At 41.1% G+C, this 64,457-nt stretch overlaps 3 long non-coding RNA genes across 7 annotated transcripts in view; all 3 read right to left on the minus strand.

Annotated features, from left to right (window-relative positions):
* The window catches only part of LOC118561575, a 4,145-nt gene extending 1,839 nt beyond the window's left edge, over window positions 1-2,306 (minus strand). For 2 of the 4 annotated variants that reach the window (XR_004930145.1, XR_004930142.1), the window contains exon 1: window positions 1-1,718. This exon is cut by the window's left edge and continues 306 nt beyond it. This is a non-coding gene — a long non-coding RNA (uncharacterized LOC118561575). Of the gene's footprint in view, window positions 1,719-1,826 lie in introns of those variants that run through there. The other 2 variants (XR_004930144.1, XR_004930143.1) reach the window with 2 other exon arrangements.
* A 20,783-nt stretch (window positions 2,307-23,089) lies between these two features.
* LOC110368988 lies at window positions 23,090-38,298 on the minus strand. Of its 2 annotated transcripts, XR_002428599.2 has the most exons (4): window positions 38,255-38,298; window positions 34,646-34,879; window positions 23,236-23,572; window positions 23,090-23,162 (listed from the first exon to the last, which is right to left on the minus strand). It is a non-coding gene; the product is annotated as an uncharacterized LOC110368988 (long non-coding RNA). The 2 variants fall into 2 exon arrangements; XR_002428598.2 differs by lacking the exon at window positions 38,255-38,298 and having other exon boundaries at window positions 34,646-34,928.
* A 7,379-nt stretch (window positions 38,299-45,677) lies between these two features.
* On the minus strand, window positions 45,678-49,583 carry LOC118561576. The gene is made up of 2 exons (XR_004930146.1): window positions 49,550-49,583; window positions 45,678-46,172 (listed from the first exon to the last, which is right to left on the minus strand). It is a non-coding gene; the product is annotated as an uncharacterized LOC118561576 (long non-coding RNA).
* Between the last annotated feature and the right edge of the window lie 14,874 nt (window positions 49,584-64,457).

The raw sequence follows: 64,457 nt of genomic DNA on the forward strand, positions 1-64,457 counted from the left end.
CCACATAATCCAACTTTAAAAAAAATATATAGATTTTTTTAAAGGTCCCATCATGCTTAACATGAATTAAAATGTTTACATTGAAAATTTTGCACTACATGTTTCAGGTAGTCAGTGTATTTCCAAACATTGCAAATTGCATTACACCTTCCCCTAGCTCATGGAGAGTCATGTTTCTGTAATGTGTTTCCATTGCATTTTCAATGTATGGAAATACATTGACTACCTGAAACATGTAGTGCAACCCAAAATGTTCAGTGTTAACATTCTGATTTATGCTCAGCATGGTCAGACTTTTAAAAGAAAGTTGGTTCCTTTGAATTATGGGAGAGTGAACCTTAAGGCCTATAGACATTAGACACTACACTCTGTCTATTGACATATCAATGTCTTTTTTTTCCCTCTTGATGACAGACACCTTTGGTATAATGTATAGATTCCTAAGTTAAAGGACAACTTCGGTCAATTTCAACAAGAGCTCTATTGCTCATGCTACTTGAGACTTGCCAGGACTGAAGACGTGAGAAATTTTGGTCTAAATCCTATAGGTTTCCTTGAACAGAGAATTAGCACTGACAGCTAATCCATGGGGGCATAACTTTAAATTGTGAATTTAACACTCCAAATGTCAACGCCAAAGCTATACAACACCAGCTGACACAGTACAACACAACACTGTAATGTGTATGACTAGAAATGCTTAAAAAGTAGTTAAAAACAGTGTGTTTGTGCAAGCAGCCATATACAAAATTTAAACAAATGATATGATAAAACAGTGTAAAGTTCTGCCCCCATGGGTTAGCTATCAGAGCTAATTCTCTGTTCAAATAAACCTATACAAGTTGGACCAAAATGTTTTGCGTCTTCAGTACTGGCAAGTCTCGAGTAGCTTCAGCAATAGAGCTCTTGTTGAAATGGACCGAAGTTGTCCTTTGAGCAGAACATGTCATTTTGCCCATGAAATGAAATCGTTTTTGCTAAAAAAATACTCAGGCAATTAGTTTGACAACGTGTCAACATTATTTCATACATGTTATTTGATTCATCGTATTTCAGTTAGCAATGCTACAGAGCTGGTATCTTGACTAAGATGGTGGTGGCGATGGGGTAAAGGAACTTGGTTATCATGCCAGTAGCCACAGAAGTCAGGGGTTGAAGCTAGCCCCTAGCAAGGCACTTAACCCCATGTTGCTCTAGGGGAGAATGGCCCCGTAGGTATTTGTATGCACGTTGCTTTGGATAAAAGCCTGAGCCAAATGACTAAATAAATAGAACAAAACAATTGTACAAATTTACTTTTAAAGTAAATGTGCTTTGACAACCTGCCACATGACACTTTACAGATCTTCCCTCCACTAAATGTTTTTTTAAGTGTACAAGAAGTTCCTGCACAGTCTGAAATCGGTCTGAACACAGTGACATGGCGCAAATAAAACTTGATATAATGGCTGTGTTAGCATTAGCAAACGGCGCTGGGACATTGTGCTTTCGATAGAAGTGACACTTAAATGATGCATATGTACAAAATGTCTGCCTGCAGTCAGTACTCTCACACTTGAACACGCAGCGTGGTTCGTTTCTATGAACCCTACAATGCAACACATAACCCTTTAACGTGTGCAATGTTCTCCCGCAAAAATGACAATGAATCATGGCGTGGGGAGCTAGAAACAGGCAAAATAGCTATTAGCTGCTAGCAGCCAGTATCAATGTGAAGTTGTCAGTCTTCCGCCTATCAGCCAGTGAAATCAATAAAAACGCGCCGTTTTGTTTCACAAAATTGTCTTTTGACTTAACCTGATGCTCGAACCAGAGACATTACTTACTCAAACTTGGTGTCTGTTAAGGGCCACTGCCAGAGAGCCGAACACACACGTGTACCAACCTAGCTAGTAACCACTGTGTGGTGGGACGTTGACGCTGAAGCAGCGCAACTACAGCCTGTGAATGGGCGGAGCTAACATTTGAACCAAAATAATTTTATATTCTCCTGCAAAGAACAAAGTTTTTGTAAAATAAACTATTCTACATAGCAGGAATAAACAGAAAATAAAATTGTTTACTTACCAATAGTTGGTTCCATGAAAAATTCCAATATATGTAGAGCAGCAGCACCAGATGGCCATGGTTTGATTCTTCTTCTTCTTCTTTATGAATTTTTCTGACGGTTGGCACGCAACGAAACGGTGCATTACCGCCACCAACTGGTTTGGAGTGTGGATCACCATGGTTTGATTCTGCTGCGTTTTCCATTCAAATATCATCATGGATAGGCATCCCGTGTTAACTAGACCTACATAAAGCTCCCCTTTCCTAATTTATTCTAAAAAAAGTTATTGTCTTTTAAACACATTAACAGTTTTATTTGGTTTAGAGTTTTACGAAATGGTAAACGAAATTAGGTTAGGGATCAGACGAAGCGCAGCCCAAAGACCCCTTATGATGAGTACCATTAATGGACTCAGTGCTCCCTGCCTGTGGGATTCCAGAGGCAGCTGATGGGTATCGGCAGTCCAAGCGACATGCGGCTCGGGCGGTTGCCGAGGCAAAAACTCGTTTTATGAAATGTGCCAAAGAGCCTAGGCTACTGACTTTTTTTAACAGGGCAATGATGTAATTTTAACTGTATGACTTTTTTTTTTGGCATTACAGTTTATTTGTGTTTAAATTACATTAATTTGCAAATTATACAAAAAATTCTGATCTATTCAACATATTCTTACTGTAAAATGAACAGTTGTATTTGGTTAGGAGTTTTACAGTTTATCATTGTAAATTACACAATGCTTCATTGTTTTTGCATCTACAGTTTTTTTATGTCATGATTTTACAGGAATTCACTGTTAATTCTACGGATATTATTTACAGTGTACTTTGGGAAGATCAGAAAGTGGTTTGGAAAGGAATAGTTGCTCAAGGAGGAGGAACAACCAAGATCTTTGGCTCTGAAAAACGTGGGGAAAGAAAAAAAAAAGTGTTCAAAAGACTTTTGAGAAAGTTAGTCTTTGGCTTGCACCCTAACCTGTACGGTTGATTGTAGGCAACTTGTGATTGTCTGGCAGCTCCTTAAACACTCCGAGATGGATTACATAATTGCATCCAGTCTGCAAAACTCTGCCCAGACAATACCCCCAGGTAGAAGATCTGCAACTCAGGCAAACACCTCAAGCATGCTCTCAAAACCATTTCAGTAAATTTGAGGAGTTTGCTAAACTCTATTAAGACTTTAACCGAAACTTTGGTTAAAGGAGACTAAGACAAAGCTTTTCAGGTACAAACAGTTCAAGTGGGTTTGTTGTGACTGAAATGATAAATTTTTGGAAAAGTAATACAACATTTGCAGACGACATGACATTTATCAGCCTTTCAGCAATTCAGGAGTAAGCAGAGAAATGTATTTGCTAGATAAAGATTTTAAAGAGGAACCATTTTAATTTTCTTAAATAAAGATACTTGCCATTTACTGTGCCATTTGCCTGAAAAAATCTCCCAAATCCACCCTGGTTCGTTTCTTGTGACTCTCAGCCATGTTCAAAGTATACAGTGAGAGCAGCAGAGCTACAATGAACGGCTAATCGCTAAGCTAACCGCTGACCTAGCCGCTAAGCTAACTGGATACATAAACACTAGAAGTGCGCATGCGCAGCCAGCAAGTGGAAACTAGAAAGGAAAGAGCATGGACACTGGTGTTATGTGAGCACATCCGAATGATTGGCATGAAGGACAACCAGTAGATAAGGTGATAACCCGAAACTTGAGGGACAGAGGTGGGTGAGTATGGGTGAGAGCAGGAACAAAGCTCAGAAAAATCCATGGCATCCGGACTGAACGGTAAAGATTGGTTACAGTTTTACAGAGAACTATTTTTTAACCTCTATTTTGTGAATACATAATGCATTAACTACTTTCAGGATGGAACGAAGATTTTACCCAGTATAACAGAAGGTGTTTCTGGACAGGATTACAAACTATAGCTTTAAGTCCTGAAAACCCTTTTAGTGTTTATTTTCCTCACACTAACTGTAATGTTTTGCAAACATTAAGAATCACCACTGAAGTAAAAATAATGCTTCACCACTCTAGAAAGTTGAGCAGAGGACTTAAGGGTAAGTTTCAAATTTAACTTTTTTATTTGAATGGGTTGTGTTTTATCAGTGTGTCTTTGAAAATACATGCATTTTGATTTATGTCAGTATATTAAGTACTACTATCACAAGAGGCCACTAGACATGTTAAACAGCTGCTCACAAAAGAGTAAATAAGACTTTACCCAGAATATTTCACAAAGTACTATATTTTTTACCAAAAGTAACCCAATAAAACAAAGCAGGAAAATAACACTTTATATTACAGTTAGCAGAAAATAAAAGCTTCAAAGCAGGCATGTAAGCTGCTCAAAATGTCTTTGCTGTAAGATTAATTGTGTGCGAGGGAGTAAATTAGAGCATGTGTGCCTGTTAAGTCTAGTGACTAATTATGAGCCTTCAGGTTTAAAATAGTGATGCAGTAGTGTTCTGCAGCAATTTAGTAATCAGGTTCTACTAAATTAGATCCACAGATGTGACATTAGTGAAGATCAAAAAGAATGAAAGGTTTTTAGCCCACTTTAATTAGTTGCTTAATTCACATTGTTTTTTTTTTCTTCAAACTGTTGTTCAATATGCCAGTAGATTTTCTTTTTCTTTTACATGTTTTTAATTTTATCACAATTGTTTAGCATTTATTTGCATTCTGTAAGCATAATCTGCAAACAGGTAGTTACATATTTAATATATGTGAAAATTATTTTAACAAACATTAATCTGTTAAAGTAAACCAAATTTTTGTGGTTTGTTTAATGAGTACAAATGGGTTTGGAACTACAGTGACAATGAGGTTTATGAATAAAACAGTGCACAACAACTGAACTGTGAAACTAGTAATCATAGTCAGGTTATCTAAGAATGAGGCAGTGGCTCTGAACTGCTTCCTCGGGGTTGGGGTCATTCTCTTCCTCAGAGAAAATAAGGAGTTGAAGCATCTTGGTGTCTTGTTCACCAGTGATGATAGGATGCAGTGCGAGACCAACAGACAGATTTGGCTTTCAAATGCATAATACTTCTGTCATTGTTGTTCAAAAAACAAGTAAAAAAGGAAAGTGCTGGATTTATTTGTCCATCTATGTTCCAACCCTCACCCATGGTTATGGTATATGGATTATGATCCCATATACCAAAATCCTAGTTCCAAGTGGCTAAAATTACCTTCCTAAGTAGGATGGCCAGGCACAGCTTAAAACACAGGCAAGACAAGTTTATTTATAAAGCACTTTTCAGTGATAAAACAATTCAAAGTGCTGTATATGAACAAAAAACAAACTTTTAGACTTTAGATTTAGACAACTTTATTGTCATTTTGTATGTACAGAGTGCATACAGAATGAAATTTTGTTGCATGCAGCTTTCGACAGTGTAATGGGATTGCAGGTGAATTAAGACATTACAATATAAAGTGCAGCATTGATCAGATGTAACAATGAAGAAGAAAAACAGTGTGCAAGAAGAGTGTGCAGAAGAATGTTCAGTTTATGTGCAAAAATAATGGTGCAAAAAGGCATTTGTATGGAAAAGTATGATGCAGTGCAAATAATATGTGCGAAAATGCAGTAAACGTTGGGTTGTGTACTATTTAAATGGATAATAAAATTTTGGCAACGTTGGTAATGCCAAATAAGGATTCAAATCTGATGCAGAGTCCAGTTTACAGTTCAACAGATCCGCAGTTTGATGGCAACAGGGAAAAAGCTGTTGCAGAACCTAGTGGACCTGCAACGGATGCTGCGGAACCTCTTTCCAGAGGGAAGCAGGAAGAGCAGTTCATGGTGGGGGTGTGAGGGGTCTCTGATGATGTTACGGGCTTGTGACACGCAGCGCTGGGATGAAATGTTCTTAATGGAGGGACGAGGAGCCCCGATGATCCTCTCTGCTGTCCTCACCACTCACCTTGCGTTCTTCCAGTCGGAGGCGCTGCAGCCTCCACACCACACAGAGAGACAGCTGGTCAGAATGCTCTCTATGGTGCTTCTGTAGAAGGTCGTGAGGATGGGCGGGGGCAGGTAGGTTCTCCTCATCCTTCGCAGGAAGTACAAGTTCTTCTGTGCGCTCTTGACCAGTGACGTGGTGTTCACAGACCAGGTGAGGTTGTCTGTGATGTGCACCCCCAGGAATTTGGTGCTGCTGACCACTTCCACAGCTGAGCTGTTGATGAGCAGTGGAGCGTGGCGAGGCCGGTTCTTCCTGAAGTCGACGAATTCTCCACATTCAGGATCATGCTGTTGTCTCTGCACCAGCCCACCAGCTGCTCAACCTCCTCTCTGTAGACCTCCTCTCGGCCGTTGTCATCTCTGATCAGGCGTCTGCAAACTTCACGATGTGATTGGTGGTGAACCTGGGGACACAGTCGTGTCACTTTGGCTCATAAGAGTGAACAGCAGGGGGATCAGGACGCAGCCCTGAGGGGAGCCTGTGGTGAGGGTAATGACATCAGAGGTGTTCTGTCTGACCCGGTCTAACTGAGGTCTGTTGGTGAGGAAGTCTAGCAGCCAGTTGCGAAGGGGTGTGCTGAAGCCCAGATGTTCCAATTTTCATACCAGATGTTGTGGGATGATGGTGTTGAACGCTGAGCTGAAGTCCAGGAACAGCATCCGCACATGGGTGTTCTTCTCCTCCAGGTGTGCCAGGCTCAGGTGAAGAGCGGAGGAGATGGCGTCCTCAGTGGAGTGGTTCCGCCGGCAGGCAAACTGGAATGGGTTGAATGTTGGGGGGAGTCTGGAGACGATGTGTTCTTTTACTAGCCTTTCAAAGCCCTTCATCATGATTGGACTCAGTGCAACAGGCCGGTAGACGTTAAAACAGGTGACTTTAGGTTTCTTTGGCACCAGAATGATGGAGTCGGACTTGAAGCATGCTGGCACTGTGGCTTGGTCCAGCGAGATGTTAAAACAGAGGACAGAAAGCACTACAGAAACAGGAAAAAGATTGCAGAGGCATATATGAGACAAGTTGGACTACAAACTTCAACACAAACAGTAAAAGGCAATTCTAAACAGATAGGTTTTTAACCTTGATTTAAAGGAACTCAGGATTTCAGCATTTTTGCAGTCCTCTGGGAGTTTGTTCCAGATAAGTGGAGCATAGACACTAAATGCTGCTTCTCCGTGTTTGGTTCTGGGTGTGCAGAGCAGGCTGGAGCCAGAAGACCTTGGTGGTCTGTAGGGTTCATACACTGATAACAAGTCTGTGATGTATTTAGGTGCTAAGCCATTCAGTGATTTATAGACTAATAGAAGTATTTTCAAGTATATTCTCTGAGATACAGGGAGCCAATCTAAGGACTTTGATTGGCTTGGGGGGATATGCTCTTCTTTTTTAGTCTTAGTGAGGACGCAGACGGTAGTGTTCTGGATCAGCTGAAGTTTTTTGATCAACTTTTTTGGGAGACCAGTGAAGACATTAGTCCTTTAATCCTGGAAGTTAAAGGACTAATGTTTCAGCAGGATCTAGGTGAGGAGCTTTGTCATTCAACAGGAGGTTGAAGTAAGTGAGGAGCTCTACTTTCTGCTTTACTGTACCTCCAACATAAAAACAAGTCTGTTAAGGGGGTTAGGGGTATCTGGACAGGATTCAGTACAGGCACCTCCCTTTTTAAGGATGTCACAATTGCTGGAGACCCAGGGAAGGCACATACCTTTTTGGAGGTACTAGCTACCGCTGCTGACCATGGAATGTATTGGGATCCTCCTGTATTAGGCTTGTTATATACTGCATGAGGACAAAGAGTTTGTGTCTCATAGATGGGTGGGAAGAACACGAGAACAGTTAGTTTCGGCACTGTCGATTCATACTCAGTGAGACACTCTCCTGCAGATTTCAGCTCCACTATACACACGTCACTGAAGATTGCATGGGGAAGAGGGACACAGAGAGCCATGTGGCAGAGAGCTACACATAATAGCTTTTGGTGTCCACTGACACTATTTGGAAAGACTCTGACATTGGGGGCTTGCAGTGCTACGGTGGTGGGACTACCCAGCTAAGATAATAAAGGAAAATGCTGCAAGTGAGAGGAATTTGCATGTTTGACCACTTAACCACCAAAGTCGAACTGAACTAGGACAGCAGTTTGACAGATGCGTGATGCATCTCCGTTTCTCCAACCTAAACATACCCATCTAAATTCTGTCCAATCATAGTACAGTAGTCGGACAGCCTGTGAGAAAAACGTTCTGCTCCGATGTGTCGAGATAAAGCAGGGAGACCCTCCAAGACAGGGCTAAGAGACCAAAATGACATAATTTGCTGTGCTAGCGAGACAAATTGTCTCAGTCAGCGGCCTTTAGTTTGAGAGTATCACTAGAGAGAGGAGTTCTGGATTTTCCCACTGGATCTCTTGCTGTTGAAATCTCATAAAAGTGGAAAACAATGGCTGGAGTAATGAAAGGTTTGAGACCTCAACTTAAGGTAAGGCAGTATTCTCAACATGGCTGCTTTGTTGTTCACTAACTGAAAAATTGCTCTATAGGTAGATGAGAACTGTGTTGTTCCCCTGATTTTCTTTATCCCTAATCCTTTGGAAGAAGAAGATAAATACAACCATGCATCTGTTTGTACTTAATAAACCTTCTGCCTTATGAATCAGAGGGTTAAAAATATAGATTCTTCACATGAAGTTAGTCAAACACTCAACCAACAATACATCTTTGCGCCATGCACTCTAACTAGGGTTCAGAAAAGTGTGTGATCAGTACGAGAAGCACTGTCCTGGCAGTTTTCACCACTAGTTCTTCTACTTGATCAGCAAGACTTAAAGACAAAAAGGCAATTGTGTGTGATCAGATTTCCCAAACTAGGCTTCGAATCTTGAGCTCGAGACACACCTTTTACTTCAATGCTCTTGGGGAAGCGACCAGTCTTGCTATGGGAACCTCTTGTTCTCTGTTCTCAATTGCCAAGGAATCTTCAATAGTAACATCAAGCCGTGGTGACATGAGACAGAACACTGTGAGAAGGGGAGCAGAGGAGTAGGTCGGCTCACTGGGGGAAAGGTAGAAAATTTGTGATTCTACTTCAAGTTCCCAATTAAAGTCAAAACTGCAGTGAGTGTAGCCAAAAGGAGGATGACAATGAGGATAATGACAGAGGTGATGGAGGTGATGTTGGCATGGGTGAAACGATGTGCGTGCTTCACACTTTTTGAAGGAATATGAGTGGGAAGTGAGCTCAGCAGATGAGAGTAGGTGAGGAGAATGAGTAATGAAATAATAAAATGGGGCTTTGACTTCAGAGTGTTACAGTAGAAAAAGAGAAGTCAAATGCATATGTTATTTTTGTTTTTTTCACTTTGGCTTTTGCCTCAATAGACTTTTGCCTTTTAGAAGATTTTCATCTCTAACTCACACCTGTCATTGACAATGACATTTGACTCCATTTTGATTTTAGTGAGAACATGCAAGGTGTTTTGAATATATTTTTCTGCAACATGTTCTGTTGCCCGTGGTATCATCATCTCTGATTCCAAAGACACATTGATCCTTAACCCTTCCGTTTTGTTGAGGATCAAATTGTATAAAAACCTAATAGTTGAAAGCATATTTTCTGCATGAAACCACTTCTACTTAGCGTAATAATTATAATCAACATATTAAATGAATGGTTTGTTTACATACTTGCAAATCAAGAGATCTCAGACAGGAAACAAACTGGCTGCTATTAAGACTGTGTGGGACAAGTAAGTCGATCAACTTCCACTGTTCTATAACCAAGGCACAAATGTCTGTTTTCTGTTATATTTAAAAATTATTTTACAGATTTTTGTTTTGTTTGTGACAATATTGCATAATTAAACATTCCCCGTTTCAAATTGACCCACAAACACCATCGCAGTTCTTCAGAAATGAACACAAAAGGAAGGTTAAGATGAATAGCAGTGGAAGTAACATTTATGTAAATTAGTACAATAATCTTGCTTGCAATTTTTTTTGGAACCCTGACTTCAACGGTTTTCCTCACACAGCTTCTTTTCAGAAGACTTAATATCTTAATTTTGACATTGCATCATAGGATATTTTTCATCATTGTCATCATGCAAACCTGGTTTACAAACATAACAGAGAGGTCAATGAATAAACTTGGTCTGTTCCTTCTATTTTTGTCCCTCCCTGGACACTTCACTCTACCTTTTAAATTTGAGAGACTTGAATTTATTTATACTTGTGGTATCTCCTTTCCTTCTTAGGTTTTATACTTGGAAGTAGTCCCACAACTAATGATTATCTCATCTTTGCTGATTGTGTAATACAATTGTTTGTACAATTATTCATATGGTGTCACTGGTTGTTTTAAAGTGGTAGTTTGTGCCTGAGAGACTAATGGTGTTAAACTCAGATGGCTGTCCTGCAGTTTGACTGCTGGATTTTCAGTCTATCTTTAAGTGAAAATTGAGAGATATCCTAGTTTATGCTAAAACTCTCTCTCTCTCTCTCTCTCTCTCTCTCTCTCTCTCTCTCTCTCTCTCTCTCTCTCTCTCTCTCTCTCTCTCTCTCTCTCTCTCTCTCTCTCTCTCTCTCTCTCTCTCTCTCTCTCTCTCTCTCTCCCTCTCATGATAATTATTTTATAGCACCTTTAACAAATATACATAAATTCTAGGAAATCTCTTTTGGTGTGCAGTGTTGTATTCAAATAATTTTTCAAGCACAAAACTACCTGAGGCCTATTTCATAAAAGGCAAATTTGGAAATCCAGGATAACCGCTAAAACCAGGCTTGACATAGTGTGATCAACCCGTCTTAGCTTTATCTGTTCCAAAAAAGCCCAGTCCAGAATCAGGGAACGTGACAGTGTCAAGCCAGGTGTAGGTAATACAGCTAAATGTGTGTCCCCAGCTGTCTAAAAAAGACAATGAGTTTGATCACAGATTCACTGATGCTACAATTGATGAGTTGTGCATGCCAATATTGAAACCAAACAAGCAACATCTTTTGAAGGAGCCTTATGAGGAACTGAAGTACATCAGACTCAAGAAAGGAAACACTGCTGCTATTGTAAAGGAAAACACATTAGTTTGGAGCTATTTATATTGCAAAAAAAGTTAAACCAGTGTGACTGCTCACTGAACAGATAAGGCACCAGGATTAACTAAGCCTGGCTTTTGGCCTGGTCAGGAGCAGGCTAGCTGCACAGAATAAATCAGCATTGTAATTTATGTGTTACTGCTTTTGTGAAACCGAATCCAGTCCTAATTCAGCCAAGATATCAGGAAAATCCCGGTTAAATCTTCTATCTTGGTTTTGTGAAATGTGCCTCTGTATAAAGGTTAACCAGTTTTGCCACAATCCCTTACAAAGGTAATACATTATTATTTTTTTGTTTATTTACATTTATGTAGATGTTGCCATGTTAAAATGATAAACATCAATGTATTTTGTTTAGAATTATGTGATAGATCAATGCAAACCCAAATCCTAGTCCCCAAGGATCATGACACTGTAGTTTAATCTTAATATCTATAAATATATTCTCAGCAGAAATATATTTGCTAGAAAACAGAAAACAAGTGAGCCAGGGATGAAGTTGTGGAGAAGTTTAAAGCATGATTAGGTTACAAAACAACAGCACTGTTCAGTAGGTGGGCATTATTCTGGACAATAAACTAACTTTTGAAGCTAACACTGATGCCATCTGTAATAAGGCCAACCACAGGTTATTGGATCCTGACAAGGTTGCGTAAATATAACCATATCACACCCATATTTCACTCACTTCACTGGCTTCCTGTTCCATCTGGGATCGACTACAAAATTGCTCTACTAACCCATCAGTGCATCCATGGAAATGCCCCGCCCTACCTCAAAGACCTCACACCACAAACCTCCTCATGTAACCTACGCTCAGGAAACAAAGCCACCTTACAACTCCGAGGACTAAGCTCCATACTATGGGTGATCAGGCCATCTGCTCAGCCGCTCCTCACCTCTGGAAATCTCTCCCAGACCCCCTGAGGTTTCCTCAAACACCAGTCTATTTTAAGAAAGGTCGAAAAACATATCTTTTAAAAAAAGCATTTTCTAAAATGAATTGTTGTGCTTTGGCTTTTAAACCTGTTTTTGATCTTGTTGTACTCTTTAGCAACCTTGGTATTGATTTTAACAATGAAAAGGGCTTTACAAATAAAATGTATTATTATCATTATTATCATCATCATTGTTATTATTATAATTATTATTATAAGTGTAACGCCAGTTTGGGACGTGACAGACTGCATTTCCCATGATGCAATGTGGTCAAAATGGCCACCAACTCCCATCATGCAACACGGCCCAAAATGGCCGCCACCCCTAACGATGGATGACAGATAACGTTGCTATGATGATAAAGTATATAACGCAGCCGCACGCTGCATTCTGCCTTCTTACTTGGCGCCCCGCCAGACTGGGAAGACACACACAGCTGTTTCATCCCGTGGGATTCAACCCCACACGCCACATGCTCGATAGCTCTTCGCTGGACCGAAGATTGTCGGAGCAAAACCATCCCTGTGTTGAACAGGAGGTTGACTTTAAAAAGTACTTTTGAATCCCCTTTGATCAAAGACTGAGGAGCCACCTTATCTCCCAGTGATCGTAAAAGGGACCACGCTTTCGTTTTGGCCAAACAGAGCACCAGAAGAGCCCAGAGACTTCGGGGACCCCATTTTCCTTGCTGCATGACGGACCTGTGCTTGCCGAAGCACTCCAAGACGCCCGCGGATTTGGAGCTGGGACACCCCTGAAACAACACAAGTAACGGGTGATGTTATTTAAATGTGCCTGGGCAGATGTAGGATTTTAGTTTAATGCTTGTTTACTCCAAGACGGAGTTGTTTTAACTGCTGAGTATTTTTTCTTGTATGTGCATGCATTTTGTAAGTGATTTTGCCTGTGTTGATTTGTGGTTCTTATAAGTGGCACTGCCGAGAGCTGATTTTTCCATCTTTTTCCCCGTTTCTATCTTTCCTGTCCTCTTATCAGTTAAATCTCTTTGTGAACCTCAGACCCCCCCCCCCCTTTGATTTCTCATTCAGGTCGCCTCTTAATCTAGATGCCACCCCACATCAGCGTAAGCGTCATTAAGACCTCCCCCTTTACGTATCACGCAAGGTGATGCGTAAGGGTCACGTGTCGTCATAGTCGGCATCTTGGGAGGGTGCAGGAAGCTAAGCTGTAGCTAGCTTGTTGGAAAACTTTGAAGCGTCCATTTGGATTCTCAAAGCTGTTTGTCTCTCAATGCTGTTGCATCAGTGCTGACGTCTTGAATGTGATGTTTAAACAACTGAGTGAACTAAGATTTGCTACCTCTTATTTTAATCAATTTTTGACCTTTATTTTTACATATATTTTGCATGTTTAATTTAGTAGTGAATAGAGTTTTCACGGTTGTTGAATCAGAGACTTACTGTAACAGGGAATTGCTTTTGGTTCAATAGATTAGATTAGATTCAACTTTATTGTCATTACACAGGTACAGGTACAAGGCAACAAAATGCAGTTTAGGTCTAACCAGAAGTGCAATAGCAGCAAGTGCAGGATATACAATGGTTCCATAAGTACAGGACATGGATATGTACTGAATAAATATAGAGATGAATACTGTTATAAACAGAATTTTACTGATAGATTTGTCCTATGAATATAATATATAGGTAACCAGTATTGTGAACTAAATTTACCGCTGGATATGTACCGAATATAATATACAGGTGGATATTACAGATATGTACAGATATGTATAAATAGATAACTAGTATTGTGAAATAAATTTACAACTGGATATGTACCGAATATAATATATGTACCGAATATAATATACAGGTGTATTGTACTATAAATAGAGTTTTACAGATATGTACAATAGCATAATATACAGATGATTGTAATTATAACACTTTACATGTACTTTGAATATATGTACAGATGGCTATTACTATAGGCAGAATTGTGAGCATGATATACAGGTAGCTATTACTATAAAATGAATAAAGTTTGGACAGAAGCTATTTAAATTAAAGTGCAGTTGGACCCTCGACGCAGCGTTGGGAAAGTGTCCCTCTATCTTAAGCTTGTAGCAGTACCCTTTTCAGATTTGCTCTGGCTGAGCTATAGGCTTGTGCATCTCCTGATCTGAAGGCAGTGTTTCGTGTCTTCAATAGGAGTCGCACCTTCCCGTTCATCCATGGCTTCAGATTTGGGTATGTGATGATCTGCTTCTGGGTTGTAACATTGTCAATAGTGGTATTAATATAATCCAGTACAGAGGAGGCGTAACAGTCAATGTCTGTGTGAGAGCCACTGGTGGCTTGAGAGGCAAACATCCTCCAGTCTGTGTGTAGAAACCTTTCCTGAAGTGATGAATCTGCTCCTGCAGGTCACACCTTGATGGTCTTCACTGATGGCTTCACACGATTGATGAGAGGTGCATATTTGGGGGTGAGGAACAAAGAAAGGTGATCTGACTGACCCTGGTGGGGGGGGGGGGGGGGGGGGGGGGGCGCGCCGTAGGCTCCAGCCACGTTTGTGTACACGTGGTCTAAAGTTTTGTTTCCTCTGGTGTGGCAGGAAACATGCTGATGAAATTTCGGTAGCACTGACTTTAAATTTGAATGAATAAAATCACCTGCAACAATAAACGCAGCTTCAGGGTGAATGGTCTGTTGTTTACTGATTGCTGCATGAAGTTCTTTCATAGCAGACTTAGCATCAGCGTCCGGGGGAATGTAGGCTGCAGTGATAATAGTGGAAGGGAACTCCCGTGGCAGATAGAACGGTCTGCATTTAACCATGAGAAACTTAAGGCTAGCTAAGCAATGTCTCTCAACAAAAGCAGAGTTTGTGCACCAAGCTTTGTTATTTGCACAGTCAATGCACAGTCCCCCACCTCGGGTCTTACCGGAGCCATCTGATGTTCTGTCCACCCGGAATGTATGACGTCCCGCTAGCTCAATAGCATTGTCTGGTATTCCGCTGTTTAACCATGTTTCCGTGAAGATTAGGACATTACAGTTCAAAAGTCTCTTGCTGCATGTAATGTTGAGTTGGATCTCCTCCATTTTGTTCAGCAGCGACCGTACATTGGCAAGGAAAATGCTTGGTAAAGAGAGCCGGTGTGGTGTTAGCTTTAGCTTAGCTTAGTCCTCCACGCTTACCCCGCCTTTGTTTATGATCTAAGCGCCGCCTGGGAGCACTTCCGCCTGGCCGAGCTGAGTGCGAAGCCTCAGGTCTTCTGGCGATCTCAGGAAGGAGTCAAAGGTTGTCCATAAAACTGTCAGAAGTTTGTAATCCAATATCCAGAAGCTCACATCGGGTGTACGATGTAAGGGCACAACTGTTCTGCACGAACAGATCCAAAATTAGCAAGAAAAACACCGCAAAATTGCAGAATCTGGAGAGACCGCAAGCCTTGTGATGTACTTGCGCCGCCATCTTGGTTCTTTTATAAATAAATAAAAGCAATAACTTGTGGAATAGTAATTGTTTGTGTTCATTCAAATTCAGAGTTGCATGGTCTTTTAGAATATAGAGTTACCTCTTTTCGAGTTAATATCTGACATTAATAAGAGAGACACTATCATTGGATGGTGATAAGGAGTAAGGGTTTAAACTCTAATTGCAGTTATAATTTGAGTTAGCAACACTCCTGGATAAATCTCATCGGCCAGAAACCGATCAGTCCTCCTGTTTCAGCATAAATGAGTCCTTAACAGCTAATTAATAAATGCATTAGTGGTATTTAGTCATTACAAGTTTAGAACCTTGGAATCACCACCATTTGAGCCATATTTTGTTATAGCTACTATTTGAGTTTGAATGACCTATTGTTAACATTATAATACTAAATTATAATTAATAATAATAATCATATTCAAACAGCTTCTGGCATAACATAAGCATCTGGGCAGGGGGATCTGATTGTGTAGGCCTCACCCCTGATGGCTTCCATGCCCCCATTTGCATTTAAGGGATCTGGCTTGGGTGTGTGTGTGTGTTTTTGGGGGGGCGGGGGGAGGGGTGGTGGATGGGGTGCCAGTTGCCTTCCAGAGGGGCTGGTGAGCTAAGCTGGGCACCCCCTTTTAACCCTCCCAGTTTTAAAAGCACTTGAGAACAACGAGCAGCAACATGACATTTGAGCAAGTGGATGCAGGCCCGGGGTCTTTTTCACATTCCTGTTATTTGATTGCCATCCGGAGTTTGAGGGCATGACCAGGAGCGGGCCACCTAGTTGAGGTCGGGTCTCGGGATGGACGTTAGGTCTTGAGGGTCAGCTGGAGCTGGCACTCTTGCTCTCCCCAAGAATACAGGGATAGAGCTTAAGTATGGAGGACAGGGTGTGGGGAGGAAGCATCCAAGGTTTCATGGAGTGGAATCGGGTTGGCTAGCCCGTTCGTTTCATGTTGGCCCCATCTCCAGGTGGGAGGGCTCGTGGTTCGTCTGCGCTGGGATCAGGGTAGGGGGTTGGGCCGGAGTATGGACTGGGTAGGTTGGGTTTGAGGACTGTTGAGTTTGGGGTGGCCACCCCCATCATGATGATCGGGTCAACTTCCCAGGTCTGGGGTGCCTGGTACCTGGACCTGGGAGTGTAGAATGTGTGTGGTGAGTGCAAATGTCTGTATAGTGTCCCTTATTTTAATTTTTTTCTTGCGTGGGTAAGAGTGTCTGCATATACGGGCACTAGGGTGAAAACATGTGATTGTGACTGTGCACCAGGTTTTCTGTACTGGGTGGACTGCCCCTCTCCTGGCGCATCTAAGGTCTCCATTAAGTCTGGAGCCCATGCTCCCCGTCCGGCTCCCCATCGTTGACTGGCACCTTGACCCGCTGGTGCATTGGTGGTCATTGTCGCAACATCCCTTCTATAAAAGATTTTGTTGGCTCATCGACTCTTCAGGAATGGAACTGGATACCCCTGGTATAGATTATAACGTTTTCCTGTGTTGAAATGGCACAGCCTGAACTTTGAATTTTTTGCCAATGCTTTAAAATACTGTTCACCAATGCAATCCATGAAACAATTTAAAATAAATTCAGCCTCAAGATGTGTAAAGTTAGCAGAGACATAATCAAAAAGAAGAAGCTGTTACTGTACCAAAATGTGATTATTCAAAGTATTAAACTATGGGAACCAAGTACAAATTCATGCCAGATAGTTTAGTTTTTTGTAAAAACAAATAAACATGAATAAAATGTATAAAATCCCTTCAGCTTTAAAATTATGCACCATTTTGTGTTGGCCTATATAGCATTACATTTTAATAGACTATAATTAGGTTTGTGGTTGTGGCAAAAAAAGAAACAGTTCTAAATCTTCAAAACACTGTACCTCTGTATTGGCAGGTTCTGTAAATAAAGTGTACACAAACACCTGTTCAAGGAAGCACTTTATTTAAACTGGGGTTGATTTTCCAGTGAGGCTCCCCCCAGAGGGTGAAAATAAAAGTGCACTGTTGTAAAGATGCTCAGCTGTTCTGGTTTCTCCGTCAAGCCAGGCACGGTTGTTTTGAGCTTAGCAGACAGGCGAACGCAATGAAAAGTAAAAAAAACGGCAGTACAAACAATGACTAACACAGTGAAAGTATGAACATCAGGGTTTCCCGCAGCGCTATCTTGGCAAGGCCGCCGCCTCGCCAAACTCATGCTACCGCCTCGCCAACATAAAAAAAAAAAAATAAATAAATAATAATAATAATTAAAAAAAAACGTACGGTTCTTTGTTGTTGCTTTTGCGCGTGCATATAGTGAATGGCAGGGCAAAAACACATGGAGTTCTCGCTGTAAAGCAAGACCGACTCTCGCGGTCTTGCAAAAGACTTCCGAGCCTGTGAGTGCGGGCCGAGGGCTTTTGCGATTGCAAGTACGGTATTTCCCCCACAGACCACCAGGGCGGCCGAGCAAACCTTTGTTCGACCTAAAATGACTAATCATCCAAAACGGTATGGAACACATTAATTAACTGAAAAATGTTGCATAGTATGCCTTTAATAAAGTTGACTAAGTTTATCAATAGAGTTCCTGAAACATAAGAGCAAGGTACCTGTGTTGAAAGATGACATTATGTATATATTGTAGACACTGTTATCGAACACCCAACTTTGGAGAAACAATGTGAGATTCAAACTCTAGGCAAAGAAAAACTGACACACAAACAATGAAACTTGACGGTTTGAAGCAGTGACATTCCCACCAAAGTGTGACCTAGCTCTGTTATAAGTTTCATCAAAACAGTGTTATTAAGCATAAAGAATAATGATTTATCACAAACAGCATGGAGTTCTGTTATAGTATAACATGGTAAACAGAATGACCATGTCAGGAAGCTTAACAGATATAGCAAGATAAAGCAGCAGATAATGGAAATAATCAAGTGACAAGAAGAGATTAATTCAGACAACAGAGACTTCTGAGGAATAGGGCATATAAGATGCATCTCCTCTCCATCTCTGTAGACACGGTGAGATCACTGATAGATGGATGAGCTGGTGGCCTCAGTAAGGAATGAGAGGATTGGTATAAACGTATAGTTATGTTTCGCATGGCTGGAGAAATTGCTGTGGATCTCATCATTATAACAGACAGTTTTCCAATGATTGGGCAGCAAGGAATCATTCCAAAGCAGAAAGGCATGAGGCAGATGAATTGGTACTTTTATGATCAAGACATTTTGCCACGCTGGTTGTATTATTTTGACGGAATGCTATTAGAGCCTATATATTAAACTCCCTGCAACATAGACTGTTTTTTTCTCACTCTCTCTATTTGATGCATTATTTGCAAATAGCTTTTTTCCTGTTCTTTTGAAAAGACTTTAAGGCCTAAATGGTTGGTAGTAGCTCTGCCCTGCACAACAGAATGAACCTGTGTTTTGTGCTTCTCAACAGTTAGCTATTTATGGTGTGTGCAGTAGTCATTGTGAGTGGAACTTCTGGGTGCTGGAATGAGTAGATGTTTAGAGCTTAAGTTAAATGATTTTTTTTTTCAACCTTACAAAACAAGCAATTTTGTCATTTTGTTGGCTTGAACCTTATGGATAAAACTTGAACCAAAGATGACAGAAGGGGAACAAGCTAACGTTTTGGCTGGTATACACTGAGTCATCACACTTTGTTCTTGCAAACTATTTTTAATTAATTCAGGATGGGCAGATGAATCATTTTAACTCTGTGGTACTTTTTCTAACACACTGTTTATGTACTAATGGGTTTTGTTCCAGTTATGTCTCCAGGCTCTTTTCTGGCAAAAGATGAAAATGGGCTTTCACTGCCAAATATATATTTTTTTTCTCCACACCTTTACTATACACTACATTGTAACAGCTGAAACCACATTATTTCAGATAAACTCATGCATTGTGTGATTAATGCAAAATGTATGCTTAACAAAGACATTTCTGTTACCTTTGCAGGACACTGTCTTGAACAGTTACTGATTGCATGCCCCACCTTGCTTGCCCCACCTTGGCTGCCTCTCTGATTAGTCCTCTCCTTGCTGGCCTGTTAGTTTAGGTGGATATGCATGACTTATGCATATCATGCATATCCACATATTTGTACATATTTGTGCAATACTGTTTACTTTTTCAAATGTTTTATTTAATACTGAGATGTTCGAAGTTTCCAATTCCAATGTTGTATTATAACCTAATCATGCATTGAATTTCTCAACAACTTCATCCAGGACCTTTATGGTGTGTCTCTTGGTCTTTTGCTTATGGTTTTCTAACAAACCTCTTAGGCTAGCTGGATTTATATTAGGAAAGAATTACAAATGGATTTAATCTAATTACTAATTAGGTGACTTCTAAGGGCAGTTGGTAGCACTGGATATTATTTTTGGGGAAAATAGTAAAAGGAACTGAATACTTTTGAACACATCTTTAGGTCTATCACAAAAAATACATAATATAAAAACATTTAAATTTGGGGTTGTAACAGGACAAAATGTGAAAACGTTAAAGTGGTATTAGGATATTTGCAAGGCACAGTACTCACCTGACAATGAGTCACAGTGACCTTAACCTGACAATCCCTCCTTATCTTAACCTTTAAATAAAGATTGGTTCTGTAAGGAGGGAAGTTGTGTCTCTATTGCTTTTGCTCTTTAAAAAATATTTGCAAGGGATTGAGATCACATTTTTACGAGTTAAAGATGCATGTTAAATACTGTACAATAAACTACATTTATTGAATATGTCCTGATCTAAGAAGGACATCTAACCATTTATTCATTTGGAAATCAACAGTTGTCACCACACCCCCCTTAAAAACAGCTACAGGGATATGAGCTGGAAAGCCAGATTGAGTCATCTTTGTGGTAATATGAGCAAAGCATGAGACAAATCTTGGATCAGGTACTCAGAAAATTGTGGCAACTATTGAATAGATGAAAGGCATAATACAGTGTATTTATGACCTATAAACCCATATTTGGATTTATAGTAAATAAAGGGGCAAACGCAGGTTATAAATTAAGAGTAAGAACTGCAGTTTCAAAAAAAAGAAATGAAAAAGGTCTCTGCAAGCTTGTCCAATAAAGTATAAGTATTGATTTTATTATTTGCATGTGAATTTGTTTCTTTTGGAGGGAGTTTGGAAAATCAAATTGTGGCACTTGATAAACATATTAATTTATGACATTGAAAAATGAATATGAAATTGTGGCATACACTTGTTCATCTGTATGAACAAGTGTATGGTAGCTGATGTTAGAAGTTGAACTATGTCCCTTTCTTACAATGTTCTAGTCCTATGCAGTTTGCCAAAGTTGACAAATCAATGAGTTCACTCCAAACAAGTGCCTGCACACATATCCATGTTTGTTAATACTTCTCATTGAGAAGTAAAATAAAAGCAAACCATAGAAATTATAACCTGGCCAGCCCGATTGATTATCTGTAGCACTCTCCATTCTGCACATTATAAATGGGGGTCTGCTTCTACCAAATCTGTTTGGAGAAGGGAGGGACATGCAGCAGAATTCTCCGAGCTGATTGGACAAAGCGACACCTAGTGCCCAACTAAAAAAGATTGGTTTCAATAAGAAACCACAAGAAGTTACCGTAGTCTCAGAACTTGTTGCTGTTCTTCTTTCAAATAAATTGTGGAGTCTGGCAAAACGGATGTGATAGCAGCTGCTAAGCGTGCGTCCTCCTGCGCTGCCATGTTTATGTTGGTTCGTCTGTGGGCTCAGCAGCTTTCCCCCTTTTGTCACAGCTTTATGTCCTGTGTTAAACCAATGTTATTGGCCCAAATAGTTTTTGGTTTTGGGGACAAACGGTTAAAGTGGGAGCGGTACAAGATGGATTCTCATGTGTTTGTGAACACACAATTACTGCGAGAATTCAGTTTGCAGGCCTTCAACCAGGTTAAAGTACACTGTTTCTCTTCAATATTTTGGCATAACAGCTTGTTTTAGAGTGATGCATAGTTTGTCTTTCGTGTCTCAAAAGTTTCAGGACAGAGGGACAGGAACTGGAGAAGGAAGTTCAAAAATGCATAGATAAAAAGAAAACAAGGTAGAAGAAGAAAGCAAAGATAAACAGCAAAGGGACAGATCTAAAAAAAGAAAATATAATACTGGGGAAAGATATGCCAGAACAAAGTACAAGACTGGAAAAGGAAAGTGAAAGAGGAGTAGGAAAATTACACAATCTAAAAAAAGGACCATTAAAAAGGAGAAAGAAAAATTGGAGAGGGAAGAAAACGCTACCCTGCCTCCCATCAAAATTGGTCAATTGTGCAAAGCATAATAGTTGTACAATAAATGCTGCGAAATTGTAACACTGTCTCGCAGCAGTATGGGAAACTGCCACAAAGCGTAATGTGCTGATTGGAGTGTTAGGACACAATTTTCGCCTAGGTTTTTTCTCAACCTTTTGTGAAACTATCAAGCAAGGAGGAAACATATAGAATTGGTGGAAGAAAGGTATGGCAATGCAATGACAAATGCATTTCATCCAGCAGATGAGATTGGAGGATAATGTTTCAAATCTGTTAAAACTTTTGGATTCTATATTTACTTTTTAAAAACATTTTCTTGGTCCTATGGACACTCACATGTTAGGTGTAAACAACATCAAGGAATGGCTCCATCCTGCTTTGTTACTGTTTGCAGAATAATGGCAAGTGCGATAGTGTACAAAAGCATGTACAACCATCTCTCTTTCTCTCTCTCTCTCTCTCTCTCTCTCTCTCACTATATATATATATATATATATATATATATATATATGGCTGAATTCAAAAGTGGACTGTGTGATTAAAAGAATGCAAGGAATACAGAATCATGGAGCAAACCTGGAAAGCAATAGACTGTAAATTATAATAGAGCTATCACAAATTCTACAGGCAACACATAATGAGTCTTTTTTAAAGGATCCTAGGATACTAAATTAACTTTAGACACAGAAAAAACAATTATATATCTGACACTAATTCAGTCTCTGTCTGTCTGTCTATCTAAACACATACACACACTAAACACACAACTCAATGCCAACAGTCTTATGCCCTATACAAGTGTTTATAATTGGGTCTCTAGCATCTGTTAGTTTAGTTGCTTGTAAAGAGAAAGGGTGGCTAATTGGCTGTTGTCATGATGAATACAGTCAAATGAACTTCACACTGACAAAATAAGCCTAAGAAAAGCTTTTGATAGGAAAACAATTGTCCCAATTTTTTTTATCACAGTGAAACCTTGACTAGTTCTGTGATCTTTCTAGAGTGAATTATATTATTTGTGTGTATAGTCCATTCATGCTTTATCATTTATGTGCCTAATGCTTTGTTTTAAAGTTAATAATCTCATAATTTTAAAAATAGAAATATCACAGCTCCTGGGCATTTCCCTAACCCTTTCTGTCTCGCACTCATTCTTTAAACAAATAATTTGATAACCTTGAACTGCCACTGAATGTCATTGTCATTTTACAGCAATATATCGAATATATGTTTTCTAATTATTGTCATGGTTTTTAGATGTTTTGCCCAGATGCAGACACAAAACGGAGGACAGAGCACAGTTTAAGATGTTTATTTAAGTTCAGGTTGCAGAGAACGACACAGTTGACTGGATCTATCGAGGTCTGACATCAATTCTGGAGAAACTGCGGGAAGAGAGAGGAGATGGATTATGAGAGAGCGAACCAGAGGGAAATCCCCAGAAGCCGAGCATCTTACCATTTAGTTGGGCTGATCTAACCGGGGAAGTAGTGCCGAGGGAACTCTGGAGTTGAATGCTCATGATGGTTAACAGGTGGCTAGCAACAGGAGGGCGGGCTGATGGTAAGTCGGCGAGGGATCCGGAGCGAACCACGGCAGACAGAGGTGACAGATGGATTAACCAGAGAACGGAGGGAACCAGCAGAATCCAGGGAGGAGGAACCTCGAGCCCGACTTGGTAACGCCAAGGGAGTAAGAGGAGGATTGCCAGAGCAACATCTGAGCGTAGTGGATTCACGGGAAGCTTGGTTCGTCGAACGGGAAGTCAAGGCGGGTGAGTATCCAAAAAGCCAAACTAAGAAAAAACAGGAGATCCAAAATTAGTCAGATGTCAGAGAACAGAGACTCACAAGTACAGATTTCCATGATCAGGTCAGAGGCCACATCGTACCACGACTGGGTAAGGCTCTGGTGTCTTCCATCTTTCTGTGCCCTCCTTAAGACACCAGTGAATTACTGCTCCAACGAGCCGCAGGTGTGCCCCCCCCCCCACACAACAATAATTTTAACAAAATTATTGTTGTGGAAAAACTAAAATTTTATAGGAATCCTTTAAGTATTAAAGGGATAAAAAGTTGCAGAGTGCCTAAGAATAGCAAACAGTATAAGGAGAGGAAAAAAATAAGTGCTCAATTACCACACAATGTGAACTCAGTCAGGAGAAGCTCTTTCACACTTACAGTTTTTTTGAAGCGTATGGGTGAGAAAGAGTGTAAGAAATTCAGGGTTTCTATCTATGCGCACACACGCAAGCGGGTGTGTGTGTGTGTGTGTGTGTGTGTGTCTTCCTGCACAGGGAGGGGGTGTATCTACTTTAGTGTATAAAAAAAGTACAAGCTTAATTGGCAGTACAGCCGGGAGTGACATCCAAAGTTACTTCTACACCACCATCTCTACCCACATCAAGTCTACTGACTCCACATGTCAGTTAAGTATCTCTGTAAGCGTTCCTAATTTTAACAAAAAGCACCAATAGATCACATTGTGACACAGCAGTGCCAATCTTTGCTTAGGCTCAAGTTTTAGAACATATTTCTAGTAACATAGTTTTCATTAACAAGTAAACTTCTGCAATGATCTTTGGGTCACAACAAGTTTGGCTTAACCTTCTCATGCCAACCATTCTCTTTTTAATTTTAGATTAAAAAAACAGATTACATAAAATCAAATAAAAAAATAGAAATCAGTAAATAAACTAAAGGATACATAAAATAATCCAACAAAAAAGGTGAACCTGTGCACATTTCCACATGCCAAACCAATAAAATCAATATCAATCCAAAGAAAAAAAAAAATTCAAGATCTCCCTCTTTATCTGGAACTAAAACCAAATCCATCTCAGTGATCACCCATTTCTCTGCTACATTCATCTACAGCTCTTTTATATTTAGACCTATGCAAATCTTATTCTCTGCTCTCTTTTAGTATACACAACCATGACAATAGCTGTACCTGCAGCATATTATCAGCTAATTTACCTTCATATGATCTTGTCACTTTGTTTAGATGTTCATTTTTTGTTAAATATTTTTGAGGAGGGATCCTACATATGAAAAGAGAAATAAAAAGTTTGTTGTTTTGTATACAGTGATATTCAATGACTTTGAATATTGTTGAAAAGTGTCTTTATTTCAGTAACTCAATTCACTAAAGGAAAGAATTACCACGGATTGACACAGACTGATGACATTTTAAAGCCTTTATTTATGTTACTTGTGATTTTTTTCTACCTCTGGCTATTAAAACCCAGAAAATAAGATTGGAATATTGCATCAGACAATTAAAGAAACAAACTTTTCAACTTTAATACTGAAATAATGTTTTATTTCAAAGGTACATTTAGTCTGATAAAAAAACACTAATAAAATGCATAATGTAATTTATTGAATATGACTGCAGTGTTTTTGCAAAAGACGAAGACATGCTTGGATTTGTGCAAATATGCATCATATTAATATGGCCACTGTTTGTCAGGGTTCAGTTTTGGCAATCTCACCTTGGACAGTGCCAGATTCTTCCACCATTCACTCAGCCCAGTTCCACCCCACTCTAATCATCTCCAAAGGGAACTGATTCCACCTGTCAACTCACCTATATAAACTCCCCTCAGTCAGCTCTTCCACGCTGAATCGTCTTCACCCAAACCTCTTCTGCCAGTCAGAGCCTCCCATGTCTGCCAGTCAGAGCCTCCCATGTCTGCCAGTCAGAGCCTCCCATGTCTGCCAGTTAGAGCTTCCCATGTCTGCCAGTCAGAGCTTCCCATGTCTGTCTGTCAGAGTTCCCTATGTCTGCCTGTCAGAGTTCCCTACGTCTACTCCTGCCTGCCCGCCTGCAAGTACTCTCTCTGCTGTGCTGCTGGTTCTGCTGCTACTCCAGCGCTGCAAGTACTCTCTCTGCTGTGCTGCTGGTTCTTGTGCTACTCCAGCGCTTCAAGTACTCTCTCTAATGTGCTGCTGGTTCTGCTGCTACTCCAGTGCTCCAAGTAATCTCTCTGCTGCGCTGCTGGCTTTACCTCCAACCCCAAGAGCTCCAAGAACTCTCTCTGCTGTGTTGCCAGCTCTGCCTCTACCCCAGCGCTCTCCCACCTGCTCTGGAGGCCAGAGAATTTAATAAAACAAATAGCATCAGCTTGTTGTTTTGTCAGGCCAAATCTCCTTCTTCAGTAAAAGCTAGATAATGATATGCAGCTCTACCTAGTTGACTTCACTCCTTTACAAATCCATTAGTATGGTTTTATGGCTAGTGGAAGTGTTTGTTTTGCAGGATGTCAAACAGGCAAGGCCAAGCTCACCAAAGGCTTTAACCTGGTGGAACAGTTCAACACACTGGGACCGAAAAAAATAAGCACATAAGCAGTGGTGCGGCTGCACCACAGCTGCTTGCCAGGTCTTTACTGCGGCAGAGCAGTCGCTCTCCCGGGCAGCGACAACAACATAATGCTGCTGGAGTTAGTCAACCCATTTTTTTAGTTACAAACACACCTTCCTTACATTTGACAGCATTTAGAAATTAAATAAACTTATGGGACCCCCCCATATAAGCTCTCAGTGAAATTGGTTTGAGGTTAATAATGGGGTATTCGCGCTCGGCAGCATCTGCCTGCTGTTCGAGCCTATACAGGGAGGCTGATCTGGGACTGCCGTCTGCTCGCTTCTCTGCTTTCCTCCTTTCAAGTCAGACTTGCTAGCACGACTTGTATAGACTAAATATAGTGCATAAAACACAGGAGGATTTTGTTGCAACGCCACTTCATGTTCTACACGGACGACTACATGGGAAAAACTGCAATGCCTAATTTTTTCATTAAGTCCCGTCCTAACAGTTTAATGGGGCAAGTTGGTGACATTACTACAAGAGCATACCTTTTTCCTGTTTGAGGGTCTTTTATTTCTAATGCTTTTAACATCCATTCTTGGGATGTTTGACCGTTTGTTGATTTTACAAAAATGGACATTTTAAATGCCTTTACCCCTAGATTATCTTTTATACATGTTTTATAGGCTCATGAATCGCATGAAAGAGTAATTGGCTGTCCATTAATTGTAAGTACTATGTATGGTTTTTCTTTTAAAGCATTAAATAGCTCCCAAGCTCCATACACATCTACTGTTTTTAATGGCTTTGGATCCCCATTTACTCTCGCCCCTAGTTACATTTTATATGAAGAACCACCCCTGCGGCCTCTTCCCCGTCCCCACAGATGAGGTGCTTGCAGTGGCGGCTGGCCAGTAGGGGGCGCTCGGGCGCCGCCCCCTTTAAATCGTTTAGATAATAAATGATTTCTGAACTGCAAAGTACTTAGAAATGTATTTATTCATACTGTGTGTCCAATAGACATGTTAGAATTTATTAAAATAGTAAATACATAATTCTATTTAATTGCTCACATTGTGCACACTTCCTCCTTTCCTATGTGCAGGGCGCCGGTCTAATGGGAGTGAATGTAGGCGCAGGAACTTGGGCAAGCACGTGATCTGAGGCTGACTTTTAATTGGTTATCTAGGGTTTTGCATAGGGGCGCACCGCTCTGCGTCCCGGACACACCTATTCTGTTTTGTCATTACTGGTAGAGTGTCAGTACTGGCTAATTTTTTTAAAAACATTGTGTGATTGGACAATCCCCGATTCGACTCAGCTCAGCTGCAGTTCGTTAGGTTGATTCACGGTTATGCTTGCAAAGTTGAGTAGTTTCAAAATGAGAGAAAATTCTGTTTTGTCTTTACAAAAAAATGCTTTTACAAAGCGTTCACTTGAAGAAAAAAAACAGGATAAAGGAGCTTGGACCGGATCGTCTTAATTTACAAATTCAGCAGCAGGCAAGTGATCTCTCCACTCCATGGTTGGATAAAGCAGTGTAGGTAGTAGTCAGCCAGTGAAGAAGCGTTGGATACTCAGTGTAGAAGACCATGAAAGGATTGCTGCAGAGGTGAGTTGTTGTGGAAAATCACTGTTACACTGGTTTATTGTAATGTTATTTAATATATTAGGAAGATGTGCTTTGTAGTTAGAAATACCTTTAGTTGTGTCTATGCTGTGTAGGTATGTTGATGTAATGTTTGTCAGCAAGATATTTTATTATTTAAGTTGTACTGGGGAATAAAACATTTGGTTACTGAATTTTGTATAATCTTGTCCCACAAAAATGCTGTAACACATTTCATAACACAGCCTTAAAACATGGCAGCAAATGTTATTAAAATCAGGAAAACAATCTAGAAGAAGTCTTTTCAGAAACTGTCACGCTCTTGAAGATCCTCATCACCACACCCATGACCACAGCAGAAGCTGAAAGGTGCTTTTCAACTCTGAAAAGAATCAAGACTTTTCTGAGAAACTCAATGACTCAGGACAGGCTGAATGCATTGGCCATGTTGTCAATGGAGAAAAGACTAGTCACAGAGATGACTGACTTTAACAATTAAGAATATAATTGAGAAATTTGCTGGGCAGAAGGAAAGGAGGGCAAAATTCATGATCAAATAGTGCTATTTTTTAAGATTTGCTTTGTTTGTTTTTCATTTGTTTGTTTGTGTGCGCCCCCCTCAGTTTTTTTAGCACCAGCCGCCACTGGGTGCTTGTGTCTGATTGGGACATTCCCTGGACCAATGGTGACCCGCAATTCCAGCATCCCTCATCTGTTTTTAGTGATTTGGGCTGAAAGCCCCCTCGGTCGCTAGGACCGCCCCTGCCTCCTCGGACGCGGCGGCGCTGCAGTCGCCGGCGTTCCATCAGCCAACCCAACCCCTCCTGCTGCACGGGGCTGTCGCTCATCCTGCCTATTTTGTGCTTGAATTAACTTACAACGCGCAACGCCAAGCCCTTATATAGATATAAATATATTTATTTACATACATACACACATACACATAGACATACACACACACATTTTTTATTTCCCCTGTTGTTTTTCCTAGTGCTTATTTTTAGCCGGCACACAACATTTTTTCATTGATTCACCTTCAACACACCAGCTATTTTATACTTTTTCTTCCAGCTCTCCAAGTATTTTTTTAATATTAAGAAAAAAAAAAAAAAATATATATATATATATATATATATATATATATATATATATATTTAAAAAAAAAAAATAAAAATATATATATATATATATATATATATATATATATATATATATATATATATATTTAAAATGTTATTACAATAAATATTAATATTATATATATATATATATATATATATATATATATATATATATATATATATATATATATATATATAATATTAATATTTATTGTAATAACATTTTAAATTTACTTGGATACACAAACTTTTCATCCCCTCTGGGATATCCCTTTCTACTTTGTCCTGAACCCATCCTAATTACTTTTGAATTGTGTTTATATAGGTTCCAGGACCTTAATCCTTATATATATATTAGGGCTGGGCAAGTTAACGCGTTAATTTTGCGTTAACTCATTAGACTATTAACGGCGATATTTTCTTTAACGCGCGTTAACGCATGTTGCTCACATGCTTTTATTTTGTGAAGGTCTGTTGCTGCGGTGTAGGGGTTTGAATCAGAACAGTAGGTGGCGATAATGCGCCAATAACCTCGCTGTCAGCCAAACCTCGGATTCAGAGTAAGAAAGGTGCTGGCCGGCAAAAAACAAAGCCGACATGCGGAAGGCGGTGTTTCCCGCTTAGGCGAGGCGGTGAGTTGCCGGCCGGAACAAGTTTTGTGCGGAGCGGAGCGGGGGGGTCTGCATCGACGCTGTCGGTGAAGTCGCTTCTCGTTTCACTATATGCACGCGAGAAAGCAACAACAAAAAACCGCGTGTCAACATCAAATAAACGCAAGCAACGCAAGCATATCGAGTTAGCAAGCATTTCAGTTTAAAGTTCTTCCAGCATCAATTTATCACTAAATGGATAAAGCAAAATCCGTTAGACGAGCCCTGGATAGATATAGAACAGAAAATATGCAATAATATCATGATTTCAGATTTGCCGTTTATTAGCTCAAATATAAAACGGCATACATGCTTTAAAAATATCAATATCAGCTCTACTCTGACAGCATGGTGGGAGTTTCTTAAAATGACAAAGTCGTCACTTATCCCATGCAGTCGTACACCCATCTGGAACAACCCTGACATCCTACAAAATAATAATATGATAAACTTTACATACTGGAAGAATAAAGGTATTGAATATCTGGAACATTTACTTGATGGAACCGAGTTCATCAATTTTTCCAAACTAAATATGCAATATGGCATTAGTAAAAATAAATTTTTGGAATATGAACAACTTAAATCTATAATTAGAAAAAAATTTAAGCATATTAAAGGTGGTTTACAAATCCCAAGTAATATATTAGAGTTCCTAGATTTAAACCCCCCCAAACTACTGTCTAAATCATACAGGACACTGACTAAAATAGATGATTCAATATCTCTTCCTATTACGAAATGGGAAGAGGATCTATCAGTCAACTTTGAACAAGACTTCTGGGCTCAGATATGTCTAAGAACTTTCAAATTGACTAGTAACACCAACTTACAACTAATACAATACAAAATCCTTCACAGAGTACACTACACAGGACAAAGATTATTCAAGATGGGTCTGGCACAATCTAATATCTGTCCTCACTGCATAGGCAATCATCCTGATAATTATTTTCATGCGTTATGGTTATGCACACCAGTCCAGAGGTTCTGGACACAGATATGTAATGACTTATCAAAGTGCTTGAGCTATAAAATTACACCTTCCCCATCAGTTTGCTTGCTTGGTAATTTTGAGGAAAGCCCTCTTGGGAATAAAATAGTTTACATGGTTTTCACTGCACTATGTATCGCAAAGAAAACTATCCTCATGAATTGGAAAAGTAAGGAGAATCTCAGTATCAATCAATATAGAGATCTTTTGTTGGATCATATTAATCTTGAGACAGCATCTGCATCCACATCTGTTCGATCTCTTTGGGCTCCTTTGATTAGCACTATCACTTAGTGGAATGGGGGGCGGTGGGTTGCTTCCTGCAGGGCGCAGTGGCTGGGTGGAGGGGTTCCTGGGACTCTGGGGGCACTTGGAGTGGGGCGCTTGGTGGGTCTGACTCCAGGGTCTGTTGCCCCCATATGGGAGGAGCTTGGGAGGCCTACGGGTGGCCCACAGCACCGCTTGCGGCGCTCTTGGGGAGCTATGCGGGGACGGACGTGGGTTACTGACCTGGTAGCTGTGCTGTCGCTGGGTGGGTCCTGGGTGGGTCTGGGGGCCTGGGGTCCCTGGGGCGCGCCGCCCTCGGGCGGGGGCCCCGGCGGGGCCTCGGGGGTTCCGGTTCCGGGGGGTGTGCCGCTTGGGGTCTGGGCCGGCGGGCGCCCGGGTGTCCGCCCCTGCACGGGGCCTCTGGTGCGCTGGAGGTCCTCAGGGCCTGTTGAGCTGGTAGGGGGGGCATGGTCATTAACATCTCAGGGCAGATGCTCTTCCCCTTCTTTGGGTTGGCATTCTGCTTGTGGGGGGAGGGGAGGGAGGGGGAGTAGTGACTTACCCAGCCTGGATGTCTAGTGTCGAATGTATGGTGAGATGTTTGAATGTTAGTGTTGGGGAGGGTTTAAATCTACGGGTGGTGTGGGGGGGTGGGGTGGGGGGGGGTTTGGTGGACGTTCTGGTGGGCTTGTGTCCGGCCCCCTGTCCCGGTCCTGGTCCGTGTAGTCTCCCGGTGCGGGTCTCACCTGGGGGGTGGGGTTTGGGATGGCTCTTGCAGGCTGGCTGGCCAGGGTCCCCCATCTTATTAATTAATTTATTTAATTATATATTATTATTATTATTATTATTATTAATATTTTTTTTTTTTGGGGGGGGTTAAATACAGTTGGCATGGGGGGTGGGCTGGGGTAGGTAGATGTGTTGGTCCTGGTGGGTGGTTGGCTGGCGGGCCCTGCGGCCTCTCCCCGGCCCCCGGGCTATGGTGGTGCCGCTGGAGGGGCCCCTTTCTCCGGGTGGGGCTTTCGGGGAGCGGGGGTGCCTATTGGAGTCAGTAGGGGAGCTGGCTCCCTGGGTTGGCTCCCCAGTCCTTTGCTCCCCATCCCCGGACTCCTCCCTCTGCCTGCTCCATCACGCCACCACACATGTAGGTCCTTGGGGAGAGGGCGTTACTGGAGGTTGCCACCTTTTGGTGACGTCCCTCTCCCCAATTTTATCATGCATTTTAGACACTTTCACTCCAAACATTTTCACAACGCACATCCATGTAGGCCACGATATGGGGGGGTGGGGGGGAAGACGTCTGGGGGGGGGGCTTATGTTGTGTGAGCCTCGCCCCGGGCGGCTCCCTTCACCCCCTCTCGCATTTAGACATTGAGGGTTCTTCTGGGTAGTTGCTTGGAGGGGGGGCGCTGGCACCAGCTCCCTTCCGGAGGGGGGGTGGGCTGTGCCGTGCACCCCCTTCGGTGCTCCCAGTTTTAAACACACCTGAGAACAACATGCAACAACACAACATCTGAGCGGGCGTAGGGAGGATCGGGGGTCTTTTGCACACCCCCGATCTCCGATCGCGGCACGGAGTCTGGGGCCTGGAGGAGGTGCGGGCCACTGGGTACGGGGTCTTGGCGGGGGGCTGTTGCGGCTGGCCGGCGGCTTACCGGATCTGGAGCTGACGCCTCTGCTCTCCCCAGGAAGGGATGGGGGGCAGGGGTGGCTAGGGTAAGGTCGGGGTGGGAGGGGGTTTATTAGGTATATAGTGGGTGATGGGGGGCTCTGGTCGGATGGCCCGTACGGGTCGTGTCGGCCCCCCCTCTTTGGGGGGCCTGGTCCGGGGGGCGCCTGGTCCGGGGGCGGGGCCGGGGGTCGGGCACAGGCAGACGTATTGTTGAATTGTGGTGACCCCCCCCCCACTTGGGATTTTTAGATGTGAATGCTATGTGGGAATGTGTGTAAAGCGTCCTTTTTGTTATTTATTTTTTATTTATTTTTTTTTATTTTATTTATTTATTTATTTTTTTGGTGTCTGTGTGTGGCGAGTGGGGCACAAGGGAGGGATGGTGTGAATGAGTGTTTTTTTTTTTCCCAGGTTTGGGTTCGGTCCGCTCCCTCTCCCAAGATCATCTCAAGTCTCCGCTAGGTGCGGAGCCCATCCCCCCACGTCCTGCCCTCCTCCGCTGCGTTGGCGGGCGCCTTGACCCTCTGGCGCGTTGACGGTCCTCGGGTTTGGGGCGGGTTCCCGGGTGGGCGCCGGCCCATTCCCGGCGGTGGCTCCGCGGGGCCTGGCCCCCCGGGGGGCGGCCGGGGCCCCTGCCGCGGGGGCGGGGCGCCCCTGGGGCCTCTGGCCCCCAGGGCCCATGGCCAGGACCACTTCAGCGCGGCCGGCTGCCGGCGGAGCCCACGGGCTCGTCCCCGCGGCTCTTGAGGGCGTCGGCATTGCGGTGGCTGGGGGATTTCCTCGGGGTCGTCTCTCCTCTTTCCTCAGGGGGGGTTGCAGATTTCCTGTGAAGGCCCCTCTCGGGCGCATTGCTTTGGGGGCCCCTTTGGGAGTCCGGGGTTATGGGTTCCCTGACCCCTGCCTCTGTGCGCGGGGGAAGGTGGGTCTTCGGTTCTCCACAATCACTATCAAGCCATTTCCTTCTGGATAATTTTCACCTAAACTAGTGCACTCTCACAATCTCCCACAGGTGCTGGGTCCCAGGTATTAAATGTTCACTTATATATAGAAAGGCTATAATTTAATTACTTTCTTTTACTTTTTTTTTAGGTATCACATTACACATGTCAGCTTAAATAATAATACATATGATTTAGCAATGGTATCAAGATGTTACACGATTGTATCTGTTGCTTTATGTCTGTTGGTTGTGCTGTTCTTTTTGTGTCTCTTTCCAGGTGATGGAGCAGACAGAGGAAGTTTTATCATTCTCTTCCTTTTATCTCTTCTTTCTTTCACTTCTTCTTTCTCTTTTTTTTCTCTTGTTTTTCTTTTACTCTCCTACTTTCCCATTGTAGTGTCCATATAATTTGAAATTCTCCCTGCAGGAATCACAATAAAGCTATTTACACGCACAAATCAAGCGGAGCATTATGGCGAAAGCTGTTTGCTCCACTTGTGAAAGTAAAATCTGTCGAGCTCTATTTGGCATTAAGATATCAATTTTTATTGCCACATTGCTAGACAGGACACTGGGAAAAAAAAAAAAAAAAAAAAAAAAAAAAAAAAAAAAAAAAATAAAGTTCTTCCAGCATCGAATATGACAGAAACAAGTTAGTTGTAACCACTGCCAAGTTAAACTTTGGTATTGAACATAAAATGGTATTGCTGCTCCCTGCTGTTACCTCAGAAATTGCCTGTTTTTGGTAGATTTTTTCCCCATAAAGAGAATTCCCTGTCAGTGGCAATAAGCTTTAATTTATTGCTATTTTTTGTTTTACATGTTTAAGTTGAGCTTTACACTAAATATGTGTTACTGATAAGTGCTACAAATGTTACAACACTTTTGTTCATATGGCAGCAGAACATTAAAATAAAAGTGCTCTTTACACTACTTTTGAATTCATTCTTGGAGTTTGTAAATACAATGCGATTAGTCGCGATTAATCGCGATTAAATATTTTAATCGTTGCCCAGCCCTAATATATATATATATATATATATATATATATATATATATATATATATATATATATATATATATATACATACATCTTTCAGGACTTTAACCTGGATTTCCCTTTTTGTTTTATCTACGTTTTCAGGACTTTAACCTGGTTTTCCTTAACTTCTGCGACGGACTTAAACCAGCAGCTTCGAGAGACTCAAACTCTCGATTAACTTTTCGGGGAACTTTTAATCACCCGTAACAAGGGACTTAAACCCTGAATGACGGACTTTAACCGGCCGTTTAAAACTTACTTGCTGTGGTGTGTTTTTCTCCCGGTCGGATCCCGTCAATCCCTCGTTGGCGAAAGGAGTTAACCTTTGACGCTGGCCCAGCGAGGAAATTACCTCCCGGGACTTTAGACAGGTCCTTGACTAAGACCACCGGTGGGTTTCAGCGCGTTGCTCCTCTTGTCAGCGAGCTGATATGTTGGGATCCGGCTCATGGCACCAGGCTGGTGAGGGTTATTAAAGATAACCCCTTTTATCCTAGAACGAAAACCATACAACACAAGTTTAGACTGTTCTATAGAAAAGGACAGAGGATAAACCCAACCAGAGGACTTTTACTCCCTGACAGTTTGGGATTGTCTGTCCCGGGCCATCTCTGTCCTTTTGCCTTTATTGTCACACATCAAAAAAGGGTCAGAAGCGTTGGGTCAGGAGGATTCAGGAATTTACAACATGGGGGTTGAAAACAAACATGGGGGTTGAAAACAAACAAGGGAGCAAGCTTTGTTGCGGATGGTGATCAGTCACCAGTTTCATGCACAGCTGGATAAGGCAAGGCATTCCTTATCTGGGAGGACCATTTGTTCTCCCTGTCTAAGGTTAAAAACAACAAAACCTTCCTGAAAGCAAACTCTTGAAACAAACCAAATGCTGTAACTTGATAAAAATAAAATGATTACATTCATATTTCTCCAACAGTCATTGTGTTCTGCATTAGACAATGTAGCTCCCTTGAAAAAGAAGGTGATTATTCACAGGAAGCTGGCTCCCTGGTTTAATTCAGAGCTGTGTTCCTTGAAGCACAATGTTAGGAAATTGGAGAGAAAATGGCGCTCTATACACCAAGAGGAATCCTACCTAATCTGGAAGGACAGTCTATCGTTGTATAAAAAGACCCTTCTCGGAGTTAGAGCAGCATATTTTTCATCATTAATTGAGGAGAATAAAAAGAATCCTAGATTTCTCTTCAGTACAGTTGCAAAAAACTTACTCAGAGTCACAGCTCCGTTGATCTATCCATTCCCTTAGCTCTTAGCAGTAATGACTTTATGGGATTATTCATAAATAAAATTGATTCCATTAAAAATAAAATAATTGGCATCCTCCCAAACATGATTACCTCATCCTCAGTAAGTGAGGTAGTGTTGGAGGAATCTTTTGAACCTGTGCGGTGTTTGAACTGTTTAAAAGCAGTAGAGCTTTCTGAGTTATCTAAAATTTTAGCTTCATCTAAACCTTCTACCTGTATGTTAGACCCAATCCCAACCAAGTTGTTTAAGGAGATATTCCCTTTGATCAGTGGCACTATTTTAGACATATTTAATCTATCCTTAGTAAATGGATATGTACCACAGGCATTTAAAGTAGCTGTTATTAAACCTTTAATTAAAAGAAACCATCTCTCGATCAAGATGAGTTAGTACATTGCAGACCTATATCTAATCTTCTTTTCTTATCTAAAATTCTTGAGAAAGTAGTTGCTAATCAACTTTGTGAACATTTACTAAGTAATGACCTACTTGAGGAGTTTCAGTCAGGCTTCAGAGCTCATCATAGCACTGAAACAGCTCTGGTGAAGGTCACTAATGATATTCTCATGGCCTCAGATAATGGACTTGTGTCTGTACTTGTCCTGTTAGATCTTAGTGCTGCATTTGATACAGTTGATCACAATATTCTCCTACAAAGACTTGAGCATACTGTAGGGATTAAGGGGAAAGCATTAGGCTGGTTTAAACCTTATCTATCGGACAGATTCCAGTTTGTTTATGTTACTAACAAATCTTCTTCAAACTCTAGGGTCACTTGTGGAGTACCACAGGGTTCAGTCCTTGAACCAATTCTCTTTACTATATATATGCTTCCGATAGGAAAAATTATTAGAAAGCATGGGATTTATTTCTACCATTATGCTGATGACACTCAGCTATATTTATCCATAAATCCTGATGAATCCAATCAATTACTTCAACTGCAGTCATGTCTTGATGACATCAAAAGCTGGATGACTTTAAATTTCCTGCATTTAAGTTCTGACAAGACAGAAGTTGTAATATTTGGACCAGAGTCCTCAAAAAACAAACTTCTTTATCAACCACTTAATCTAGATGGCATTAACTTGACCTCTGGTAATAAAGTAAAAAATCTTGGTGTTATTTTTGACCAAGACATGTCATTTAAATCCCATATTAAACAGGTTTCCAGGGTTTCCTTTTTTCACCTCCGGAATATTGCCAAAATTAGAAACATTCTGTCCAGGAGTGATGTTGGGGAAAACTAGTTCATGCATTTGTTACTTCAAGGCTGGACTATTGTAATTCTTTACTATCAGGAAGTCCACAAAATGCAGTTCAAAGTCTTCAGCTGATCCAAAATGCTGCAGCAAGAGTTCTGATGAAAATCAACAAGAGGGATCATATTTCTCCAATTTAGCTTCCCTTCATTGGCTTCCTGTTAAATTAAGAATACAATTTAAAAATTTTCTTCTAATGTATAAAGCCCTTAATAATGAAGCTCCATCATATATCAGAGCTCTGATTGCCCCACATGATCCTAACAGAGCACTTCGCTCTCAGACTGCAGGTCTGCTGGTGGTTCCTAGAGTCTCTAAAAGTAGAATGGGAGGCAGATCCTTTAGTTATCAAGCTCCTCTCATGTGGAACCAACTCCCAGTTTTGATCCGTGTGGCAGACATGCCGTCTAATTTTAAGACTAATCTTAAAACTTTCCTTTTTGACAAAGCTTATAGTTAGAGTGGCTCATGTTACCCTGAGCTATCTCTGTAGTTATGCTGCTATAGGCTTGGGCTACTGGAGGACATCAGGGCCTATTTTCTCACTCTACTGAGTTCTACTGTTCTCCAGTTTTGCATTGCTTGTCGTCATTTCAGCTTTTAACTTTTTGTTCTCTCTCTTTTTTTTCATAGTAAGTAGCCTACACCTGGTCTGGCGTTCTGTTAGCTGTGACATCATCTAGGGAAGACAGATCACCCGCTATTACCATCTAATGTAGAACAGATTACTAGATCAATGTGTGCTTCTGTGCTTGTTTGTCTCTCTTGTTGCGTCTCTGCTCTGTCTGCTCTAACCCCCAGTCGGTCGAGGCAGATGACCGTTCATACTGAGCCCGGTTCGGCTGGAGGTTTTTCCTTCCCGTTAATGGGGAGTTTTTCTTTCTGCTGTCGCTTCATGCTTTCTCAGTATGAGGGATTGCTGCAAAGCCATGGACAATGCAAACGACTCTTCTGTGGCTCTACGCTTCTCCAGGAGTGAATGCTGCTTGTCGGGACTTTGATGCAATCAACTTGGTTCCCTTATATAGGACATTTTTGACCAATCAGTATAATCTGACCCGATCTGTATATGATTGAAATTTGACTTTATAAAGTGCCTTGAGATGACATGTTTCATGAATTGGCGCTATATAAATAAAATTTAATTGAATCATTATATACCCCCAAAACTTCAGAAAAATTACATTTGTTGGCCCCTTACCAATAAACTGGACTGGAGTCACGACACAGATGCTCTTTACAGGAAGGGTCAGATCACACTCTCTGCCCCCTTGTGTGTTTTTATCGTCTATTTATATAGCACCTCTTGAGAGGTGCTATATAAATAAAGTTGTACTTACTTGCTCTACCTGCTCAGGAAGCTGAAGTATTTCGGAGATAAAAGGGTGCTCCTGAAAACCTTCTTCGACTCCATGGTGGCATCAGCCATCTTCTATGGTGTGGTTTATTGGAGCAGCAGCTTATCAGAGGAAGTGGCTAGATAAAGTAATAAGAAGGGTCAACTCTGTCCTGGGATGCCCCATGGACCCAATGCAGGTGGTGGGAGGCAAATGGAATGTAAGAAAAATAACATCATTTATAGACAATGTCTCCCACCCAATGGATGCAACTGTTGCAGAGCTGGAGGGCTTTAACAGTGACAGACCGCTGCAACACAGATGGTCAAAAGAGCGCTTATGTAGGTCCTTCATTTATAATATCTGCTGCTTAGAATAAACTCAACAAGTGTTTACCACATGCTAACAGTTGCACATGCTCTGATATACGGGGCTAACTTTTTGTTCATCACATTATCAGTCAACCTAAGCTTAGAAATTGTTTGCGGACTGGTTATTGTCAATTTTATTGGGTTTTGATAACTGTAAGTACGATAACGTTCATCTGTATTCTTCTGCAATTTACATGACTTCCAGCCTCTCAATACACGGCGGTGTAAACTTCAAGAAATTTTATTTGTTTTGTTTTTTCTTATAGGAAGCCGTCTGTCACATGCACAGCTGATTCGAGCTGCAGCCGCTATAATCTGCCGTAAGGGTAAGTTTTACAGAGCTGTAGAAGCAAATAACTTTTTAATCTTATTTTATCCCTTTGTATGTGTGGGCCATACTATGCGGTGGTTATCAATCAATCAATCAATCAATCAAATTTTATTGTCAATTACAATTTACATTGCAATCGAAAAATCAGTTCCAGTACAACCGTCCATCACATAAACAAACAAACATTTTGGGGGGAACGATTGACTGAGGCCTTGCGTTGCCAAGGAACGCAGCCAGCCAGCCGCTGCTAAATAGCGCAGCCGTCAAGGCCGCATTCCTCCAAACAGCCCCGAACCCTGCCTGCACGGAGTTCACGGGGCGCTGCCCTTGAACTGTCGAAGGAAGTGCAACAACATGGGGGAAAGAGGGAGGGGGGAGAAAAAAAGAGACAGATGTTTGCCTAATTATGCTCTCACCAATAAAGAGACAAACAACCGACACAAAAAAAACCTCATAGCACGAAAAGGACAAATAACACAATACAACATGTATGCAGAAGGTAAACATTTGAGATCTGTTGCGTGTGCGTAATTCGTCAGTTTTATGAGTATCTGTTATGCGTGTGTGTATGGGCTAAAGTGTTTTATCTCTGTGAACACTCTCCAGAGGCCATTGTCCTTGATGTTATCAGCCGGCCCACAGTTCAGAGAAGCATCCTCAGGTGCCAGCGGGGGAGGGGGGTAGCCGGGGGCTTTTCTGAGCACTCTCCGCCATAACAATCCAGGAGTTGATAGGGAGGGAATCCAAATATGTTATTTGTTATGAGACAAGCTGCACTGCCTTTCCTGTCAGCTTTTAAGTATTTTGCTGGCTCCACATAAATCCAATTTTCCAAATTATTGGGCTTTTTCGTGCTTCATTTCCAGATTTTATCCCATCTCCCCTTGAGTTCAACCACCAAAGTCAGTCTGCGTTCCAACACAGGCAGCTTTTCAGCTTCGCTCCATTCACCTGCCAGGTTTGTCCGTTCACAGCCACAGTGAGCGCTTCATGCAGTCGGCAGCCTGATCAAGGCTCCGACATCTGCTGTACTTGCCGATACTTCAAAAATTCACAAAGACCAATAAGTTGAGATCCCAGTATCCTTAATCCAATGTGAAAATTTCAAACGTCCAGGAATGAAAAGGTCGAAAGACACACCGTTTTCCTCCAGGAATTTAGGGTGTATCTCACAAAATAAGTCAAATCAGGACCGTACGGGTCCCCCTTCCGTTGCCTACTGGTCGAAAAAAATTTATCAATAGTATTGAGAGACCAGCTTACCAGATCCATGTTTTTCAGAGTTTGGTTGATATGAAGAAAGTGCTCAGAACACAAGACATAGCAAAGCAGGAGAGGGGGGGGGGGGTAAAAGCTGCAGAGAGAGAAAAGACACGACCGACCTCGGAGAGAGACAGAGACAGTCTCTCTCTTATGTGTTGTGGCCTGGGTTCTGAAGCCTAGTCAATGACACCACTGTTTGTAAATGTCTATTACTGAAGTGTTTGTATTTTTTTGTTTGTTTGTTGCCACCTATATATCTGTTAATGCATGTACTCAGTGTGCGATTTGCAAAAAAAACAGAGGGGGGGATCATTTCCTCGATTAATCACATAATGTCGATAGGTAACTCGAGATTAATTGCAAATTAATTGTATGTTTTATCCTTTTATTTCTGAAAGTGTAATAGCCTGTTTGGGCATTTTAATATGCAATTTTGCAATAAATGACACTAAAAAAATACCAAAAATATATCTATTTTGTGATTTTTCAAGCACTTTTGAGAATTGGAATGAAAACATCCTAGTGCCAAATGTTAAACTCTGGACTATGGCTAAATCACTAATCATGACGCCCTGATGTTTACACAATGTGTAAATAAATTTGTAAATAAAGACCATCCCAATATATTTTTTTGCCTCTTAAACAAAGATAGACATGGTATTAGGCATTAATAAAAATTTTACATTTCAATAAAGTCATAAGTTTTATTGTTCGTTTTTTTACTCTCTCTCACACACATCTAATTCTGAGCTTTCACACCAACAATATTTTTGCTTGCTGTTTATATCCATATTTATACAGTTTAAGCCTGGAAAAAGGTTTTAAATCTCCGGGTCATTCCAGTCTTACACTTTGCTTGCAACTGGGCAGGAGCTTAGTACCCTGAAAGAGACTGTTTAGCAACTGTTTAGTAACTCCAGGTCCTTCGTTTGGCAATGTAATTCAGCCTTAGTTTGTCAAATACAGAGAAAAAAATTATAAGCATTAAAGGTTTATGGGTTGGGTTTCTGCAATGTTATCAGCGTGTTAAAAGCTCATCTTCCGAACCAACCTCTGCTCAAAATGGTGATCTGCACCAAGTAATCTACTTTCAGCAGTTATCACCGGTTATTGCACCGTAAACTGCATAAAATACGTGCAGAGTTGCTCTGTCTGCCTTTACTACCGTCGGCTCCTATGGCGGAGGGATATTTCAGCTGGATACTGTCTAGTGCAGGCAGGTCTCTTAATAACCGCTGTTTCGTCACTTATTTTAGAGCCCAAATAAGCAATTTCACTTTCAGAAACGTGCCAAAAAAAAAACGCAACCCGTGACTTATAAAATTTACAAGCGCCTTTAGAACAGAAGAAGCCCAAAGTCGCATGAAATGAACAGCCTGTGCAACAGTGGGCACGGGTCTGTTTTGCTACAGTCTCTAGCTCTCTTGAAACTACGGAAAGCGCCGAGGGTAAAAGAAACACAGTGCGGGAGCGCGGCGGGGAAAAACATTAGCGAACGGTGTGTGTGTTTTGACGCGCGATTAACGCCGACAAAAAAATGTCGGCGTTGTGGTCTTACGCGTTAAAACTGTCAGCCCTAATTTATATACATTTTTAAATTCAGACCAGAGGGGGGGGAGGAATGTATCCCCCCCAGGGATAAAACATGAATGACCAGAGGGGGGGACGTCACAAGCAGAGGGGGGGTAAATCCTCCCGATCCCCCCCGGCAAATCGCACCCAGCATGTACTGTAGTCGCAACATTTATTTATAACGCACAGTACTGTTTTCCAGCTGCATTATGCAGGGCTGTAAGCTAACTTTTATAGCTTATAGCACTGGTACTGCAGAGGATGCTCTTTTTTTTAGCACAGAACAAAAAGTTTTTAACCTTACTCTTGTCAGATGGACTCTGTTCCGCAGACCTCCACACAGCCATCTGGGATTGCTCCATTGGAGATGTATTTCAGAAGGAAGGGCCTATCAAAAATCCTTGGATATGATTGGATAAATCACTTGTCCATCATTTTACTGACATGCTACTTCAACGACTCACATCGGAAAACAAAAGCCTTCAAAGCCATTCTCTGGTATTCTTTTAAATAATTAATATTTGGTAGATTAGACAACACTGATGAAATAGCAGCATGATTGTTACCGTTTGCTACCTCGCTGCGATCGTTTTCTGAATTCAAACAGTTGCTTCTCTGATACGTCATATCTATAAAAATCCCGCCTGGTGATCCTGATTGGCTCATCCATTTTATGTTGTATTGAAAAGGCAGCAATTCCAGAAGGATGTGTGGAGCCGTGTGGAGCTCTGTGGAATGAAATCCATCTGGTGAGAGTTGGTTAAAGAGTTGTAGCAATAGCACAAAATATATCCAAAATCTCTAAAAACCACAAGTATTGCATATCAATACTAAAACACATAAACAAATGCAATGCATACAGTGAAAACACAATAACAAGAAATACCTTGAATCATGTTTGTCAGTGAAAATACTCCCCAGCCTCTTCCTTGAGCAGAGCAATGACACCTCCACGACACCCCGTTTCCTTCCGCACCATCTGCTCCAAAGCAAACCAGCCGGTTCATCCATCCACTGTCCTCTGCTCCCAGTTTCTCAAAACCACCCATGGTGGATTTTAGTACTCCTTAAAGGAGCAATAAGTGATATTTCACCACTAGGTGGTACTTGAGCACTATCTGTAGACCAAAATAAAACCCAGCCCCTCCTTTCCCTTCTGATGTGTTGCCTTCTATGCACGTATATGTAAAGGACAAAAACACAGCAAAACAGCATCACCTTTCAGAGGAACATTTCAAGTGAAGTAAGTAACTCATAACTTTATAATGCTGTAACCAAGAGAACAATTTGATCTGCTGGGGTGCTCTCCGTCATGTTGCTCCAAAACTGCACTGCTCTGATGGTGGTATTTTAGGGCAAGGACGGGCTAAACCCTGAGTGGCAGCTGTTCACATGCACATACATGGCTATGCAGCCAAGAGACTGGAGAACAACGTAGAGAGCTGCGGTGTGAAGTCGTACCATAGTCCATCTGAAATATTACCTTTAGTTCTTCACCTTGTTATTTTTTAGTCCTTTCTATCTAAAATATTTAAGTTTTGCCTATTGCTCCTTTAAACAAATGGATAATAAGACAAAAGGCCCGTTTACACTACACTTTTTTACCGAGCAGAGACCAGTATGAGCTTGGATCATTTAACCAAGCCCAGACCACCGTTTACACACCACACTATCCCGGTTCCTTGGTTGCTCCTCGCCTCCTAGTGACGATCTGCAGTACTGCTGCTCACTGGGATTGAAGGCAGGACCGGGCAAATCAAAATGGCGGCGCCCGTATCATTCAGGATGTTATGGTTAGACAGAGTCGGCTTTTGGAATGTGGATAAGACAAACAAACGTCTAATAAGGATTTACAGACGCAGGAAACAACAACAGACACTGAGGTTCATCACACTGCTAAGCAGAATCATCACTGGAAATCGTGTGACATGGTAAGGAAGCTAGTATTATTATGAATGTCTGAAATTTGTCTGAATGGAGTGTGAATCGGGGCGTGCAGCCAGACACGCCGGAAAAACCGCGGACAGTCAGCTGACTGTAAGGGGATGACGCGGTCTGCTCATGCGCTCTTCGTTATCAATCAATCAATCAATCAATCAATTTTATTAGTCAACTGCAATTTGCATTACAATCGAAATTTCAGTTCCAGTACAACCGTCCATCACATACACTTAACAAACATTTTGGGGGAACGATTGACTGAGGCCTTGCGTTGCCAGGAACACACACAGTCGGCCGCTGCTACATGAGCGCTAGCCGTGAGGTGCGTTCCCCAAACTGCCCCAGACCCCGCTTTACACGGGGTCCCTAGGCGCTGCCTTGAAAACTCTCGAAGAAAGAGCAACAACATGGGGGAAAGAGGGGAGAGAAAAAAAAGAGACAGATGTTTGCCTATTTATGCTCTCACCTATAAAGAGACAAACAACCGACACAAAAAAAACCCTCATAGCACAAAAGCACAAATAAACACAAGACAACATGTATGCAGAAGGTAAACATTTGAGACCTGTCGCGTGAGTGTAATTCATCAGTTTTTATGAGTATCAGTTATGCGTGTGTGTATGGGCGAAAGTGTTTTTCTCCGTGAACACTCTCCAGAGGCCATTGTCCTTGATGTTATCAGCCAGCCCACAGTTCAGAGAAGCATCCTCAGGTGTCAGCGGGGGAGGGGGGTAGCCGGGGGCTTTTCTGGGCACTCCGTCATAACAATCCAGGAGAAGATAGGGAGGGAATCCAAATATGTTATTTGTTATGAGACAAGCTGCACTGCCTTTCCTGTCAGCTTTTAAGTCTTTTGCTGGCTCCACATAAATCCAATTTTCCAAATTATTGGGCTTTTTCGCGCTTCACTCCCAGATTTTATCCCATCTCCCCTTGAGTTCAACCCCAAAGTCAGTCTGCGTTCCAGCGCAGCCAGCTTTACGGCTTGGCTCCATTCACCTGCCAGGTTTGTCCGTTCACAGCCAGAGTGAGCGCGTCATGCAGCCGGCAGCCTGATCAAGGCCAAATGGCTCCGACATCCGCTGTATTTGCCGATACTTCAAAAATCCACAAAAACCAATAAGTAGAGATCCCAGTATCCTTAATCCAATGTGAAAATTTCAAACGTCCAGGAATGACAAGGTCGAAAGACACACCGTTTTCCTCCAGGAATTTAGGGTGTATCTCACAAAATAAGTCAAATCAGGACCAGACGGGTCCCCCTTCCGTTGCCTACCCGTCGAAAAAAATTTATCAATAGTATTGAGAGACCAGCTTACCAGATCCATGTTTTTCAGAGTTCGGTTGATATGAAGAAAGTGCTCAGAAGACAGGACATAGCAAAGCAAATAATCAGATAACCGGGATAAAAAAAAACAGTCCGAGACCTGCTCAGGAACTGGTCTGCAGTTAGCGTGGTCTGGTTATATCTAGCGCGGTCCAGTTCAGTCTGCTGACCATTTACACACAAGAGTTATCTCGGTTACCGAGCTCGGACTGGTCTCGGCTCAGTTAAAAAAGTGCAGTGTAAACGGGCCTAAAGAGTCAATGCAATTGTAAACTCCAATCAGCATGTAAAAACCACTCTCATCTCCACCAATAATCTAACTATAAGCATTCCCACTATTTAGCTGGTATTAATTTTTAACAAGACAAAATAAAAACTTAGAAGCAGAATTGTTACTCACCAACTGCATGGCTGTGTTTAAGTTATGGTTGCCCAACCATCTTATTCATGGGTTTTGAACCATAAACCATCTCAAACTCCATTTGAACATCTGTATTGCCGTTGATAATGTAGGGGGCACGTCTGATTTCTTCGGCCAGACCAGATTTCATTTCTCCTGTGATACTCAAAATCATCTCCTTGTATCGGACGTGGTTGACGTCGGGAGTGATATCTGCTCAGTTTTTTTTTTTTTTTTTTTTTTTGCAGAGTGTATCAAACTGAATGGTAGCTCTTCCTTTGCAATGTGTTCATCTTCATCTTCACTTCTTTAAGTGCAGCCTCGTCTGATCTGACCACTCCAGTATTATAGAGCAAAGGACGGTACCAGCGTGCTCCTGGTTGTTGTTTTAAGATGAATGCATCGTTGGCCAGAATGTGATGATATAACATGTTGTGTTTTTAACATTTTCTGTTTAAAATATTGTGTTTCTCACAATGTAAGACGTGTCTGATTTGGTATTTTCTGCGCTTTAAACAGTGCTGTCAGAAGAGAAGAAGCGTTGTAAATGAGACACAGAAAGTCCTCTCCTTACAGCACTTATAAACATTTCCCTTCTCAGACATACCTTGTTTTGGTGCAGTTCATGTATTTGTTTTTGTCTTGATGGGCTGGTTTGGGTTTATTTTTGATTAAAGGCTTGAACGCTCCATTTTTCCTGCATGAAAATCCCGCTTCTGTTTGAAGTGGAGGTAAACACATGGAAATTGGGGAAATTGTTGTATGAGACTAACTGCCAATGGCATCTCTGGCACAAAAACTCAACATCTATTAGCAGCAACAATGTTTTTTGTGATGCATACAACCTGACTTTGATCAATTTTAAATGAAACAGATAAATTAGCATAAACCAACACACTACAAATGGCATTTTATTTAAGCTGAATGTAATTTAATTTTATCCATAAAAATACAAAAAAGGCTCACTAATACTGTTAATTTATTGAACAGAAAATACTCACATCAATCCTTCAGTGAGCCAGCAAGGACAACTAACACTAGACTGTCGCACAGTATCTGGCAGAATGTAAACGTAACGTGTGCATTTCTGGTATTCTGATTGGTCGATCCCAGCTTGGGGCCATAGTATTTGTGCCCCACAGCGATTTTAGATTTTCCTTATTAGAACAAACGCTGGTGAGCCGGCCCCCTATATCAGGGCACCTCAAGAGGATTTTGCCTACTGCTAGAGCTAAAGATCTGCCTGAGCCATCACTTTTTGTTATGTAAGACTAATAGATTTTTGACTATCAAATAAGTAAAATACCAAATAAGCTGATATATATTGTTCAATAACAATATATATTAATCGCTATACGTATATTGATGATAGAAAAATAGGGTCAATAAAAAGTAAAATAGAAAAAGTTTTGGTAGTTTTGGTAAAAAGTTGGTTGAATAACGGGTTGAGTTTGAATTTAAGGTTTGTGTGTTCTGCATCTATAAATAGGTCGCTAAGCAACAGCATAAAATGGCCAGGGCTGCACTTAAAATATATGTTTTAAATTTGTTAATTAAAATAAAAATGATTTCTATTTTATCAATATGCTTTTTTTTCTATATCGTCCAGCCCTACCTCTAACTATCAAATATATATAGGTCATTTGGAAATAATTCTCTTTTTGGCGAGCATATTCCTAACAATCGCTCCAAATGACATTTTTTTTATATTTAGGGAAAGATTCTTGGACATAAAACTTCTTTGGCATGATTTTGCTATAATTGTCACAAATTTTGTACATTTATAGGCATTTACTAGTTAAAGTGCTATACAAGTACAAGCCATTTACCATTTACCAAAATGCTGAAAAGTATGGCTTCACTTTTCAAAATGTGCTTCAGATTCCTCGCCCTGCAATATCTGTGAGGTGAAGTGCAAGACCAGCGCCAGGAATCCTTCTAATCTGAGGAAGCACCTGCTCACAGCTGCCAATTTACAGAAATTCTTGCTACATTTAGTGACTTTTCAGACCATTTAGTGACCATCCAGCTACCTTTTTTCAAAACGGTGATGAACAAAAAATCTAGCAACTTTCTTCTGTTTTTGTGACTTCTCATGAGAGCACTAATTATTCTGCAGTTGTCTTGGGGAGAGGCGAGGGCTGTTGTGAGCATCTTTAAACTTCCCCAAGCCCTGTCTCACAGACAGCTACTACATCCTTGTCCTGATACCCACCTGTAGTCAGAGAGCAGAGCAGAGCCTCTCTGATCGCTCATTGCAATGTATCCCCCCCGCCCCTATTTACAAAGCGGGATAAAATATAATGTTTAATATTTTTTCTTCTTCTCTGAAAATGTTGCACTAAAACAATTCCCTGAATTACATTCAAAGTTTAAATCCCATATTTGCCTCATTCACTCTGGGAGGAACGGCCCGCCTGATTTGAACTCAAGGGGTGTTCTGTTGTTGGACTTCTCTGCTCGTCATGGGTTGTCTATAACGGACGCCATGTTCAAGCATAAGGGTGTCCATTTGTGCTCTTGGCACCAGGACAGCCTAGGCCGTAGTTCAATGATTGACTTTGTTATTGTTTCATCTGACATGCGGCTGCATGTCTTGCTTTCCACCGACCCCTACCTGGTGGTAAGTTGGCACCAAAGGTTGGGGGGTGGGGGAGCCGGTCAGACCTAGTCCCAAACATATTGTGAAGGTTTTCTGGGAATGTCTGGCAGAGTCCCCCGAGAGACGGAGCTTTAACTCCCACCTCCGGGAGAACTTTAAAGACGTTCCGAGGGAGGTGGGGGACATTGAATCTGAGTTGGCCATGTTCCGTGCCTCTATTGTTGAGGCGGCTAGTCAGAGCTGTGGCCGCAAGTTTGTCAGTGCATGTTGCGGTGGCAACCCCTCGAACGCGCTAGTGGACACCAGTGGTGAGGGAAGCTGTCAAGCTGAAGAAGGAGTCCTATCGGGCTTTCTTGGCCTGTGGGACTCCGGAACCAGCTGATAGGAGTCAGCTTCCATTGAGGAAGCAGAGCCTGGGTACTTCAGGTCAGGTTCTCCCATCTCTGGTGCTGAGGTCACCGAGGAGGTTAAAAAGCTCCTTGGTGGTAATGCCCCGGGGGTGAATAAGATTTGCCCTGGGTACCCTAATGCTCTGGATGTTGTGTTGATTAATGCAACTCTGCAATATTGTGTGGACACCGGGGGCCGTTCCCCTGGATTGGCAGACTGGGGTGGTAGTCCCCCTATCCAAAAACAATTTTCCAAAACAATTAATCAAAGATGGTTCTATCCGCAAAAAAATCCATATCATGCTGCTTATCTTGAGGACTAAGGTAGGTCCAGCTGTACATCCTTGTTCTGATCTTAATATGCTGCGCTCTTACATGCATATTGAACTTCTTTATAGACGTGTGGTCAGGTCATTAATGCCCTGCTATAAGCAAAGGCTTTTGTAACAGTGGAGTTCAAGTTACAAAATATAATTTTTCATCAGCATTTCATCAGCATTTTTCATCAATATGAAACCTCATTGGATTTGCTGTGCTGCAGTCTCCTGGCAAAAATATGTTTTTAAACACACATACACGCATGTTTCTGGTGATAATTCACAAAAGTGAAAAGAAAAAGAAAAGCCACTTTTGGCCTGAGTCATCAACTCACTGACATGCACATTCTAACTCTTTATCTCTCGTCTGTGCCCATCAGCAGCTGCTGTCCAGTTTCTTCTAAGGACAGGTCATTCAGGAGCTGTCTCTCCCCAATGAGAGAAGGCATATATGTGAATCATGCTTGTCAAATGAGAGTAACTGACAGCTGAGTTTCAGGCAAGGTTGACTTTAGAACATTTTGCAAGCACTGTCTTTGGTAGTTTGTCTCTATGAAGCTCTATCTGCAGGTTAATTTAATGTAAAAAATAATAAACTGTGCTTTAAGTAATTCCATTTGTCAGTACTCTCATCACACCACTGTGCATCAGCCTTTTGTTTGAGAGGAAGTTATTCTCCCTTAGGGAAATACAATTATGCAATCTAATACAACTGTTAAAGGCAGCTAAGAAAAAAAATATTGATAATAATTAAAGCTGCAACCAACATTGAATGGCCCTCTCACCTCAATGCTGCATTGGGACTGCGGGTGTTCTGCATCACCACCTCAACACTTCCAGTAAGTCTGCCACTCAATTCCACACATTGCCATTTGGCAGTAGTATAAGCAAGTCTTGTTATTATTATATTCTGTTAGGCTCATTTTAGCTCTGGTGAGAAGTTTCCAAAATGTGGCATTAATTTGATCATCATGACAGAAAGTGGTAGTCACTTCCTGTTTGGTGGCGAATGAATAATAAAGACTTCTGTAGTATTTTAAAAACGTAATTTGAAATTATTGTCTGTTATCAGACATCATTTTAAATATCTACAGACTGTCAGGTAGAGTCATTCACCAAAGAAAGCTGTCACTTTGTACTCAGTGGACAGTGGTTAAGTAATGTCATTAATTTACCATACCAATGTATTGGTCGGTTGATTTAGCTTTGTGAAATTTTCTAAGGGACACAGCTGCTTCATATTCTAATGAAATCCAATTGCCTGTTTGTGGGTTGACAGAGATTATTCATATCCATTCAGAAAACAGTCGGCTCATGCATGTGGGATTTATTTGTTTGCAAAAGTGAGCCATAGAAATTCACCACTCTGTTATGCCCACACAGTCCAGCCAACAATCACTGTTCAGAGTAGGATTCAACATTACTGTGTCACCAGATACTGCTTGAAACTTGTATTAGTCAAAATGGAAAATAGGATGACATCCACCAATGAAACAAGTGGCTTCCTGCTCTAAATGATTGGCACTATGACCTTGTGTGTGGAAGTTTTTCCACTTTTGTCTTTTATGTTGATATTTCAGATATTGAGAATTGACCACACCCACATGCTTTGATGCTGTAAAAATTATTTGATAACCTTTGATCTCCAATTGCCTAAAACTATGCTAAGTAATTTTTAAGTCTGTTAGTCTAAAACTATAGGAGAAATCTGCTAAGATACCCTTGTAAATAAGACAAAATTGCCAATTTACTGTGGGGTTTGACCATGGCTCCCAGAACATTTTTTTGTTTGTTTTGAGAAACCCCCTATGTGTTACAAACTTTATAATCCGTGTTCAAAATATGGCTTAGGGCTGATTGTTTTAGTGTTTGTAGAGGGTGCTGTGGAGGTATTTTGCCAAAACCACCTATTTCTTACCTGATTATCTTTTAGAGTTTGGTTTAATATTAATCATATTCAATTTAGTGGATATTTGATATTTTATGATGAAATTAGAGCCCAATGTATTACCAGAGCATTATGTTGGATTTCTCCACTCCAGAATAGCCATACCCCCCAACAAAATGGGTCTACTGTATGTTGGAAACCAAGTAAGACCATCTTGTTGTTTATCTACTGACAATTTCAAGTGGATTATGTCAAGTAGGTCAGAGGAGGATTTTTCCGAGTAGAAAAAAGTGACTTCCTCTTCTCAGGGACAGGGCTTAGATGAAGTTACGAGGTGACACCTGTTGTGATACCGGCCAACAAAGATAAAATTGGACTGTTTCTGATGCTGTAAGATAAGGTTAACTCATCAAGCTAATGTAAACATTGCCCGGGAGTGCCCTGACACGTTGTTTCCGATCAATTGTTTGCTACATCTTCCTCTAGCTTCCTAAGTTACCCATCTGAATCTTAATTATTTCCAGAAGAAATAATTATATTAATAAAAATCAAGTGTACTAAAGTTTATTGATTTTTAATTAGCAAATCATTCTTTAAAATATTATTTCCTCAAAAAATGTTTTATCTAACCTGAAGTTGCATTGTGAATGGGTTGAACACTTATCAGATGTTGTTCTAAATTACTTTTGCTAATTTAAGATCATTCCATGTACTTTGATTCGTTAACTTGGATCTGCAGTGAACCCAAGTGTTACGATTGGCATTGTAAGTTTTTATGTAACTGAGTGTGCAGGTGCCAGTTGCTGATTGGTTCCAGGACAATGACAACGGAGACGTCCCATTGGTGCCCTCCTGGAAGTGACAACTATAAAAGACTGCTGATGTGGACTTCTTGGCCCGTCCTCCACTCTTCCCAACCAGCCACACTATTAGCTCTCTGAATGTTCTGGAACTTGTAGGAGTGAGCTGCCGTTTCTGTTACTTAAGTTTTCTCCTGTTTTCTTAGTTAGGGAGGTAAGGTGACTGTCATTTGTTTACTTATGTTGCAATAGGTAAGTTGGTTCATTTCTTTTTTTTGACAGTTGCCTTTTGTTTATTTTCGGCACATAGCTCTCTCTGAAGTTTGCTCCACTTTGGTGTTGTACCTTTAAAACTATTTACAAAAAAATAAATCACTTTCTAAACATATACAACTTTGTATTTGTGAGCTGCTTGGGATTGGAAGAGGATGGATCAACTCTTTAATATGTTATGGTCTGGCCAACCCTAGGCAGGTCGTAACACAAGATTCACTGAATTATTCTTATGATGATGGTTTTCAACTATTTTGTTTGTTCTTTTGTGTGTACATAGTTCCTGAGTCTCTTTTGTCTTAATTTTGCTTAGTAGTTTGGTTAGGTTTCACTAGCCTATTAAAGAGGATTTGTTGATTCAAATAGTGCTAATTCAGATAGACAACATTCTATAATGGTGTTAAAGATAAATTACCACTCATTTATTCCATAGGTGGGCAGAGTTTGCTGATCAGTTCAGTGTTCAGTCTGTTAACACCTGTTTAGGGTCTGGTCTTTTGTCTGGTGTCGGGTATGTGATTTCATATTTGGTCCAATTCAATCCAACTTTATTTATAAAGCACTTTAAACACACATAGATCCTAGTGCTGTACTAAAAAACTAATATAAAAAGCATTAATTCAGTAATATTGACAAAAACAATACAGGAAAATAAACAGAAAAACTGGAATAAAATCAAAAAACACCAACATCCTCTTGAGTATTAAAAGCTAAGGTAAAAAGATTTCAATCTGAAAAACTCACACAGAAGGAAAAGGCAATTAGAAGAATTTTATTGATACAATATTTTAAGAGTTTGGCGCTCAGACCTCGGCAGGAAAAATTCACGCTGAATTATACTTCAATATGCATAAGCAGGCGTATGAGAAGAGGGATATTTCCCCCCGGGGTGGTGGTGGAGTGGAGGTAAATAAAGTTTGCTCAGTCCGTATTATGATCTGTTTGAGCTAGCTGTCCAAATTGGATGAACACAGGTTTGCATGAACTGTCCATGATGAGCAAGCATGAAGCGACTGTGGAGAGGAAAAACTCCCCTTTGGGAAGAAACCTCTGGCAGAACCAGGCTCAACATGGCGGTCTTCTGCCGGACCGTTTTAAGGAGTGACTGGGAATTCCATAAGAGTCCAGAAGGAATTACACTCTGATAGGGACGAGGTTGAAGGAGGACCGTAGGAAAGCCAGGCAGAGCTGTGCTACGATGGTGGAGAAGGGGATGGAGGTGGGTTGAATCCGGTCATCAGAGTCCAAACCAGACACACGCAGCCACTGCTTGCTCGCTGAGGAGAAGGATGAGACAAGGATGTGGAGTTCTTTTAAGATGAACCCAGGATGCTGATTGGCTTCGAGGAGGAGCAGTTCAAAGCTGACTGGCTTGCGTCGGAGGCGGATGAGTCTCTGATTGATGGTAGGCAATAGAGTTTCTTCAGTCTGAATTTTCGCTTAAGCTCCAGGAGTCTTTAAAAGATATTTAAAAATGGTCAAAGAGTAAGCCTGCCTGATATAGAGTAATCATTCCAGAGTTTAGGACTGGCTATGGAGAAAGCATGCTCCTCTCTGAGCTTACGCGTGGTTCTCAGCACCTACAAAAGTAAAAGCTCAGCTGATCTGAGAGCACGGTGCATTACATACATAAGAGCTCAGAGATGTAGGGTGGGTCAAGACGATTTAAAGACTTAAAAATAAATAAAATAATTTTAAAATAAATCCTAAAATAAACCAGCAACCAGTGAAGTGAGCTTAAAAAAGGTGAGACATGATCAAACTTAGACATGCTCAAACTTACAGTTAAAAGTCGTTTGGTACCAGCCTCCCAATCTAATTTTAGAGACTCTAGGAACCACCAGTAGACCTGCAGTCTGAGAGTGCTATGTGAGGCACATGCGGGGTAATCAGACCTCTGATATATGATGGAGTTTGGTTATTAAGGGCTGAAAATGTGAGAAGGAGAATTTTAAATTATATTCTTGATTAACATGAAGCCAATGAAGGTAAGCTAAAATAGGAGAAATATGACCCCTCTGGTTGATTTTCATCAGAAGTCTTGCTGCAGCATTTTGGATCAGCCGAACTGCATTTTGTGGACTTCCTGATAGTCGATAATTGCAATAGGCCAGTCTTGAAGTAACAAATTCATGAACTAGTTTTTCCCAACGTCACTCCTGGACAATCCATCCATTATCTTCCGTTTATCCGGGGTCGGGTTGTGAGGGTAGCAGCTTCAGTAGGGAGGCCCAGACGTCCCTCTCCCCAGCCACTTTGGCCAGCTCCTCCGAGGGAATCCCAAGGCGTTCCCAGGCCAGCCGAGAAACATAGTCACTCCAGCATGTCCTGGGTCTTCCCCTGGGTCTCCTCCCGGTGGGACGTGCCCGGAACACCTAACCATGGAGGCGTCCAGGAGGCATCCTAACCAGATGCCCGAGCCACCTCAACTGGCTCCTCTCGACATGGAAGAGCAGCGGCTCTACTACTCTGAGTTCTTCCCAGATGACTGAGCTCCTCACCCTATCTCTAAGGGAGAGCCCAGACACACTACGGAGAAAACTCATTTCGGCCGCTTGTATCCGGGATGTCATTCTTTCTGTCTTGACCCACAGCTCATGACCATAGATGAGGGTAGGAACGTAGATCGACTGGTAACTCAAGAGCTTTGCCTTTTGGCTCAGCTCTCTCTTTACAAAAATGTACCGGTACAGCTCCTGGACATAATATTTCTAATCATGACAATGTTTCGGAGGGGAAAAAAGAAACCCTGGAAACCTGTTTAATATGGGATTTAAATGACATGTCTGGGTCAAAAATAACACCAATGTGTTTTACTTTATTACCAGAGGACAATTTAATGTCATCCAGATTAAGTGATTGATCAAGAAGTTTATTTTTTGAGAACTCTGGTCCAAAGATTACAACTTCTGTCTTGTCAGAATTTAAAAGCAGGAAAGTTAACCATGTTTTGATTTCATCAAGACATGCCTGTAGTCAAAGTAATTGATTGGACTCATCAAGATTTATTGATGAATATAGATGAGTGTCATCTATATTTGAAATTAATCTCACGCTGTCTGATAATTTTACCAATTAGAAGCATATATCTAGTAAAGAGCATTGCCCCAAGGACTGACCCCTGTGTTACTCCACAAGTGACCCTAGAGTTTGAAGATATTTTATTAACATGAACAAACTGGAATTTGTCAGACAGATAAGTTTAAACCAGCCTAATGATTTCACCTTATAATTCCTACAGTATGTTCAAGTCTTTCTAGGAGAATATTGTGATCAACTGTGTTAAATGCAGAACTGAGATATAACAGGACAAGTACAGACATTATCTGAGGCTTATCAGAGGACATGAGAATATTAAAGTGACCTTCAGAGCTGTTTCAGTGCTATGATGAGCACTAAAGCCTGACTGAAACTATTCAAATAGGTCATTACTTTGTAAATGTTCACATACATTATTAGCAAATATTTTCTCAAGAATTCTGAATAGGAAAGGTGTCAGGATTTGTCTTCAATGAACTCAGAACCACACACGGAGCTAAAATTGAGAGTTTATTGAAAGGTAGATGGAGTAGTGGAAGATGAAACCAGAAAGGCAGGACTAAACTGGAAAAGGGGTGTAGATGAAGGCAGGAACTGACGGCCTGGAGAGTTCTTGGAGACCAGAGCACAGCAGCAGAATCCACAGCACGGCAGAGAGGGAACCAGAGCACAGCAGCAGGATCCACAACATGGCAGAGAGGGAACCAGAGCACAGCAGCCGGAATCCACAGCACGGTAGAGAGGGAACCAGAGCACAGCAGCCGGAATCCACAGCACGGCAGAGAGGGAACCAGAGCACAGCAGCCGGAATCCACAGCACGGCAGAGAGGGAACCAGAGCACAGCAGCCGGAATCCACAGCATGGCAGAGAGGAGCACAGCAACAGGATCCACAGCACGGCAGAGAGGAGCACAGCAACAGGATCCACAGCACGGCAGAGAGGGAACCTTGCTGGTCAGAATCACAACAGGATAAATAGCTTGGCTGGGTAAATACTTGCAGATCTGAGTCTCAACAGGATAGTTGCACAGATGGGGCTGGAATAATCAATGGCACGCTGAGGAAAGCTTAAGTAGGGCGGCTGGCAGGTGAAGTGAGTCTGACTGATTAATAACCAACAGGTGTGACTGACTGCAGAGGGGGTGAAGGGAAAGCTGAGTGAGGGGGAGGAGGAGATGAAAACTAACAGAAAATAAAGTAAAATCATAACTAAAACCCTAACAAGGAGGAAGAGCTGAAAACTAACAGAAAATAAAGTCAAATCATAACTAAAACCCTAACAAGGAGGAAGAACTGAAAACTAATAGTAAACAAAAGCCAAGTCAAAACTAAACCCTGACAAAAAAAGATTAGATATAGGTCTGTAATTTATTAAGTAATCTTGATCAAGAGAGGGTTTAAGTAAAGTTTAAATAACATCCATCCATCCATCCATTTTCTGACCCGCTTAATCCCTGATGGGGTCGCGGGGTTTCTGGTGCCTAACAGCTACTTTAAAAGTTTGTGGTACATATCAATTTACTAAGGATAGAATAATCATGTCTAAAATGGGGACATTTATCAAGGGGAATATTTCCTTAAATAACTTGGTTGGGATTGGGTCTAACATACAAGTAGAAGGTTTAGGTGAAGCTAAAAGTTTAGATAACGCAGAAAGCTCTACTGAATCTACACAATTCGAACACCGATCAGGTTTTAAAGATTTATCTGATGCTGCCTCACTTACTGAGGACAAAGTATTCATGTTTGGGAGGATGCCAATGATTTTCTTTTTAATATAATCAATTTTATTTATGAAGAATCCCATAAAGTCATTACTGCTGAGAGCTAAGGGAATGGATGGATCAACAGAGCTATGACTCTAGCTAAGTTTGGCAACTGTACTAAAGAGAAACCTATGATTATTTTTATTCTCTTCTATTAATGATGAAAAATATGCTGATCTAACTTTTTGAAAGGTGTTTTTGTACAACAGCAGACTGTTTTATTTTTTCAGATTAGGTAGGATTCCTCTAGATGTTTAAAGTGCCATTGTCTCTCCAATTTTGTTTTGTTATTAAGGCCCTAATAAACCAGGGAGTGAGCTTCCTGTGAATAATCACCTTCTTTTCCAAGGGGGCTACATTGTCTAGTGCAAAACGCAATGAGGGAGTGACACCGTCAACAAACGCATCAATTTGTGATTGGGAAGAAACAACATTATTGCCATCTGCTGGGCATGTATGTGATACTGAGGGAATCAAAAGGGGCACAGACTCTTGAAAGTTTGATACAGCATTATCTGATAAGGATCTACTATGATGAAACCTTCTTTTGTGGATGGAAAACTCGGTTAAATTGAACGTAAAGTTTATTCAAAAATGGTCAAATAAGAAAGGGTTGTAAGGAAATACTGTTAATTTTTCGCAACCAATGCCATATGTCAGCACAAAGTCCAAAGTATGAAGACAAAAGTGTGTTGGTTTATGCACATTTTGTGGAAACCAATTAAATCTAGGATAGTTTTAAAGGCTACATTAAGGTTATCATATTCAGTGTCAACATGAATGTTAAAATCCCCCTCTATAATAACCTTGCAATCAGAAGTCTTGCTGCAGCAAGTAAATCAGATAAGGAGTACGAGAACTGATCTAGAAATAGAGTAAGGAGCTGGTGGACGATGCAAAACAACAGAGAAAAGAGGTTATATTGCTTTGTAAATATTGCTTTATATTTACATTTAATTGTTTTATTTTGGTTTTATGAGATTTTTATGAGAATTTTATGATTTGTTCCTTTCAGATCAGTTTTTAATCTGTTTAGTTTTGGTCATGGGAAAGAGACTGTCTCAATGGGGTAATGGGTGGGTAACAGTACAGAAACTGCAGAGAGGTGTGTTAAACTACAGCTCTGCTTCCTGGATCCTGGGTTGTCAGCATTTTGGAGAACTAATAAATCCGGCCAGATTCCTAGAAAGAAGAGCTACACCATCAAAAGTGGGATGATGCCGTCTCTCCGGATCAGACTAGGTTTTCCCCAGAAAGTTCGCCAGTTATCAATGTAGCCCACGTCGTTTTCAGGATGCCACCTAAACAACCAGTGGTTGAATGATGACGTGGTTAAACATGTCATCACTGGTCAGATCAGGCAGGTGACCAGAGAAAATTATTGAGTCCGACTTTGTTTTAGCAAACTTGCATACCGAAGCAACACTAACTTTATTGACCTTCGATTGGCATAACTGGATGTCATTACCGCCAGCGTGAAAAACAATCTTACTGTATTTACGCTTATCCTTAGCCAGCAGTTTCAGGTAGGATTTGATTTTGCCCGTTCTGCCTCTGGCAGGTATTTGACTATGGTCGCTGGTATCTCTAATGCCACGTTTCTGACTAGTTTTGAGAGCATAAATGTGGGTCCTTTGGAATTTATGTTCTTCTAACGGCTTTTTACCCATTGTCCTCTTTTTTCACGTGATGAAGACTCACCTCACTTTTTCTATTGTTTTTTATTTTGAAATTACAGCCAATAGCGCCTCAGTTTGGCATTGTCTAAATTTACACCAGTCAAACACAAAACGATAAAAAAACTACTCAGGTAATATTAACCTTCCTGTGTTAACTCTGTAGGTTCCAGTCCAATAGGATGTAACCGCGTCATCAGCTCAGCATGCACTGCACAGGTGAGAAAATGGCAAATCCATGGGTGAAAAATGTAACAGGATATAACATTTTTTATGTAATTATGAGTTTTTAAGTATCACAAACAGCAATTTCTGACTTAAAAGGAAAATTACAACATATTTAGGCCAATATCTTCAACTAATCGTGGATCCCTCTAAGGTCAAGATGATGAGTTGATTATCAAGCAGTGTTGTAGTACTCGAGTCCGAGACTCGAACTCGAGTCCGAGTCATTAGCTAAATTTAGAGACTCGTGACTTGACTTGGACTTGAGCACTGATGATTCGAACTTGGACTCGGACTCCTACATTCAGATCATTCTGACTCGGAAATTGAGAAAGACTTGACTTTTTTAATATCATTAGGCTATAATTTTAATATGTCATTAGAATATTATTTGGTGTATGATTTTAATATCTAAATGGCGTACCGCGCACATGATGTCACCATCTCATGAGCAACGCCCCTTGCCGCTAAGGTAGGGCAAACAGTGTGAGAGTGCACGCAGCAACCAGCCATTACACATGCAACAGATACAACGATATGACCGACTTTTCCGCTGTTAAACTTTCACAAGAGGATGTCCAGGCGCCCATTTTACTGGTAGAACTGTGCAACAACATACCAACGTTCAGCTCAAACGATGGCTTGAGTGTCGAGGTCTTTGAAAGACTGAAAAACGGGCCGAGTTGAAAGGTAAGTCCATGTTTTTCTCCTGCTCGGCGTTCATGGCATCATCGACCGTTTTTTTTCTGTTTGTAGTCACCGTCCAGGAATCCGTATAAATTGCCCGGCACGCCGAACAATTTAGTCCCGTCCGGTGGCCATGCATTATCATTATCCAACGGCTGTATCTCCTCGCTGCATCGACCGATCTGCACCAGATTTGTTGTGAGTCATGGGGGAGCGCTTCCGAACGCGTTCGTGTGAATCGCCCGGTGATTCACACCAGGAAAATGCGTGACAGCAACTGCGGTGGGGGGCGGCCGGCGGTGCGCAAACCCCCGCCGGCCAACTGGCCAATAGGCCGGAGCGGCGCTTGGCTGCGAGGGCCGATCGACGTCGCTTGCAGCTTTAACATCCTTCATATGCGGCCTATCAGCTTACATCGAGTCGCTGTTGCACGTTCCATAGCAACAATGTTTAAAAACCATGGTTAGGAGACGTCTTCGACTTGGAAAAAGCAGTCGTTTTACTTAGTAAAACCAAGGGTAACTACAGCGAAAGAGTGGAGGAAAACTATTTGCCCTACCTGTACCACGTGATATGACGTCACGTTCTAAAAATAGCTCGCTCGCGGAACGCCAATTATTAGTGCAATGGAATGTTACTGCTTCATGTCATACATCGCACGTCACGGCATGTTCCTACAACGAACTTGGACCAATAGTGACTCGACTCGGACTTGACTCGGATGAGTAGTGGACTTGACTCAGACTTGACTCGGATTTTTTTTAATGACTTGGACTTGACTCGGACTTGAACACTGGAGACTCGAACCTGGACTCGGACTCGAGGCATAGTGATTTGACTATAACACTGTTATCAAGTGTGGATAAAGAGATTCTAGAACACTGTATTTATTCCCTTCCTTCCAATACACATGCAACATACAAGAATACTTCAGAGATATCGCTGCACTTGATATTTCACAAAATGTGCTCCAGTTCTTTACATTTGGACCCATTTGATGATTTTTTTTCAAATTACACACATACATGCATTTCAAGGAAACAGTGTGACAGTTACTTAAAACTGTGAGAATGGAAGAAGTTTACTCAGACATTTGGCAGCATAATTGCTCATCTTAAAAGGTGGGACAATATCCTTAATCTGTCCAGTTCCGGGGAATAAATATGGTAGCAACACATACATTTTCTTTGAACCAGTGCACATAAATGATTAAGAACATCACAATAGTTATAAAGAACAATCCATTTATTCTAGAATGAAATGCAGAAATGGCCGGTAATGGTTGTTCTTGCAGAACACCTTTGATTCGGTCAGTTATAAATTCCTGCTGCATTGTACATTGCTTATTTAAAAAAAATAGATGGGAGTGCAAGCTCCTCTGGCAAATGACAAATGAGGTAACATGGCATGAGAACTAATTGATGTATAGGAAATACCTCCTTACTGGCCATATTGGCATACTACTTTCTTCTGAGATGAAAACATATCTAGGTACCTCAGAATAACACACAATTTAGCTGAAATGTCTTTGCAGATTGGTCTCACTGGGCTTTCATGTTTTTTTGCAGCTCTAGATGAGAAAGGCTCCCCTCACTTTTCTGTCTTTTCTTTGAGGGTTGTTCGTCTATTTAACTTCCCCTCCTTCCTGCCTTTCCCACTCATGTGTCTAAGGAGTGTCTGTTGGAAAGTTATGAATTAGTGATGAGTTAATACAAAGATGAATTATTGTGATGGTTTATTCAGTAAGGCTGCTGCTCTGTTGTTGGCACAGACGAGACTGTGCAGTCTTCCGGGTTGTCACAAAGCCCAGGTAAGTATTTATACCCATGTATGTGCAAGCACAGGCAAACAAACGTGCAGGTACGTTTTAATTTTACCCAAAGTGGTGCTGATAAAAGGATTATGATTAGTCCACTATCACATGCGTGTCCTTTTGAAGCAAGCAAGTTACTGTGGCACAAGCAGAAGAGCAAAAGCTATAGACCCCACAGCCTCTCTACTGTTTCTGCAATCAAGACTTTTTCCATTTCCTGTCTTCTTTGGAACCATGCTCTGGTATTTCTCATAACTTATTTAAACGTGAGGGTAGCCCCAAGGAGGACAAGCACAAGGGTGCAAGCGAACGAGAGCAAGACACAACGAGAAAAGGCCAGAAAAAAGTGGCACATACAACTGTTAACTATTCATTATGATGACTAATTAAACATTTACTCTCTTTTCAAAGCACAGCCCCGAATACAGGAGCCAGAAGAGAGGAGCGGGTGTTGGATAGAATTACAGATATTATCCCAAAAAAATTACTCAAAAGTCACTCTGAAAACACGAATAGACTTTACTGGGAATGCACTAAAACTTTCCAGTGTGCTATCCACAACTGTCACTTGCTTAGCACAGCAAAACTAACATAGCATAAAGGGTCTACGGATTTGATTTGGTAGATTTGGCATTGAATAGAAAAGTGGGTTGTGTTACATAATTGTAATAAATATATATAAAAAATGTTATGACATGCAATTTAGGAAATTATAAAATATTGAATATAATATATTAAGATAACCAATTTCCAGATCATGACAGAGTATACCTTGAATTTACTGAAGGAACCTTGAAAATATGGAATGAAATCTGGAAAAATAGAATAAAAAAACTTATATAGATTGATAGATAGATAAAGTTAGGACATACTGAATTCAACTTTGAATATATGGTATGAATAGTCTGCAAATATTGCATAAAAGCAAACTTACATCATAGATGAAATGTGCCATTTTGAGTGATATAACGACTTATGCATGCTTTTTTACATAAGAACCACTCAGTTTATAGGATTTTTGACCATTCTTAAAAACATTGTCATAGTTACTGTTTTTCCATTGTTAATTTATTTCATATATAGACATATATTTTTTATTTGGTTTATTTTTTTATTTCTTTCATTTTTCATGTAAAGAAATGTTATTTATGGCTTCCAAATGTAAAATTGACATATAATGTCACTTCTCAAGTTAAAGTCCAACTAATGAAAAGCAAAATAAAATTTTCACAAAATTTACTGCAGTGTCATCTTGACCCTATATCATTTATACTGATTTTACACCCTTTCCCTACAACAGTGTATGCAAATGTATTATTACGGAGTTTCAATCCTTTATGTTCCCATACCAGCATTTAACAGCTACAGTTTAATTTTTTTTATTATATGTGACACAGTTGTTGAAGCATAAAACAGTAAATAGAAAAGGTATGGACTGTTGGAATGTTAGAAACGCTGTCACTTTAAGAACTGGAGTCAAACATGCCAATGTTAGAGGTGTAAAATCATAAATTTTCTTTATCATTTTGCCAAATGCACCATATATTTAGAAACTAAATGGAAAGGAATCATAATACTGTTAATGAAATATATTAACCTCATTGCTGACATTTCAATCAAATGTTTTTCGTAAAAGATCCCATGTACTGAGTAGTACTGCTTTCCACAAAAGTACATGTCTGTGTCCAAATATCTATCAAGATACTTCCACTGTGTAAAAATATACAAGCCTGAAGGTAAAATTCTAAACTCCTCATGTGCAGGATGTGTTAGGTATGCAAAGATGCTAGCTGCTCTTTTCCTGGCCCCAGACCTGTACACAGGGTCCGAAATTAACACTTGCCAGTCGCCAAATGCGAGTAAATTTCCCGTTTGGCGAGTGAATTTCAGAGGGCTAGCTGCCACATGGCGAGTAAATGTTTGTACCAAATAAAATAAATAAAATAAAAATAATATAAAAATAAAGAAACCCATATGATCCGTTCACAGCTCTGTCCATCCAGAGCTCAGTCTAGACCCGCCTTCTGCGGTGCTGGTTCAGCGTCTTTCACATTCAGAACCAGTCATGGCTGCACGCTGGATCAGAAAACAGATCTGCTAACCAAATACAGTCTAAAACGCCAATTAGTCTGTGTCTGTTTATAAGTTTCGTTCTTATTTATTCTGATTTTTTTTAACTACCTGCGCTGCGGTTCTGTGCTTCACTGCTCTTATTGCGCCTCCCCCGCCCCCCCTCTCGGAGCAAGGTGCTTTTATCAGCGGCCAGCCTTCAAAACGTGAATCACTACGTTTAATGGCCTTCCACTCGTACCAAAATGTCCCAAAATAAAGTCAGTAGGAGAGTCAGTAACTGTTTTTCATGCTCTTTTCTTTTTAACAGAACCAGCGGTGCTTCGGTGGGCGTGGTGCCTTGCGCTTGAATTCAGGTGCGCAAAATTACATTACATGTAACCTGTAACATTGGGGGCGCAGCGCACGAGGGTAAAATCCAGCAGCTATAGGGTGGGTTAGGACCATCTGTCAGGTATGTGGGTTAGGCCAGGCATGGTGTGTGTGTTGTTCTTACCCATCTCCAGCAGAGCGCCACAGGCATATGCCAGTGAGCAGGTGTTTTCTATTCACTGTTAGTTAGGAGGAGTATTTAGGCGACTGGAGAAGAGAATGAAGGCATCAGAGCATTACCTCTCCTGAGGGGTACCTCATCTTGTCTCAGTGCCGCAATGTTCTTGTCCTCCAGGATCAGTGATTGGTAAACAATCACTGATCCTGCCATTCTGTTGCCTAGATCTATTCCAATTCATGTTCAGTTCCTGCCATCCAGCTTCAGGTTCACTCAATCCTGGTTCTCTGATTCTGCTCCAGTCAACCATTACCAATCCGCTGTTGGTTCTCTCCATCCCGACTACCTTGCTAGTCAGAACCCCTCGAGACTTCCTGGATCTGTCATGGAACCGTCATCCTCTCCCAAACCACACCTCGGTCTGTCTCTAACAACCACAGCCAGGCTAGTCTCCCCACTGGCTCCAGTCAAACCATCTTTCTGTAATTCAACCTCTGTTTAACATGTCCACACATAGGTGACATGATAAACTGTTTATCATTGCTATTCACATGTATGCCTAATCATAGCCATGGCACAAGTCTGATGCCATGGTTCTAAATTGCAAAAAGGTCAACTAGTCGGCCAGTTTCAGTCTCAAGGGCAGAAGGTACAGTATCTTGGTTGGATGGAGCAGGAGATAGATAGATGATGGATTGGATGGAGTGGCACCTTATCTGTAACAAAACATGCACTGTTTCAAAATTTCAGAGTGAAGAAAGGTTAATCATGAAGCAAAGCTATCATTTCACTGGTAATTGGATGGATGGAACCAATGTTAACTCGATGTTATACATGTGTTTAAAGTCTTCTGACTTGGCAGTCCATCTCTCTGATGCAACTTTTCGTTCGTACTGCTATATGTATCCCAACTCTCGTGCATTGGTGTTTGTCAATCACCACTTGGTCTTTGCTTGTCAGCCAAAT

Source organism: Fundulus heteroclitus, unplaced genomic scaffold, assembly GCF_011125445.2.
Source record: "Fundulus heteroclitus isolate FHET01 unplaced genomic scaffold, MU-UCD_Fhet_4.1 scaffold_67, whole genome shotgun sequence".
Lineage (NCBI taxonomy): Eukaryota > Metazoa > Chordata > Actinopteri > Cyprinodontiformes > Fundulidae > Fundulus > Fundulus heteroclitus.